Below are 63,744 nucleotides of genomic sequence, written 5' to 3'. Positions count from 1 at the left end.
TTTCTGAAAACAAACTAATCTCTTCCATGAATAGTAACCCTAACAAGTGGATACCATTAGTAGCCCTTTTTTACAGATAAGGAAATTCTACTTTGTAGCAATCTGATGAAAAAGATCAGAGAAAATCAAACTAGACTGCTTTGCTTGCCTAAGGGAATATTGGAGTAGGACAGCATCATATAAATTGGTCTGTTAAATCCATCTGAGGAATGACTTCTTATCGCATTTGGTAATGACGTGAAATGAGAAGAAAGTTGGAATAGGAAAACTAGATAATTTTCCCAGAGTTTTCTTGACCCATTTCTATAGGAATGAATTTGTGTTGTTAGATATGAATTCTCCAGATATCAGACACTCTAATAATCAAATGGAATTACAAAAACACATCTAAAATCAAGTGTACAATGAATTTTAAATGATTAATTTATTTGTCCAAATTTTTGCCTGTCTCCATTAGTTTAATAAAGGCACGAGTTGACATATTAGGAAGGACTTTTACTATTATAATTTGAATATACTCAGAGGAGAGTAACTAGGATGTCCCATTCCACCACTGAGGGATCAAGTACAAGGACCTTAAGCAAATTACTTAACCGCATGGTGTCTCAGTTCCTAATCTGTAGAATGGGAAAATTTAAAATGGATTTTAACAAGGTTTAAAAAAGATGATATGTAAACTGTTTGCCCATAATAAGCATTTAATATATCTTGATTTGAGATGTGAAGGTTTTAAAACATGACTGCAAATTATTTTACATTCCACTCAATTGAATGATGATGGCTATTCCACTTTCCTTGAATCCAGAAACACTTCTGATCATTTTGACCAATAGCATACTAGGGAGAAACACTAAGTGACTTGCAAAGCTAGTTCGTAAAATCCTTGCAGCCTCTGCTTTGCTGAACACTGGCTCTTAGGGCTTTGAGCCACTGTGTTTGGAGAAGCCAAGTGTAGGTTCTCCCTCCAGCCAAGCCCCAGCCTTCCAGCCCTACCTGAACAGGCACCAGACACAGAAATGAGGCTGTCTTGCACCCTCTAAAACAGCCCATCCATCAATTGAATATCTCTAACTGAGCAACCTCTGTCAATGCCACATGAAACACACGAATCACCCAGCTGAAGCCTGCCAGAATTTCTGACCCACAAAATCATGAGCTATATTCAAATATTTGTTTTAAATTTGTAGCTAATTTTAATACAGCAAAAGATAGTTGAAATGTTAGAACTGACTGCCATGGGAAGTGGACGAGTCCTTTTACTACTGTGTTTAATGGGATGAAACATCTCTGCAGGATGACAATTCCTCATTTAGGTGAGAAACCAGATTCAGTTGTTTTTAAGCTTTATTTTAGCAGTTGAAGTCTTTTGTACAGAATTCTTTTTTTTTTTTTTTTTTTTTCTGAGACAGAGTCTTGCTCTGTCACCCCGGCTAGAGTGCAGTGGCACGATCATAGTTAACTGCAACTTCAAACTCCTGGGCTCAAACAACTCAATTCTCCTTCTTCAGCCTCCCAGGTAGCTGGGACCATGCATGGCTAATTTTTCTATTTTTTGTAGAGATGGAGTCTTGCTCGTGCTCAGGCTGGTCATGAACTCCTGGTCTCAATCAAGCATCCCACCTCAGCCTCCCAGAGTGTTAGTATTACAGGTGCGAGCCACCACACCTGGCCTACTATAAAAATTCTAATACATGAGACCAATAAAAAGAGGATCTTATCAGGTTGAAGCAGATTTCAATGACCCTGAGCACTAACCTAAGGGGAGCTGAGACAATCCAATCCATGATTTGTCTCTGTAGACCTGGGAAAAGAATGGTACGAGTTTGATTTTGTTTGATGTTGAAAGTAGAACACATAGTCCTAGCTCAAGGGAATGCCACAAAAGTATCACTAGAAAACCACTGAGCTAACATCTCCGTTATACTCCCTCTGAGCCTATGAGCCCATTCTCTATTTGCCCAGGACAACCAGCCGGCATGCCCCAACCCCCAATTGGGATGGTTTCCAGAGTCCTTCTCAGTCCAAAATTCCATAACTATAGATTCTCTTCTTGCTTAACAAAGTCAATAGTTATCATCTGAAAAGCAGAACAGCATAAAATACTGGAGTGTGTATTAAATCCCATTAATTAGAATCCCATTAATTAAACTTAAACCCTTTACTATAAAAGCAGATTATTACACTTCTGTTTGCATAAATCCTCCATTACATTCCTACAACATTGCAGGGAAAAGGCTCATACTCAGTTAGTTATTGCCAAAAGGAACAAACTCATACTAGTGGTAAATCTCTAATGCACCCAGGGGCCAGGGAATGGTACAAAATGTTTCATTTCCCATCAGGTCAGCCTCTCTTGGATGGGCACCTGGCATGCCCTCTTCCTTTTTTGGTCTCCCAACCTGTTTCTTTATTTGCTGGTCAGCACAGCCTTCTCTTCTGCCTCCCAGCTCCACCCCACCAGTGCCCCCAGGGATAAAGGCATTAGCTTTTCTGGCTCCTACCCAGCCTCAGTGGGAGGAGATCAAGTCTTCAGATTCTTTGGAGAACATCTAACATGAAATGGATTCTTGCTCTTGTTGATCATTTCTCACAGGGTTACTTTTGAAGTGGACATTTGCCACGTTTCCATGCCCAGCATCTATTCCCTTGGGTACTGTTTGAAGGCAATTCCAGTTACCAGTTTCCTACCACAGAAGGTGAAGTGACCTCTACTGCTTTTCTCCCACTCCTGGATCAACAACAATATGGGGACACAGGACCTAAATTTGCTCCTATGTACCTTCTCTTGAATGTACACATGTGCAGCGAGAGTAGAGGAGGTCACTTCCATGATCCTGGCTGGATCTTTTTTCCTGGAAGATGGTTGGCATGCTTCCTGCCTCTAGCTTCTTGGCACTCCAAAATACCTCCAGTTTTTGCCCATTGCAAATTTTGGTGACTCTGGCAAATTGTTAAGGCCAACTGCAAACTTTTAGAGGAAACTTTTTCCACATAAGTCTGCCTTCACTTCTGATACCAACTGCAAGTTCAAGGAGTTCCACAAACTGCTCTCAGTTTCAACAATTAATGAGAAAGACTTACAGAGCTTACTGAAAGGAAGCAATTTAAGGTCAGCCAAAGGAAGACACACATATTGCAGATTCCACAAGCTTTTGTTTTTCTCTCCCCTTGGAGTCAGGGCATGTTACTCTTCCAGCACCATTGGGTAACTTACATATGGAGTACTGCCAACCAAGAAAGCTCACCTGAATTTTGGTGTCCAGACTTTTTACTGGGGCTTCCTAATGTTGGCATGATTTATTGATTGCCCATGTGATTAACCACAATCTCTGGCCAACTAATACCATGTGACCCAGAGTCTCCATGCCCACCCACCCCCAGTTATATTATTGGTCTTTATGGCATAGACAGCCCCATCCTAAGACTATATGGGGGTGGTCAGCCCCTGCCCTAAATCATATTGTTAGACTAACCACTGTGACTCAATGTTTCCAGAGAAACAAAGACATCAGAGATTACCTCCCAAAAGCTGAGGACAGATCGAGGCCAAATTCTTTACTACACACCTACTCTGAGTCTCAAAATTCCTGTGCTCTCCCCAGTATTTTTCCAATCCTTTTGATTCTTTCCAATCCTTTTGATTCTGTTGCCAAGGTTGTTTTTGTTGCTAGCAACAAAGAACCCTAACTGATGAAACATTGATGCCTTATGGTGCTAAGAGATACCCTTCCCCACTGGAGGAGGAAGAACAGAACCAAAGGGTGAAGGAGACAGAGAATTCAATGCTGCCCCTGTTGCCAGGTGAAGTCTTACCCATCAGCATACGTTTCTGAAGACTCTACTGATCTGAGAAGGGTGGTGTCCATGGGTTTTCCTTGGTTAATTTATTTGCTTCAGGGGTTTTGTAATTTTCTGGCACTTCCTAAGAGACAAGTAGTAGCAGGTGCAGAAGGCCTAAAAAATATTATAAGAGAAAAAAAAAAAACCTTAAGAAATGTATCCACTAATTTGATTTTCTCGAAGAATTGAGTAAACAGCAGCTTTATTCAGTTTTAGTGTTAGAACACCTGTGTCCGGCTCATAGAAAGCCTGGTATCCACAAGACTATTGTTTGAGACACATTGGGTTCTACTATGGGTAGAGACATGAGTAAATGAAATCCACAAAAATTAAAACCGTGTCTCCAGAAACATTAATTTTTCCTAATATAATCTACCAGGATAAACTTGAAATGAAGCCCCTGGGGAAATTGCAAGTAACTGCCAATTTTCCTAATGATAATAAGTTTATTTTAATTGCTAATATATTCCTAATTACTCTAGTTCTAAAATGTTTACTTCACTGTCAGTCATCTTCTTTGATTTATGTTCTTTGTGAAAAGACTTTGTCATATCAATCAATCCTTTTCAAGTTTGGTGGCAGCTGCTGAAAATGATCTCACCTTTTTGTCACACAGCTCTGCTGGGCAACATTTGTCCAAAACCAGAAAGCGGCCTTACCCACAAAATCTTTCAGAATTCATGCTTCTAGCTTAGAGAGAAGTTATATTTTCAAGGCTTTGATTGCATGAATGAAGAGGACTGACATTGTTCAGAACTCTGTTTGTAATCTAATCTTGCACCTGCCTTGTATCTCACCTACCTAAATATGTGTGTGTGTGTGTGTGTGTGTGTAAAAATAAAATTGCATTTCCAGAGCATGATGTAGTTAGTGTAAAGATTCCTAATTTGGAGTGGACATAAAAGTCCCATTAATCTGCTCACTTTTTCTTTAAGCAAACAGTATGGGGCCTGCAGAGGTGGGGATAGAGTGGTGATCAAGATTGAAAAGATTTTAGCCATCCTGGAACTTCTCCACCCATGGGGGAAACAGACAATAAACAAATAAATACTACATAAGGAGATTGCAGATTATGATATGGGCTAAGAAAGAAAAGTGGGGTGATAAAATAAGTGTGGAGGAGGGCTGCTTTGGGTAGTCAAAGTAGGTCATCAAATATCATCTTTGAAGAGGTGACAATGGGGTGAGACCTAAGGAGGAGAAAGAAACAGTTATGTGCAAAGCTAAGAAGGGAAGATCTTTCCTAAGGAGATACAAATACATAAGCTCTCAGACTGGGGAGAGCTTGACTTGCTCAAGGAGCAGAAAAGGGAGGCTGGCATGATGGGGCGGGTGAGTGGGGAGGAAGGTTAAGGAATAGTGGGGAGGGAAATAAACATGTTTGTAAGGAGACAGGGTATCATTCCAAATGGAATGGGAAGCCTTTACGTGGTACAGAGGTGATTTGTTCGATTCACATCTTTAAAATATTGTTTTGGCTACAGGGTGAAAAATGGATCATGGTGCGGTGGGGCTGGGGGCAGTAAGCCTAGAAGTAGTGAAGGCAGGAAAGAAGCCTCTGCATGGATGGTGAGGAAGACTATGGGCTGGCTGGAATACAAAGATAGCAGTAGGGATAGAGGGAAGTAGGCACGTTCAGGGCAGTTTTGGAAGAAGAAGACCCTGGAACTTACTGACAAAGTTAGGGGAGACATTGGTGATGCTTCCTAGTTTCTTGCTGATAGTGTTTACTGAAATGAGGAAGATTGAAGGGGAGGAATGGAGGAGGAATGGATTTCACGGTGTGAAATCTAGATTTTGGGCATGTTAAGTTTGTAATGCCTTCCTCTGACTTCCCACCAGATCCCATATTGCTGTTCCGATATGTAGCATGAATCAAATTTGTTTTATTAATTATCCCATGCCTAGTCTGTCTGTCCTGCGCTGTGACCTTCATGATGGCAGAAACCATGTTTTTCCATTTTGTTTCCCCAACTAGGTGCCTCAAATACACTCAAGAAATCAAAAAAACATTTGTGAAATGAATAACTAAATAAAAGAATATTTAGAGTCTACTTCCAGTTGCAAAGCAGAGATCAAGGAGGGAAAGTTGATAAAAATCACAAAGGATGATATACTGACAATATATTAAAACTTTGGCTATACATGTTTACTTAGGTATTTCTGTTTAGTGCCTGCCTACATTGGTGATCAGATGTCAGAATGGAAATGACTCATTCATTCATTCAACAAATAGTTTTTGAGCCACTTCTATGTGCCAGGCTCCTCTGTGCTGAGCACTTGGGTGAGTCAATGAAACATGAAGACGGCTTCCCTGTAGCTTACATTATAGCAGAATAACGAGGTTACCATCACCCTGCTCTGACCAGTGAATCTTTTTCTTGTCATATCTAATGATTCCAGGGTGATTTTGCCTTTCCAGAGCAAGTGCTACCTCATTTCATCTCTTTAGGCAGGCAGATGTCACAGATTTTGTCATCGGTAGATGGAACCATCCCTTCATTAAGTTCTTACCAGGTGCAATGAGCTTTGCGTGCATTCTTTTATTTAACCCTCACCTGCCTAATGCAATTGACGTTGTTGTCCCTATTTTTATAGATGAGGAAATAGAAGTGTGGAGATAAGTGACTTGCCTAAAACGTAAGCCCAGGGTCTGAACTCAAGTCTGCCTGACTCCCAAGCTCATGTTCTCAATAGCTAAATTATGATAATACCCTCCTTTCTGAGGTAAAGGTACAAATCATATAGGATATTAAGTTACTACTTCCTTTGGATACTAAATTACTTCACACAACTATGGAACAATATAAAAATGTAACATCCTGATATCTGTCCCCAAACTCAAAACACATTTTTAATTATTTTTTCCTAATTATTGATATGATACAAACCATAAAGTTTTGGTTCAAATCTAGTTCAAATGTTTCAATAATGGCATTGATCCATAGAGCCCTCATAACCTGATGGCCTCTTAAAAATCCCGCCTCTCAACATTGTAGCATTGGGGATTAAGTTTCCAACACATAAACTTTGGGGATACATTCAAACCATAGCACTTTCCCCTTCACAGCTTAGATGTCACCCAACCTGAAATCCTAGATCTCTGGTTTTCTGTGGGGAACATTTCACACTCAGTACAGAAGGCATCTTTTGGCTCTGCCTGGCCAGTATCCATTCTCTCCCCTTCTGGAAACAGTGCCCTGAATTTTCACCAAGGGGCTTCCCCTCCCCTCTCCAGGGTTCTGGGTATGGCTGACTCCACCTCCAGGCTAGATAACGGTGTCATATCTAAGGTATGGCCAATGAGAATTCTGCCTTCCTCTAACCACAGTGTTCAGTTCATGGGTAAAAACATGACCCAAGCTGGCCAACAAGTCAAACAATGACAACCAATGAGCATCAAACTACTGCTAGAACTCTCAGAGACACCCTTATTTTCTGCTGAGATAGCTGGCAGCTCTCCAGCCACTGCATGAACTGTATGCTTGTTTGCCATAGAACCTATGATAGGCCTATGGGAAGGAGCCTGAATGAGAATAAAGTAAATATCTGGGAGAAAGGAACAAAGAGGTGTAGAGAAATCCCTGAGGGCATAGTATGTTCATCTGGATCAAGCTGTACCTGAAAGTTGACCTTGGACTTTTTGTACATATGAGACACAAATTTTCCTTTTCTTAAGGCAGCTTGAGTTAAATGTCACTTACTTGCAACTGACAGAACCTTTATTAATATACTCAAAAACACTTAAGTTAAAAGTACTGTGTAGGCCGGGCAAGGTGGCTCACGCCTGTAATCCTAGCACTCTGGGAGGCCGAGGCAGGCAGATTGCTCAAGGCCAGGAGTTCAAAACCAGCCTGAGCAAGAGCGAGACCCCGTCTCTACTATAAATAGAAAGAAATTAATTGGCCAACTAATATATATAGAAAAAATCAGCCGGGCATGGTGGCGCATGCCTGTAGTCTCAGCTACTCGGGAGGCTGAGGCAGGAGGATTGCTTGAGCCCAGGAGTTTGAGGTTGCTGTGAGCTAGGCTGACACCAGGGCACTCACTCTAGCCTGGGCAACAAAGTGAGACTCTGTCTCAAAAAAAAAAAAAGTACTGTGTAAAAGAGTGGTGAATATGTATTCTAATGCATGCAATTGGAACTAAGTGTTTTTGCTAGTTTCCTTACAATTTTAATTCAAGATAATTTAAAATAGTATGGCCTGTTTCCTACAGAAGACTTTGAATCTGGCTCAAAAATCATTCTTTATATTCTTTTGTATAGGCTATAAAGAGGTATTTATGCCCAGGTAATGTGATTAGAGGGGAAGCATGGCACATGGCCCAAGACCTAGGGTTGCTCCTTATTCTCCAATTGATGAGCTGTGAAACTTAGAGAAAGCCCTTGAACAGCTGTTTGTCTCTTCTTTAAAATGGGATGATAATAAAAGCTATCTTAAGAACTGCTTGAACGTCAAATGAGAACATCTCTCTCAATAGGTTTTGGAATCTATGAAGCACTTACAAGTATCAGCTGCTCTTATTCGTACTTGAAATGCAAATGCCATAGAGGTAAGGGTGGAACTTTGGTGCCCAAATCTGATCTTCAGAATTATCAGGGTTTTGCTTTCTCTATGTATTGGCTTTGAAAATTTTAAAGTGATATACTCATTACGCCATGTCAATGATAAAAAGTTATTTAAGGAAAAAGTTAATAATGTCACCCCAGCAATCAAATGCCGCTTGCTGAAATAAACGTCATTAACAGTTTCTTGTGCATTTGCCACACTCTTTTTATGCTCATTCTTATATAAGTGTATTTTCTTTTTAGTGCTTTTATAAAAATAGAGATATACTAAAGTCATTGGCTTACAATTTGCTTTTTTGAAAAATTAAGATATGCCATGACCATTCCCTGTGACAATAAATAGTGATTTGACTCATATTGTTAAAAAACTGCATAGTGTGGGTTACCTAAATGATTTGGAAATTTTTTTTAAATTGAACGTTTAATTTTTAGATTTTCAGTTTGAGATTTTCAGAAAAATTGTGAAGATAGTATAGAAAGTTCCCATGTACCCCATACCCAGTTTCCCCTATTGTTAGTGTCTTACGTCATTATAGTGTATTTGTTACAATCAAATGATCAATGTTCATATGCTATTATGAAGCAAAGACCATCATTTATTTAGATTTCCTCAGCTTTTACCTAATATCCTTTTCCTATTCTAGGAGCCCATCCAAGAAACCATATTATATTATATTTAGTCATGTCTCCTTAGGCTACTCTTCGTGATGACAGTTTTTCAGGCTCTCCTTGTTTTTGATGACTTTGACAATTTTGAAAAGCACTAGTCAGGTGTTTTGTAGAGTGTCCCTCATTTGGGAGGATCTGTTCTTTTTTTCTCGTGATTAAACTGGAGTTATGGGTTTTCGAGGGGAAAACTATAGAGATAAAGTGGCATTTTCATAACATCAAGGGTATGTATTAGCCACATGACAGATCACTGTTGATGTTAGCCTTGATCGCCTGGCTGAACTAGTATTTTTTGGGTTGCAGCACTGTACAGTTAGTTGTTCCTCTTCCCTGCTCCCAGCCTTCTCTCCATTCTGTACTGTTTGGGAGTCATTTTGTGCAGCCTACATAAAAAGAATGGGGAGTTATGTAGGTTATTTGGACTTCTTCTGCACAGGATATTAGTGTATTCTCCTCCATTTATTTATTTATCCAATTGTTTATTTGTATCAGTATGGATGCATGGATATGTATTTTATATTTTGGGTTAGAATCTAATATCTTATTGTCTTGCTCAAATTTGTTCAACTTAGGCTATTAGGAACTCTTTTAGCTGATTCCTACGTCATTTTGACATACACCCATCACTGTGTTTTCTTATTTGATTTTGGTATTTATTTCTTTTAGCGTGCCCCTAATATCTGGCCTGGGCTCATCTTGTATATTTTATATCCCTAGTCCTAGAATCAGGCATTCTCTAAGGAGCCCTGGTTCCTTTCTCTGGATAATGATATCAGAAACCTCAATGGGTTTGAGGAAGGTTCATCCAGGTATTGATACACCCAAGTCATTAGGCAGCCAAAACCCAGCTCTGGCCCTGGCCTCCTGAAGGCTCTCAAATCCTGGCACCTGACAGGTTTCTGTCTCTAACCTGGCCTGTTCCCAATTCCCAGGCACCCTGTTCTCAGGTCCTTTTATCAACTGTGACTTTGCCAAGAGCTAACTTCTTACTTTCCTCTTCTCCCTGTTTCCCTGGGGGAAAGAAGTTTCCCTTTGATCCTATCAATATGTTCACATAAAAGGAACAGCTTCCAACAATGAAAGATGGGCACATCAACATTCTAGAACAGAACTACGGCATGCCCTGGTGCCTGAAAGCCCATGATGCTGGCAAGTGAGACACGTGGGCAAGAAGAGTGCTTGCAGCAGGGGTCTGGAAGGGGCCTCTCTCCGGTAGCCAGTAGCCTGGCAGAACTGAGAAGGAGAGGGGAGGGAGAGAGAGAGGAGGAGCCAAGGGGACAGAGAGAAAGCAAGGCATGCATGGGTAGTAAAGAAAAGTTGCAGAGAGTCAGACTGAGAGGGGAATATGCACAGAGAACAAAAGAAAAAGGAGAAAATGTTTCATTACTGTTGCTCCATTCTTTCCATACAGGTAGATGCCATTACTCTATTCAACAAATACAGAATGTATATACGCATAGTATGCATATACACATATATAAAAACAAACTTAATATATAAATACATATGTACATGTTTATATGTGAGTGTATGTGTGTGTGTGTTTGTACACATACTCATACTAGGTATTGAGCGCTCTTTTTGGTGTTGGAGATAATGGTAGTAAAACAACAATAGCAGCAACAAAGGAGAATGCCTGCCCTCGTGAAGCTTATATTCAGGTGGGAGGACACAGCAAACAAACTAATAAATAGGTAGATATATAGCACATCGGGTAATACTAAGTGCTATGGGAGGAAAAGCCAGCAGAGGAAGGAGATGAGAGTGCTGAGAAGCAGTTGCTTCCTCATATGGGAGGAGGTGTCATTTGAGGGTGAACTGTGTGGATGTCTTGAGGAGAGGGTTCCAGGCAGGGGAGCAGCAGGTGCATGTGGCTGATGAAGAGCGTGCTCAGCAGGCCCACGTGGTTGGAGAAGAGCGAGTGGGCAGTGGGTGAGGGCAGACAGAGCTGGACCCACAGCATGTGGAGACTTGGAGCCTGTGAGAAAAACTTTGGCTTTTCCTCGAGGGAGATGGGAGCAATTGGAGGATTTTGAGCAAAGGAATGTCATACCTTGACTTTTAGTGTAACAGGATCCCTGTGGCTACTGTGTTGACAGTAAGCTGTAGGAAAATAAGTCAAAAGTGAGGACATTGGTTAAAAAAGAAATTGCAGTAAACTATTAATGAGCAAGAGGGGATAATAACAATGAAGTTGGTAAGCAGGGGTCAAGCTTGAGCTATATTTTGAAGGTGGACCCAACTGAAGGATCCCACCGATAGAGTGCATGTAGGTGGTAAGAGGTATTGTCATGGATTCATTTGTGCCCTCCCCACTCAAATATATATTCATACAGAGGTAATGAGGTTAAAGTGAGGTCATTAGGGTGTGCCCTAATCCAATATGACTGCTGTCCTTACAAGGAGGGGGAGTTTGGACACAGACATATAAGAGGGACGATGACATAAAGACACAGAAAGAGGACAGCCATCCACAGGCCAAGGGGAAAGGCCTCAGAAGACACTAGACACCTTGATTTCAGACTTCTATTCTTCAGAACTGTGAGACAATACATTTCTGTTGTTTGAGGCACCCAGTTTGTGGTACTTTGTAACAGCAACCCTATCAAAATAATAAAGGAATCAAGGATGAGTTCTAGATATTTTATTTGAAAAACTAAAAAGATGGCATTGCCATTAACTATAAGACAGTGAAGACAGCAGAGGGACAGGTTTGGAAGAGGTAGGAATTACGAACTCTGTTGTGGATATACTAAATCTGAGATGTGTGTTAGACCCCAGGTGGAAGTTTTGAGAAGGCAGTTGGGTGCATGCATGTGGAGAGAGGTCCAGGCTGGAGATGTAGATGGAGGAGTCATGGCGTGCAGAGGTGTTTACACTTATGAGCATGGAGGAGACGTCTCTAGGAGTGAGTGCAGACAGAGGAGAGAACTAGCATACCCCAAAATTTCAACATTGGTGAAAATGTGGAAGATTTAGCAAAGGAGACATAAAAGCAATGGGGTAAAATAAGAAGCCAACTACGAAAAGTGCTTCAAGAAGGAAGAGTGATGAACTGCATCGAACACTGCTGCAGGTCAGGTCAAATGAGGACTGAAAATTGACTGTTGGACTTAACAACATTGAAAGTTGTTGGTATCTTTGACATGGGCTACGTTGGTGGATGGTAGGAGTGAAATCCTGATGGGGTGGATTTGAGAAAGACTTGGAGGAGAAGAATTGGAGATAAATAAGTGTAGAAGACAAATTCACCAAGGAGTTTTGCTGTTATTATAAGCAGAGAAATGGAGGAGGGGAGTAGTTATAAGGGATGTGGAATCCAAAGAGGCTCTTATTTAAGACAGGTGTTATTACAGCATGCTGGCATGCCGCTGCTGTGGGAGAGAAGGGACAATTCACGGAGCAATTTCCATAAGTAGAGAAGAGAGGGTGGGCTGCAATGCATGAGTGATGAATTGGCCCTAGACAGCAGCAAAGACTCTCCTTCCATAGAAACAGGAAGGAAGGCAGAGTAGGAACAGATGCCCGTAGGTGGGATATATGTGGCAGCAACAGCTAGTTGTGTCTTCATAATTGTTTCTATTTTCTTAGTAAAATTGGAAGGAAGGACATTGGCTAAGAATGTACTGGGAGAGGATTACTAAAGGTTGGAGGAGAAAGGACAAGGTATGAGATAGTCACCTGGGGAATGGGAAAATGAATAAATAGGAGTAGGTAAGATGATTGCCATGTACCACCAAACACATTTTGAGGCTCATGGTTATGAATTTAAAGAAAGACTTGGATGTGTGTTTTTTTCTCAAGCCATGTTCAATGTGGGGGTGAAGTTGCATAATAGATACAGTGTTAGATTCCAGCACTATTATAGTTTTATAGGAAAGCACAATGAATGGAGAGAGGTGCATGGGAATGATTTTAACGATAGCCATGGAACCTAAGCTGAATAAAAACACAAATGAAGACATGATAGAGGATGAGTGAAACATGTTTGGATAAATATAATTGATCCCAGTAGTTGAAAAATTGTTGGAGGTGGAAAGTGAGTGAGCTGGGAAGATGGTGATGGTTAAGAGTGGGATGTTCAACATCGATAGTACAGAGAAGGTACAGTTACTGGTAATGAAAAGGTCCAGGGTTTGACTGTGAGAGTATATATGTCTAATTTAGAGTAGAAGACAAGATTGTAAGCAGAAAAAAAAGTAAAGAAAGTGGGTGTCCAGACCAGAAGCATGTGAAGAGTTACTCGACTCCATTAGTTACCAGTGAAATACCAATCAAAACCTCAATGAAATACCACTTCACACCCATGCGGAGCTGGCTATAATAAAAAAGATAGACATTGTCAAGCATTGGTGAGGATATGGAGAAATTTGAACACTCATGCACTGCTGGTGAAAATAAAAAATGGTACACCTACTTGGAAAAGCAGTTTGGCATTTTCTTAAAATGTTAAACATAAATTTGATCTAGTAAATCCATTCCCAGATAGCTAACCCCCCAAAATTAAAGTATATGTCTCCACAAAGTCTCATATGTGAATTTCACACCAGCATTTTTCATAATAACCAGAGTTGAAACAACTCAAATGTCCACCAATGGGTGAATGGATCAACAAATGTAGTATATCCATATAGCAGAATATTATTCTACTATAAACATAAAGTAGTGATTCATGGTACAACATGGGTGAACCTTAAAAATATTATGAAAGAAGTCAGACACAAGACCACATATTTATGCGAAATGTCCAGGATAGGCAAATCTACAGAGGCAGAAAGTATATTAGTGGTTGCCTGGGGCTTAGGGATGGGAATGAGGAGTGACTGCAAATGGCAGGAGGGGTCTTTTCAGGGTGATATGAATCTTCTAAAATTGGAATGTAGCTATGGTTGCATAATTTTGTAAATCTAAAAATCATTGAATTGTATACTTGAAACAAGTACATGTTATTATATGTAAATTATAACTCAATAAAGCTGTTTTTAAATATACATATATATCTCCAAAAATAAAAATAAAAGAAATAAGCTGATGGACCAGCATATTGGTGAGACCATCAAGAAGAATGGCAGGAGTTGTGCTGGAGAGAGTGACAATGAAGGAGATTCTAAAGCTTTCACAAAATGAGGAGACGGTAATTGACTACACCAAGATGTGGCAGTAGATGGTACAGTCTGGTGTCATGAGCTCCAAAACTGGAGGTTTTGGGCAAAGAGAGAGGAACAATTATCCAATAGTAGCAATAATAAGAAGCAAGGAGGACACTCATCCTGCCTTCAGGTCCAGTGATACAATGAGTGTGAGAGAATACAGAATGTATGTGCTTATAGTTTGTAATTATTTAACATAAATAAGCAGGGAAGTGTAAGCGGAGAATGTCTTGGCCTTGGATCTTGGCTCTTCCAGGGGTTGAAAAGTGAACTCGGGCAAGAAACTTACCCTCTTGGATCCTCGACTGTCAAATGAGAGTAATAATCCCTATCAACCTCACAGCACAATACAATGTGGATGAGAAACCTGAACTTCAGGGAAGTTAGGTGATTTGCCTAAAGCCACACAGCACTGAAAGGAGAACACAGGTCTTCTCACTCCTCCCAGCAATGATGCTGCCTCCCCCTTGCAAAGCTGCCTCTCAGGAACAACTTTCTGAGGTTTTTATGCCGACTTTGAGACAGAAATAGTAGGCAAGTATTCAGTTCCCTTCAGTGCTATAAAACAGCAGCCCCCAACATTTTTGGCATCAGTGACTGTTTTCATGGAAGATAATTTTTCCACAGACTGGATGGGGTTGGGGGTGGTTTCAGAATTATTCAAGCAGATGATTCAAGTGCATTACATTTATTGTGCACTTTATTTCTATTATTATTACATTGTAATATATAATGAAATAATTATACAATTCACTGTAGGTTGGGCACCTCTGCTATAAAATAGTCACACCAGAGAATCTCTAAAGCTAAATTAGGATGAGCCTGGTATAATGAGAGTATCTTGGAAAATCTGGACACCGTTGACATTTGCAGCACACCCTGTATACCTGAAGCTCTCTTTCCCTGCACTAGACACTACATATTCCCTGCCAGTTCTCCAGTGGGCCACACCAGCCATGTGCTCCTAAACAATTGTTTATTGAGCATTTTCTATATGCCAGGCACTACTCTGGGCATTAGGGGACTTATTTGTTGGGGCTTCTGTTCTGATGAAGAAAAGACAGAAGAGCAGAGAGAAACCAAAAGCAAAAACGAAATCAAACTAACAAAAATCACACTGCAAGCGAACAAGCAGGTAATTTCTGAGAATGAGATAGTTGAATAACAGGGGTGGTGAGGATGAATATCTCTACGGTGGCAGAAACAGCTCTCTGTGGAGGTAGCGTTTGCATGGTAAGAGAAAGCTGGCCGTGACAAGTTCAGGGAGAAGAGTGTTTCCATCAGGATGTCCTGCAGGTGCAAATGCCCTGAGGTGCAGCTGAGCTTAGTGCACTGCGGGAACAGAAAGGAGAGCAGTGCTGTGGACTTGGTACAGTGAGCAAGAGGAAAGGTAGAAGGTTGGAGTGTATTTAGCAGGGAAGTGAAGAGACCTGATGTGCACTTTAGGAAGATCATTCTAGTTGCTGTGCAGAGACCAGACTGCTGCCTGGAAAGAGAGTGGTAAGAGTGGAGTCCAGGTAGGAACACTTCTCTGCCCCGGAATAACCTGTTCCCTTTCCTTTAAATGTCCTTTTTCGTTTTCTTTACCTGCCAAACTCATACTTCTTCAAGAGCATTTCAGAACTATTCACAATAGCCAAAAGTTAGAAACAACCCACGTGTCCGTCAGTGAATGAAAGAATAAATAAGATGTGGTTTATCATCTTATGTCCCTACATAAGATGTAGGGACAATGGAATGTCCTTCAGCCATAAAATGAAGTGCTGGTACATACCAAGGTGTGGGTAAACCTTAAAAGCATTACGTTGAAGGAAAGAAACCAGACACAAAAGGTCACATATTGTATGATTCCAATGATGTGAAGTATCCAGAATAGGTAAATCCACAGAGACAGAAAGCAGACTAGTGGGTGCCAGGGGCCAGAGAAGGAAGGAATGGAGAGTGAGTGCTTAATGGGTACAGGGTGTTCTTTTCAGGTGATGACAATGTTTGGGAACTTGAGAGAGGTTAGGGTACACAACACTGTAACTGTGCTGTATGCCACTGAACTGTACATTTTTGAATGGTTAGTGCTAGGTTATGTGAATTTCATCTCAATGAAAAATTTTAAAGAAAAAGGAATATACTAAATATATATACATACAAGGGCTGTCCGAAAAGTACACAGTCATGTAACCGTTCTCTTTATATGAACAAAGGCTGGATACTTTCTGGACAGCCCTTGTATTTTTTTTTCTTTTTCATAGCAAGCAAGATAAATTTGATGTTCTGACTAAATTAAATGAAAAGGAGCAACCTACTGGAAAAGCACTGATGTTCCTCAGAGATTCCCTAAAAGACCAGGGCAACCAGGCTTCGGGGAAGCCAGCAGTAGGAGTGAGGCAGTGCACAATCCCTTTCCTCCCACCACCTTCTGTCCCTGGAGGAAAGAGAATCTGACTGGCCAAGCTTGTGTCTCATGCCTACATTGTCCTCAAGGTTTGGGGGCTGAGTTTGAGATCAGTAAGCCCACTAAAACCCAGGGACTGAAGGAAGGGTATTTTCCCCCCCAAAAAAAGGGGGTGTTGTAGGAACTAAAATAGGTAAGGAAGGGATACTGCATGTCACTGTTTTGTGCTGCTAGACAGAACACTACAGGATCGAGGGGCCAAGATCTTTCAAGGACCTTCTTGCTCTGTCATCCATGGAGGAAGGTGGAAGGGTAAGAAAAAACAAGAGGGAGCCCAACTTGCCCTTTTAGTATGGTACCAATTCCACTCCAAAGGTGGAGTCCTCAGGGTCTAATCTTCTCTAAAGCATCCCACCTCTTAATACTGTTACAATGGCAATTAAATTTCAACACTAGTTTTGGAGAGGACAAACATTCAAACAATAGCACTGGGATGCAGAGTAAGGCAACAGCTGTTCACTACACACGCCACCCCACTCATATTTTTTCAGTGGCATCTGTCTGGTCAACATTTACTGAGCACCTCCCCAGAGGCACTGGAGATAGAGTGACGAGCACGACTGAAGTGGTCTCTACCCTCCTGGAGCTTGTAGTCGTGGGGAGAGACAGACACTGGACCTAGACCAGTAGGCTCAGCTCTGTGCAGGGAGGTACAGAGGATGCCTGGGAAGCCTCTCTGCCTGCCTCTCTGTTATCCAGGCACAGGTGGAAATGGTTACCTTGAGTTGCTTCCATCTTATTGCTTGTCACACTGATATCACTACCTCTTTATCTACCTAGCTCTTAAGATTGTGAGCCCCTGAGCTCCAGGGATCCCAGAACGAACACAGGGGCTGAGAGATGAAAGAGGAAAGGAAGGAAAGGAGGGAGGGAGATATACTGAATTCACTTGATTTTCATTTATGTCCTGCTTCCTGTTTGATAAAGTGTATTTAAAACTAACTTTCATTGTGTGTCTATCTTGCCCCCATGTTGGGGGTGGGGAGTGGGATGACACTTGCACAGTGTGACAGCTGATGGCACTTCCTTTGCAATAAATCCTAGCAGGGGGCTGGGCTTGTCATCTGCTAGAGCCCCCCACTGCCAACAGGGCAATGGCCACATGATTGACCCCAGATGGTGGATGCTCCTATACCCAAAGTTCTTCTCTCTAGGCGGCCTGCTTTCAAATCTCATCAATCTCACAACCAAGACCCTTTTCCTGGATGAACACCAAGATGCTGGCCGTGACCGTCCTTGAGTTGAGGGATGATGGGTAATTCTTTCTCTTTGCTTATTTGAATTTTCTCTTTTTGTGTGTAAATAAAATGATGATGAGTCACTTTCAGAATAAAGGAAATTGAATTAAAGAAGTCATTCTTAAAGTCAACCCTTTCTCATGCCACTGTATGTATATGCTCACTTTCTCTTATTTGATCTTCTCTATGACAATAGAGTTATACAATGCCTCCATACTGTAGCTAGAACTTCAGAGAAGACCACAAGATGTGAAACTATGCTTGTTTTATAGATGAGAAAAATGAGGTCTAAAGAAGTTGGGTGGTAGGTCCAATATCACAAAGCTAGAAATGGCAGAACAGCTGGAAGTCTACGTCTATGTCTAAGTGTGTGTCTATAGATCTGTCAGACTTCAAAATCCATGTTTCTGCCTTTATGCCACTCTGTCATGTGTTAAATATTGAAAGAAGTTTATAGTCAGCTAGATTAACACAGCCTTGGCCAAACCTCAGCCCACAGCTAGTTTCTCCCTTCTACTGTCTTATCCAGTAACTGAAAAATTCCCAGTGTCTCAGAAGTCATGAATAGTAACCATGATTGTTACCACTGCTACAATTATTTTACAATGATAAAAATAATAATAATAACAATGGCAGCTCTCACTTTGGAAGAGCTCACTATGAATATAGCACTCTATTAAGTGTTAAGCACCTTGCCTGTATGGACTCATTTCATTCTCATAAAAATTCATTCTCATATGAATGAAGTAATATATTTATCTCATTTTGAAGATCAGGCAAGTAAGGCTTAGAAAGGTGAAAGAGCTTATTCAAAGTGACACAGCAGTTAAGCAGCTGAGTCACAGACTAGCTGCAGGTCCAGTCTGACCTCAAAGCTCAAGTATCATGCTGCACTGTTCTGCTAGTGTCCAAAGGAGGAGAAGAAACAAGGAAGATAGGGAAAGTGGAAAGCTCTAGAACGTGGTTCTTGATTTTTTTTTTTCTTTTACTGAAAAAAAAAAGGAAGAAGAAGAAAATGGAACTGCTGGCACTACATTTCAGCTATCTCCCCCACAGCAGATCATTTGCAGCCTGAACATGAGCTTCACCCACACAAAGGTATGCTGTTTCAATGTGGATTGGGCTGAAGGATGGGGGCGCCTGCTCTCTCCTCAATGCAAATGAACAATGTCATTTTGCATTGAAAATATAAGTCCTAAAATATTTTAAACAAAAAAAAAAAAAAGAGAGAAAGAAGGAAAGAAAGAAAATACAAGTCCTGATACACCAGTCTTTGTTTTTCCCTTGCATTTTCATTTCTTTTCTTAAAATTTCATTTAAGGCTACAAAAAGATTAGAAAATTTTTGTAAAATAGTTGCCAGCTTTTAGCATCCACCTGCTAAATTTTTCCCTACTCCCAAGGTACCCTGTATGGCTCTCTAGCAGGTGTAGCTTGCAGCTGTAGCAGATTTCACCCAGCATGGGACAGATGGAGGGGACATAGTCAGCACAGTGGGATAGATTTAAAAAAAAAAAATGCATGATCAGACCTTCATCAAGGCCTGGTAGGGAAATGTGGCATTGATACAAAGTATGCCAAGTTGGCAGGTGTCTGTGTCTGCTGATCATGTGAGCAATATTGGGATTCCTTCTGGGAGTGGTGGTTGGCACCCCCTGCAGCACAGGCAGATCATTTTGCATCTGAGCTGTTTTGCAATAACTACAGTAGATACCTGCTTGGAGAATCATTGCAGCGGAGGTGCAGAGGCAGGGCAGAAGTGGTCTTAGACACCTGGGGTGAAAAGCCCAGCTCCACCTTTTCTGAGTTATATGACTTAGGGCAAGCTATGATCCTTGCTGAGATTGCCTGCCTCATCTTTAAAATGGGGGTGGGTGTGGAAGAGCTGCTAAAGCTCTCCAGAGATCCATGTGCTTACTTACCTACTTTGCCCACTGCCTTACAAAAGTGGGGACACAACACTCCCCAGTCTGAATCTGTTACAGAGAGGGCACACCAGGCAAACATAGAGGCCATATATGGCTGACAGAGCGGTTACAGATGAAGGAGGGCTATCTGGCCCCATCAGATGTTACGTGGGTTTGCCTATTGCAGCAGCTGACCTAAACCAAGACTAATCTTCCTCAGTCAGACTATGGTGAGGATTGCAGACAAGGAAGATAAAGCCTATGGCACATAGTAGATGCTCCATCAAAATGGCAGCTCTCTTTGTGAGCGGCTGTAGCTAGCTATATAAGCCTCTAGAAGCAGAGGTCCTAAAGCAGGTCAGACAATGTTAGAGGATTCTTCTCTTACTTTGCATCTTGTTTATGTCAAATCTCCGAGAAACTTGATTTGAGAACCTTGAGATACAGGATAAAAGGTAAAGGGCATCATTGTCCCTGAAAGATGGCCATTTTTATGTAATCTTTTGCCTCATGGAAAACATTTTCCTGAGTTAACTGTTTCTGGCAAGAGTGAGTTATGCAGTATTTTATCTTCACAGCACCAGGCCCCTCTCATGTAACCTCAGGAGCAATCAACAGTGGGAAAGCAAGGCCTGTGGGTCAGAAAGACCAGGCTTTGAAACCTGAATCTCCCACTTACCCCCTTGGGAAAGTTATTAAACCTCTCTAAGGTTATCTATTATTAGATATACAAAATGGCAATTATCATACCTGCTATATTAGTCATGATTCTCCAGAGACACAGAACCAGTGGGATATGTATGATACATTTATAATATATCATATATCCCATTGGTTCTAATGTAATGTATTACAAATGTATGCTTTATGTATATTACATATAAAATATATCTATATTATATCATATATCCTACTGGTTTTGTTTCTCTGGAGAACCTTGACTAATACAGTATATATATATATATATATATATATATATATATATATATATATATACTGAGGGGGAAGAGAGAGAGATTTTAAGGAATTGACTTACACAATGTGGGGGCTGCCAAATCCAAAATCAGTAGAGCAATCTGGCAGCCTGGAGATTCAGGCAAGAGATGATGTTATAGATTTGAGTCCACAAGCTGGAAACTCAGGCAAAATGTTTATGTTGTAGTCTGGAGGCAGAATTCATTTTTCTTTGTTAAACCTCAATGTTTGCTCTTAAGGCTTTCAACTGATTGGATGAGGCCCACCCACATTATGGAGGGCAATCTGCTTTGTTTGACATCAACTGTTTGTAAACATTAATCACATCTACAAAAAAACCTTCACAGCAACATCTAGTGTTTAACTAAATAATTGGGCACCAGAGTATATCCAAGCTGACACATAAAATTAACCATCTTACCTGTCTAGAAGGGTTATTATGCAGTTTAATGGAACTTGCAATGTAAAATTTACAGGGCAGGATTGGGTACAGACAGAGTAAGTTCCCCAATGACTGTATTTCCTATTAATGCTTACTTATTGCCACTGTGATCATTTCTTCTATTTTCTTCTCCTCTCTCCTTGCTCTTGATAATTTTCTATTTCTTTCATGCCTCATCTCCTTCTACTCTCAAGAAGAGAATACAATAACATAATTCCTGTAAACCCAGAAAAAGAATTCATCCAAATTACTGAAAATTCTGACTTAGTAAATGTTTTCAAGGAAATACATTTTTTTTTTTTTTTGGCTCTTAAGTATATTTGACACTTGCAATTACATGCTCAGCCAGTTCTCAGTCTGCCATGACATCTGCTCCTTGAGAATAGGATTATATTATTTCCTTCATTTAAAAAAATTTATGGTTCCTAGCAAGTGCCAGGTAATTATCAGGTGATCAATAATTGCAATGATTGACTGAGTTATGGATGGATGAACGAGCTAGTACAACAAGGATAGATTATTTGTGCTTTCTACAGCAACACAAGAATATCTCTAATGAAAGTCCTTAGGAGACCTGCAAGTCAAAACTGTGATGTTCAATTCAGCAAATATTGAATCTCTACCATGTATTTGGTGGACATTTTGTGTGAGTATTATGTACTGAAAGTGTCCCCCCAAATTCCCCTGTTGAAGCCTAATCCCCAATGTGACAGCATTTGGAGGTGGGACTTTGGGAAATGATCAGGCCATGAAGGTGGGCCCCATGCATGGGATCACGCCCTTATAAAAAGAGGAGGAGACACTGGATCTCTCTCCAGTATGTGAAGATGCAACCAGAAGACGGCCATCTGCAAACCAGGAAAATGGCCCTCACAGACACCGAACCCACCAGCACTTTGATCTTGATCTTCCCAGTCTTCAGAAGTGTGAGAAATAAATGTGTGTTACTTAAGTCAAGGAAACTATGGTACTTTATTCTAACAGCCTGTGCTGACTATGACGGTGGGTGAGTGGGAAACCTCTGTCCTCCTTCAGCACCTCCCGTCAGTACTGGTCTTGTGCTACTTATCCTTCTCACTTTAGGGGATGCTTTGTTCTCCCTCTTAGAGATCAAGTTTCTTGAGGACAAGCACCAATATTAGTACATCTGTACCTGGCTCAGTTCTTACATGTAATATGCTATTCAAAAATAAATGCAGATTTAATTTTAAAAGTTGAGTTATTCTCTGTGCATTTTTCAACATTTAACTTACTTTTCCAATCTTTTCATCATTTTGGTGAGATACAAAGTACATAGAGTTTGGGAGCTGGAAGGTATGATTTCTGAGCAAATCTGTATATGAAACATAGTTTCTTCATATGTGTATATATATGATATATATATGTAGATAGATAGATAGATAGATAGATAGATAGATAGATAGATAGATAGATAGATGATGGTACGTAGCATCCTGGCCACCTTTGAAAGAATAAATTAACTCCTTGCTTTGAAAATTCAAAAATAAAGGAAAACTTTAGCATTCATCCTTCTTTTTCTGTAAAAACTGAACCACTAGGTAATCATATGGCAGATATTTCTCTGTACAAACAAATAAATGATGACATGATGAAATTGGAATATCACCATTATTTAACCCCTAATAAATTAAAAATCTAAGCATTGAACAGAAATAGCTGCTGACAAAACAAAATGACATTATGTCCAAAGACTATGACACCACCTATGAAGTAGTTGTTCCTCATAAAGCTCAAAACTAAAAATGACTAAGCATCTATAATCTACCAGCAGTTGGCAGGAAATATAGAAGACTGAGGGAAACATTAAGCTTACCACAGGAATGCAATCAGCAAAATTCCCATTGAGTAAACTGCAAGACAAATGATCCAGTTTACACAAGGAACAAACTCGAAAGGTCAGGGAGGGATAGACGTTGGAGGAAGAACCCATGCATTAAAAGAGAACCCCAGAGACATATTAAGCAAACAAACAAAATCAGGCAGAGTTATACTATAGTATTTAGGAATGTATACTAGTAAAAAAAATTACAAAGCAAGGTACAGAGGTGATTATCATAAAATCAGGAGGGTGGTTATTCTGAGAGTGGGAGAGTTGGAAGAGGCACCTGGAGGGCTCCTGGTCTAGCTAGCAATATTTTGTCTTTCTATTTTAATGTTTGTTCTTAGAAAAGACATTTTTTTTTTGTTTGTTTTTTTTTTTTTTGGTTTGAATGTGTTTCCCCAAGTTCTTGCATTGGAAATTTAATCCCCAATGCAACAGTGTTGAGAGGTGGGGTCTTTAAGAGGTTATTAGATCATGAGGGCTCTGATCTCATGAATAGATTAACACCATTATCATGGGATCAGGTTAGTTTTCACAGGAGTGGGTTACTGATAGAAGGATGAGTTCAGCCCCCCCCTCTCTCTCTCACCCTCTTACCTTCAGCCATGGGATAATGCAGCAAGAAGGCCCTTGCCAGATCCCATACCTTGTTACTGGACTTCCCAGGTCCCAGAAATGTGAGAAAGACATGTCTTTTCCTTATAAATTACCCAGTCTATGGTATTCTGTTGTAGCAACACAAAACAGACCAAAATAGGGCATTTGCCTCATAATAATGTCTTAAATTACATGTTTGTTTTACATCATTTTCTACATTTTTGGTATTTTAATAATAAAAGTTTTTGCTTTTTTTTAATGGCTGTTTTGCCTATTGGGCAGAGTTAAAGAAGTCTACATAAGCGCAATGTCTCATAAGTCCAGGAATCTCATCTTTCTCCATTGTCATATCTCCAGGGGCTAGACTGGCTCTTGGCACATGGTTGGACCAAATATGTATTTACCGAATGAATTAATAAGTGAAACTGTAGAATCAAATGCACACATACTGTCATATTCTGGTTATTACATAAACTTCAGCAAAATCACAAACTCCAGGTCATTGGGAATTTCGTGTGTCCTTCAGACAAATTTCCTCATACCCGTGTTGCCTGCTGTGAGGCTGCAAAGACAAATAGGACCCTCAGAGGCTTCAGGCTGGCCACTGGCAGAGTGATGGCATCTAGTGATGCACAGCCTCCCTGGCTGCAGGTACATCAGCAGTCTGTCACAGGTGAATCTGCAGAAGATCAAGGTCATAATAGCTGCTTTAGGTGGTGGGGCTCCAGAGTGGCCATTTGGCTAGAGGCCACTACCAGGGGACAAGTCCTTAAAACCATTTTTCACAGCAGCACACTTCACGAAGTAACTTTGTGGAGGATTCATGGATATTGTGTTCGTTATCTATTGTTGTGTAACAATATCAGCACAGTCTAGTAGCTTAGAACATAACATTTGTTATCTCACGGTTTCTGTGGGTTGGGACCACACTTTAACTGGGGCCTCTGCAAAGCTGTAAAACAAGGCATTGTCCAGGGATGGGCTCTCATCTGAAGGCTCCGCTGGGGAAGGCCTTAGCTGTTGAGTCACAAGAACTAAATTCTAACGACCACGTGTGCTTGGAAGTGCATCCTTCCCCGGTTGAGCCTTTAGATGATGAGAACCCAGTGATGGTTGATCTGGATTGCAGCCTCACAGAGGATGCAACTGAGCTGTGTCCAGACTGCTGACTCACAGAACCGTGAGATAGTAAATTTGCTTCTTTAAGCTGCTGAGTTTGTGCTTAAGGGGAGGAGGTTAAAGCTATCTCCCAAAAAATACATTATCAATAATTCTCAGTGAAACTCTGTAAAGTAGGAATTTTTGTGTCTGTCTTATAGTTAAAGCAACTGAGGTTCATATGTCACCAATTAAGTGGGGAGCAGGATTCAATTCTAACTTGTGTCCCCCCAAAGCCCATATTTTTTTTTCTTTTGAGACAGAATCTCACTCTGTTGCCTGGGCTAGAGTGTCATGGCATCAGCCTAGCTCACAGCAACCTCAAACTCCTAGGCTCAAGCAATCCTCCTTCCTCAGCCTCCTGAGTAGCTGGGACTACAGGCATGCGCCACCATGCCTGGCTAATTTTTTCTATATATTTTTAGTTGGCCAATTAATTTCTTTCTATTTTTAGTAGAGACAGGGGTCTCATTCTTGCTCAGGCTGGTCTCAAACTTCTGAGCTCAAACGATCCTTCCACCTCGGCCTCCCAGAGTGCTAGGATTATAGGTGTGAGCCACAGTGCCCAGCCCCATATTCTTTTTATCTTAGGTTTATGCCTCTTCAGAAAGCTTCAAATGAATCTTAAAAACTAAAGGAAATTGTGTTTCTCTACTCACAACATTTCTGGCACCAAACATGTGTGTTTTCCATACCAAGCAATTTTCCAATTCTCTGTAGACATCGACTAGGTGTCCTACAATTTAATTCCATTTCGGCACTAACTACCTGAGTTTGGACCGATCCTACAGGTTAAGAGCCCAGTTCCACAAGACTGTTCGCCACTTCTCATGCCAGTCGCAAGTAGTTACCCAGTTACCCACACTTCTGTCTGACTCAGCAGCAAATCGAGGCTTGCCACAGCTTGCTGCGCAGGTTCAATGATTTGCTATAATGGCTCACAGGATTCAAGGAAACACTTCACTTACATTTATGAGTTTTATGATAAGGGATATTATAAAGGATAAAAATGATCATGCAGATGAAGTGAGGTCTGGAAGGCTTCTGCCCCTGTGGAGTTGGGGTATACCACCCTCTCAGCCTGTGGATGTGTTCACTAAACTGGAAGCTCTCCAAACGCCATAGCTTAGGATTCTTATGAAGGCTCCATCATGCAGGCATGATCAATTATTAACTCAGTATCTATCTCCCCTCCCCAGAGGGTGGAGAAAAGTTCCTTGCACACAATAAATTATTATATGCACATAAACAATTATTATTATTTCAGTATTTTACTTTAAAAGACATTTAAATCAAGTGACCCTGTAGAAAAATGTGTGCAACATAGACACGGGACACATAGCAACTGTCCATAGAAGCTCTCCTTATAGAGACCAAATGAAAGGCTCTCTCTGCACTTAGTTCTCCAACAAACCCCTCCTCAAAGCATTCTGTGGGTGTGGATTGAGAGTCACCTTCTCCCCATCTCTTATTAAAATGCAAATGTATTGAACACATCACAGACCTACTAAATCATTGTACAAACCTATTTCAGATATGACTATGGTAGGCTTAATAAAGGTCCCTGAAGATATCCAGGTTCTATTCACAGGCAACTGTAAATGTTACTTATATGGCAAAAGAGGCTTTGCACATGTGATTAAGTCAAGGATTTTAGATGGGGAGATTGCCTTGGATTATCAGTGTGGGTCCTAAATGTAATCTCATGTGTCCTTTAAAAAAGGAGGCAGGGGGAGATTTGACTGCAGAAGAGGGAAGGATGTGATGATGGAAGTAAGGGATTGGAGTTGTGTGCTTTAAAAACGGAAGAAGGGGCCATGAGCCTAAGAATATAGGCAGCCACTGGAAGCTGAAAAAGGCAAAAAAGCAGATTCTTCCCTGAAGCCTCCAGAAGGAAAACAATTCTGCTAACATCTTGCTTTTAGACTTCTGACCTCCAGAAATATGAATAATAATTTTGTGTTTTTGTAAGCCACCTGGTTTGTGATGATTTGTTAAGGCAACAACAGGATACAGTGTTCAATACAGTATTCAATTAATGACTTTCCTCCATGGTTGCTTATATATATATATATGTATATATATATATATACACATATATATATATACATATATATATATAATTTCCTGATGACTCCATTTATTTATTAGCAAAATTTCTTTCAACCCCAAATGCACTAGATACAAATGATATAAAAAGTGATATTTGGGGATTACCATTTTAAGCAAAGATAATTTTCTCCATACAAAATTTCTAGTCAGAGAATACCACATGGAGCAAATCTGAATTGCAGGCTGTATTTGCTTTGTGAACAACAAGTGAGAGGGATGGAAAAAGAGCACCATGTATACCCTTCAGTCAGTTGTACACCTGCACCATTTTCATGCATTTCAAAGCACTCTGGTGTTTTGCCTTTATTTTCCCTTTAAAGCATTTCTTGTATCACATCTTTATTTTAATTGCGATTTGAATGAAAGGAATCATGAGCCCCAAGAAGGGTACAAACTTGGTAAAGAAAATGATTCAAAAGAAGAATATACCTTCCAGAAAATGACTCTCTTCTGCCCGTTTTCTATCCACCATCACTCACTGTCAGCACCTAATATTGTGCCACTCCTTTGGGGGGGATAGTGAGCTTTTGCAACATTATATTTTATGTACAAACTACATTTAATCATATTCAAGTTGGTATCGATTACACAAACTTGCTTTCATTGTTCAATTAAAGCAGTTCAGAAAGGGATAGGTGCATGCTGGCAGGCCCAGGAAAATGTTACAAGTTCCTGGCAGAATACTCTAATGAAAATTAATGTCTGAGAATCACTGCTTTAGGGAATAATAGGGGAACATTTATTCCAGATGATCTATCACGTTCCCCAGGCCTTTCCCTTTCAACTGCTAGTGTTTGCAAAGGAAAGGCAAATTCATATTATTTTCATGAGAATATTACAATTATGAGGGAAAAACTGAGATTTTTTTAAATCACATATTAAATTAAATTTTTTTTCTCAATTATCCAGTTGCTCATTCCTTTCCAGTGAGGCAGTTGATTCCAAATAGACTGCAAGTTGGACAATTTCTGGATATTCAGCTTGAAGACATTCATCAGAGTCATTGCTAAATGGTTGTCAAATTTCGGCTAACCTAGATTAGAGAAAGGAGAGAAGAAATGAATAATTCATCCACATACACGTGAAATGCAGTGTCTAATCATTTCGTGCACATGCGTGCACACACACACAAACACACACACAACTGGCGCAAATCATCACAACTAGGAAGAGTGGAGCTTCAAATTAGAGTAACTTTGTTTTTGTTTTTATCCCAGCAGTTCTTAGTGCTCCCTTTTTTCATCTGAAAGGCTAGAGAGGTTTTAACCTTTCAGCACTGTTTGGCACTTAGTTAACTACCATTTCATATTGTTTTCTCTTCCCCTCTATGCCACTGCAAGTATTACAGTCTTTAGGGTAACACAGTCTTTAGGGTAAAGTTCATTCATTCATTCACCAAGTATATGAACATCCATTTTTCCATCTAAGAATAGAGAGAACAGACGTTACCTATTTTGTTACTATGAAGTCAATGCGTGTGCAAAATGTGCACTACTGATGCTAGCACACCATTGACAACACGGGATACCTATGGTGACCTTTATCTGGAAGGGGCGCTCAGGGTGACAGTGAACAAGATTGGATAGTCCCTATGCTCACAGACTGCAAATTTAATGAAGAAAGTTGAAGAAAAATTGCATTATGCCACAAAAAGGGATATGACTTGAAAAGTAAGAAATGCTAAAGAGGCACCTAATCTAGCCCACCCTTGCACAGCACAGGATGGGCGGGGGCGGTTGCTGCATTAATGTTTGCTGAACCAAAGTCAGCGCTTGCCCTCCACTTCCTGAGAGTCTCGTCATTGATTGTTAGAGACTTATGAGTCATTCTCGACTCTTGAGATGAATAACCATATCTTGGGTTTATTAGCTTCTGGATATGTTTATATAAGAGAGAGAATATTGCAAAATCTTTAATATACAGGCAGAGCTCCTGGCTATCAAGGAAGTACTTCAAGAAATGATGCAGCAAATATATTCAATTTAATGAATATTTATGAAGTACCTACTATTTTCAAGGCATTGAGGTGAATACAAAAATGAATTCAATTGTCCTTGTTTTCACAGGTCTTAAATGCAAGTGTGGGTGTGTATGTAACACTGGGTGGGCAGAAAACAGGAAAAAATGGAGTGGGAACAAGAGAAGAACAAGTTAAAATATGTACATAAAAAATCAAAGAAGGAATTTTCCTCCATAAATGAGGTGGTAGATCAGAGTGTTTATTGAGGAGAGAACAATGAGCTCAGAACAGTGGGAGGTGCTGACAAAACAACAGGTGATATAACCCCTGCAGGTTAGATATTGGCTCTTCCAAGAAGCCCTTCATGCCCACACTCCCCACCCCTGCTAGTCTGGGGAAACCACTCTCCTGGTGTTCTCCTGGCCTCTATGCTAACCCTATATTTGCATTTATCATATTAAATTTCACCTTGCCTTTTACATGTCTGTTATTCTAACTCTTGACATGCCTTGGCATTGCCACCCCGGCACCTAGCAAGGGCGTCTAACCTATGGTAGACACTCCATGTCTTCTTTTGAAAAGCTTCTGTTTATGTCTCTTACTCACTTTTTAATGGGGTTCTTTGTTTTTTCCTTGCTGATTTATTTGAGTTCTTTGTAGAGTCTGGTTATTAGCCTCCTATACAAATAGCTTGTGAATATTTTCTCCCATTTTAAAGGTTGTCTATTTGATCTGTTGATTATTTCCTTAGCTGTGCAGAAGCTTTTTAATTTAATGAAGTCCCATTTATTTATTTTTGTTGTTGCTTTGATTGCCATTGGCAAACATTAAATTTAATTTAATGAAGTCCCATTATTTATTTTGTTGTTGCTTTGATTGCCATTGGCAAAAATTCTTTGCCTAGCCCGATATCTAGAAGAGTTTTTCTAACATTTTCTTCTAGCATTCTTATGGTTCCATGCCTTACATTTAAGTCTTTTTTCTATCTTGAATTAATTTTTGTGAGTGGAGAGAGATATATATGAATCCTGTTGCATTCTTCTGCACATGTCTATCCAATTCTCCCAGTACCATTTACTGAATAGGGCTTTTTTCTCCAGTGTATATTGTTGTATGCTTTGTCAAAGATCAGTTGGCTGTATGTGGATGGTTTTATATCTGAGTTGTCTGTTCTGTTCATTGGTCTATGTCTCTATTTTTGTGCCAATACCATGTTACTTTGGTTATTATAACCTTATTATACTTGTATAGTTTGAAGTCTGGTAATATTATACCTCCAGATTTTTTTATTTTTATTTTTTTTTTGATTATTGCTTTACCTATTCAGGATCATTTCTGGTTCCAAATGAAGCATAGAATTATTTTTTCTAGATCTGTGAAATATGACTTTGGTATTTTGATGGGGATTGCATTGAATATGTACATCATTTTGGTAGTATGGACATTTTAACAATGTTGATTCTACTAATCCATGAGCATGATATGTTTTTCCATTTGTTTGTATCATCCATGATTTCTTTCCTCAGTGTTTCATAGGTCTGTTTATAGAGATCTTTCACCTCCTTGGTTAAGTATGTTCCTAGGTATTTTATTTTCTTGTGGCTATTGCGAGTGGTATTGATATTTTGATTTGACTCCCAGCTTGACTGTTATTGGTGTGTAGGGATCCTATTGATCTGTGTACATTGATTTTGTAACCTGAGACTCTGCTGAATTTACTTATCAACTCCACTCTCTTGGTGGAGCCTTTGGGGTTTTCTAGATACGAGATCATATTGTCAGCAAAAAGTGATAGTTTGACCTTCTCTTTCCTGATTTGGATACCCTTTATTTCTTTCTCTTGCCTGATTGCTCTGACTGTATTTCAGATTAATTGTATATGCCCATCTTAAAACCCAGAGAGAAGGAATTTATATAATTCACATTATCCAACAAACCATAATAATGTTTTCATTTCTGAAAAGTGGGTAACAAAATGGTTCTTTGGATGAAAATCTTTTACATTATTAGTCCAGTCCTGACTAGCGTATCATCACAGCCCATGAGGCTAAGCACACATGCAAACCTGTAGTACTGTTGCATAAAATATACCTCTAGCCTCTGTACGGGCCTACAGACCATCTGCAGGGAGGGAAGTGGGTATCTTAGAAGAGTTTTAAATGAATGTCATTAATTTCAAGGGTCAAAGAATAAGGATTTCTTGGGTTACCTCAAGATCCAATTTTCTAAATATCGGGTTAAACAATACTTAGCTATATCAATTCCCATCCCCAGAAAACTGGAATACGTGCAAATTATGGGAACCATCACTCAACAGTATACTGTAAGTCAGTCAATACTGTAAGTCAGTATTGACTAGAGCCCTAAACAAAATAAATCTTCAATAAACCCCGTTGTGATTTCAGAATTAACAGGAAGATTTCATAAACAGGGAAACAAAGTATCAAGAGTATCATAGTGAATTATAGACCTCGATTTCCCAGGCACAGGAGTTTGCCCCTGGAAGCCATATTGAAGTGAAGGTAATTAACACAGTCCATCTTGCAAGAGGATGATGCCTTGCAGACTGTTTGAAATTCTGTGAGCATCTCACTCGACCCCAGTAACCCTTTGAAATATGCTGAACCATGGCACTCGGCACCCAGGGGGATCATAAAATGAGTAAGAGAGGGCAGAGAAATCACAGTTTGTAACTGAGATCATTTCATGGGCAGTTTGCCAGCTATTTGAGAAACTGTAACATAAAGGTCTTCTTAATATGAGGTATTTATAAAATGCAGTGCTATGAATCTATAAAAGTCCATTTAAAATGATTCAAAAGGACACTTCTTTTCTAAGTCCTGCTGCCTTAAAAAATATTTCTATTTTGATATAAGAATTTAGGATGCAGCATGATAATACTATTAGATTTTAGCAGTGACAGAAAGTAGTCTTTAGGATGAACGATCAGGATGTTTCCTGTATGTAGTCATTGACATCTATAAGGCAGCAGAAACCATTCTCAGTATGATATTATGGTCATCCTTGTCCAGACAATGGCAATAACATAGGCAACACTTACCGAACACCTGTGGTGGCTTTGAAATTGCTGGCAAGGCTGAGAAACAATGATTTTGTAGCATCTTAGGTGAGAAAAATAAAATATTTAAAATTTATTTTAAAATGACAAAAATTGGAACAAAATACAGGAATCATAGCAATATTTTTGGAAACAGTTACTTACAAGCTGTAGTTATCAACAATGAGCATATGAAGATGCTGGCTAATATTCCTTCCATAAACCATCTGAAACAACAGGATTGCTCAAGTTTATTTTTTTATTTTTATTTTAAAAAATTTTTATCAATAATATTTGTCACTTTATTTTTTTTTCATTTTTTTTATTTCAGCATATTATGGGGGTACAAATGTTAAGGTTACGTACATTGCCCATGGTTTAGTATGCTAATTATGCATTTCCAACCCATGAGATGTTCTTTTAGACTAACTATAGACTTATGATTTCAAGATTTACTAAAACTGCAATAATAAAAATAGTGTGGTATTGACAAAATAATAGACATACAGATCAATGGAGGAGAATGCATCACCTAGAAATAGACACATCCAGACATAGTAAACTGATTTTTAACAGAGGTACAGGAGCAATTCAAAGGAGAAAAGAAAGTATTTTTGACAAATGGTATTGGAACAATCAGATATTCACATGCAAAAGTATGAACCAGCACATATATACCATACCTTATGTAAAACTTAACTTGAAATTGATCATAGACCAAAATGTAAACCATGAAAGTATAAAACTTCTAGAATAAAGGATAGGAGAAAATCTACATGCCCCTGTGTTTGGCAATGAGTTTTGAAATATAGCACCAAATGCACAATCCATGAAATAAAAAATTGATTAATTGGGCCTTATCAAACTTTTTAAAAATTTGCACTGTGAATAAGAAAACAAGGTATAGTCTGTGAGGTATTTGCAAATCACATATCTGATAAAGGACTTCTATCCAGAATACATAAAGAACTCTTAAAACTCAACAACAAGAAAATAAGCAACCTGCTTAAAAAATGAGCAAAACATGTGAACAGACAGGTACTTCACCAAAGAAGATATACAGATGGTAAATAAGTGTAAGAACATATGTTCAACATTATTCATCATTAGAGTAATGCAAACTATACTAGTGAGACACCATTACACACCCATTAGAATGGCTAAAACCCAAAAAAACTGACAATCCCAAATGCTAGGGAGGATGCAGAGCAACAGGAACTCTCATTCATTGCTTTCAGGAGTGAAAATTGTGCGTTTTGGAAGATAGTTTGGCACTTCCTTACAAAGTTAAACATAAAGTTACCATATAACCCAGCAATTGCAATTCTATGGTATTTACCCAATTGAGTTGAAATGTTATGTCTATACAAAATCCTGAATGTGATTCTTCAGGGAAGATTTACCCAAAATTTTTGAGAACTGGGAACAACCAAGATGTCCTTTAATAGATGAAGGTGTAAACAAACTGTGGTATATCTACAATGTTTTCAAGGTTCATCCACATTGTAGTGTGTATCAGTACTTCATTTTTATGGCTGAATAATATTCCATTGTATAGATAGACCATATTTTTGCTATTTTATTTATTCATTCATCGGTTAATCATTGTTCCCGCTATTAGACCATTATGAATAATGCTGCTATGAGCACAGTTGTACAAGCTTTTGTGTGAACATATGCTTTCATTTCTCTTGGGCAAATACCTAGGAATGGAATTTTGGGGCATATGGTAACTCTCTGTTTAACATTTTTAAGAACTGCTGAAATGCTTTCCAAAAGGACTGCACCATTATACATTCCCAGCAATTTATGAGGGAGATCCAAATTATTCTCATCCTCAACAATGCTTGTTATTGTCTATCTTTTCGGTTAGAGCCATCCTAGTGGGTGTGGTGTGAATATAGCATATTTCCAGCACCCTATAATATTCCCATCTCACTGTGGTTTTGATTTGTATTTCCCCAGTGGCTGATGTTGACCATCTATTCATGCTAAGTGATTGAAACTAGACACAAAAGACCACACATTGTATGCTTCCATTTACATGAACTGTCCAGAATAGACAAATCCCTATGACAGAAAGTAGATTAGTGGTTTTCGGGGTTTGTTGTTGAGTTATGAGAGGGAATGGAGAGTAAGCACTAATGGGTATGGGGTTTCTTTTTTCATGATGGAATTGTTATGAAATTATAGTGGTGATAGTTGCTTTGTGAATATGCTAAGGACCACTAAAAAGTACACTTTAAAAAATAATTTTTTGGAAATATTTAAAAATTCATCAAATACCTTCTACATGTCATTTTATACATGTGCTAGTGTATATGCAAGATGAATTCCTAGAAACGATATGGCCAGGTCAAAGAGGACATGCAATTTTAAATTTGGTAGAAATTGTCAAATATCCATAGCTAGGGAATTTAAGTATAAATTTTTAAAAATTTTACCAGCAATGAAGGAACATGTCTTCTACTTCACAACCTTGCCAAAAAAAAGTGTGTTACCAAATATTTGGATTTTTGCTGATCTGAAGGGTGATTTTCTCTATAGGGTAGAGTAAATTTAAAAAAAAATAATGTCTGTATTGTTTTTATTTTCAAAATATGAATCATTGAAAGAGATTACAAATAAATACCAAAAAGAAATGAAAATATCATCAAGAAATCTCACCACCCACAAACAGTAATTACTAAAATCTGATGAAGATCCTTTTAAACATTTCTTTATATGCTACTTTAAAACTCTTTTTCTAAATTGAGCTTTAACATATGTACAATAAAGTATATAAAATACACATGCTGGTTTTGCTTTTTTAACATAAACCCCTATAATTGCCAGCTCAAGATATAGAATATTTCCAGCACCCTATCTTGTTCCTTTTTTGTTTCTTACAGTCTATACCCCCATAATTAACCACTATTAACCACTATTCTTATACCTATAATAACTGATTAGTTTTGCCTTTTCTTGGAGCATCCCTAATCTGAAAAGCTCCAAAATCTGAAACTCTTTGAGTGCCGACTTCATGTGATGGGTGCACAAAATTATTTAAAATATTGTATAAAGTTACCTTCAGCCTAAGAGTATGAGGTGCATATAATATATAAACAAATTTTGTGCTTAGACTTGGGCTCTGTCCCCATACACATAAAATTATGCATATGTAAATATTCTGAAATTCAAAAAAATCCAAAATCCAAAACATTTCTGGTTCCCAGCATTTCAGGTAGGGGATACACAACTTCTTTTTTTTTTTTTTTAATTTTTTTTTTATTTCGGCATATTATGGGGGTACAGATTTTAAAGTTTCAATAAATGTCCTTCCCCCCTCCCCCCACAAGTGATACACAACTTCTATGTGTGATCATACAAACCCTCATGTCTGTCGTCTGTCACAGACATATCTGTGAGAAAATTCCATGCTCTTATAATCTTTTTTACTTAAATAACTTTTTTATTTAAAATAATTTATTTATGCAGAGAAATTTCAAAATGCAGTGCAGAGGGTTCTCATGTGGGCCTCAGTCATCTTCCTCTACTACCAACATTTTATATTACTTTGGGACATTTTTCACCATTAAGCAAACAACATTGGTGCATTACTGTTATCTCAACTCTGCATTTCCTTTGGATTTTTCAGTTTTTTCCTTTTTCTGTTCCAGGATCCCACCAAGGCTACCACATTACAGTTAGTCATCCTGTCTCCTTAGGTTCCTCAGGGCCGTGACAGTTTGTCAGCCTCTCCTTGGTTTTGATTTACACTTTCGAGGAGTTCTAACCAGATAACGTGATGAATGGCCCTCCATGTGAATTTTTCTGCCATTTTCCCCATGGTTAGCCTGAGGTTTGGAAGACCACAGAGGTGAAGTGCAACACTCACCAGGTTGCATCCAGGGTAATGCAATCAGCATAACTTATCACTGCTGATGCTGACTTGCTCACTGAGGTAGTATTTGCTCAGTTTCACGATTGCAAGTTTACCTTTTGTCCTCTGTTTCCATACTTTTTGGAAGCAAGTTTCTAAATGTAGCTCACACTCAAGGGATTGAGAGTTAAGCTCCACTGCTTAAGGGGGGAGTATTTACAAAAACTAACTTAGGGAACATTTCATTAATAGTTCTGTGAAATAAAAGAGAGAAGTCCACGATCAACTTGGAGGTTTGGAAAACACTAAGTGAAATAAAGCTGAACATGTTCTTCACTACACTCTTTCACTGAGCCTCTATTATACTAACGCACATTATGATCTTCCAACTTGGAATATAGAATGCAGAATTTTGCAAATTTATTTTTAACCATAGGACCTCCCCCTTTTGTTCTTTTGGTCCCATTGTGATCTAAAAATGCTTTTCAAACCCCATAATTATCTGGAAAGCTATTTTGAAGCATTGACTCTCACTAGATCTAAATTAGTATCTCAAGAGATGGGATCTAGGACTTTGTATCTAAAAAAGCAACTCCCCCAATTGGTGCTGAGGTATTTGACCCTCAGTAGGTGGGATTTGAGCAGGTAGCACTTACTGGCGAGAGTTCAAGGACCATAAAGACCTCCAGACTGAACTATTTAGCCTTGCTTCATTGACACAACAAATATCAATGAACCCCAGCACTGAGGATAGAGCAGTGAGGGGGACACACAGTGAATGTCTCTGCTCTCGGGTAGTTCACATCCTTGAAGGGAGAGATATATCTCTGATGTTTAAACAAGTGAACATATAACAGGTTAGGGGTGATAAGTGCTCTGAAAAAAGGAAAAACAAGGTGCATGTGACAGAGTGGTATGCTATTTACACAGGGTTGTCAGGGCAGGGCTCTCTGATGATGTGACATTTGAACAGATTCCAGAAAGAAGTAGGGTCACATGGTATGAGGCTATCTGCAGAAGGCTTGTACAAGGCAGAGTAAGCAGCAAGTGCAAAGGCCCTGAGGCACAAGTGGGCTTAGCACCAAGGAGCATCATCACCGTCCTGGAGATTTGGGCAAGGAAAGGAGAAGGAGGCAGAGGAAGGACATGCAGGACAGAGGAGAAAGCAGAAACATGCTTATAATAAGGCATGAAAGGACCCTTTACGTTAGGATATGCAAATATAGAGGGAAAGGTGGAGTCTTAGCACAGACTCCAAGCACCCTTGAACTCCAGATGATGTGCTTAGACAATACCTATAACAGGAGCCACTGGAGCTTTACACAAAGGATGATACATGGTAAAATCCAATTTTAAGCAAGATGCACTGGCTTTTGTATGCTTTGTAAGAAGATGGGAGGAGGTTGGTGTGAGATAAAAGGCTGCTTATCATGAATAGACAAACGAATCAATCTTAACTACAGAGCTACCTAAAAATTTCTGTGGAAATATGCAAGGAAGTCATCAACCAATTACAGCTTTGGTAAGTATGAAATCCCACTGCATGAAAATAAAATCTGAATTACCTTGCACATGCAAAAATGATTAAGCACACAGCAAGCAGGATTGCCTGAAAGGAGAGCTCTCGCAACAAACTGGTTTCTAATAGAAAGAACAAAAATAAATGAATTAGAAATCGTTGCTGGTTAAATAATCTTGGAATAACAAAATCATACTAAAACTTATCTTCTACACATCAAAAAAATAGTTTTCAAATGTACTTCAGTTTAAGCAATTTGGTATAAATAACAAAAATAATATCACCTAATGGTATACAGGGTCATTCATCAGAAAATTTCCTCAATTTCTATCAGTTTCTTCTATCATTATAAAATAAAAGACTATGCTATTTATACAGTTTGGGGCTTGCCTTTTGCTTTAGCATTGGGGAAAATCTTTGTAGAGTTTATGCTAATGTCAGAAATATAACTCTGATGAAGATGATAACAGTGATAATAATGCTTAAAATTTGCAGAGTGCCTTATAATTCACAAAGAGCTTTCATTCATGAGTTCGTTTAATCAGCACAGCAACCATGTGAGGCAGGTACCATTTTCTTAGTTTTGCAACTGAGAAGACCAAGACTGAGAGAAATGATGAAATTGTCCAAGGTCACACAGCTACGAGTTGTCAGAGCCAAGATGTAAAAACCACATCTAGACGGAACATAATGTTTTGTCTGAAGTGGGGCAAGGATGGGCAATTGCAACTTTGCATATCAAAAGTCTCTAAGGACGGAAAAAGAGAACATATATTATGAAATGTTCCTCTTTGCAAAACTCTTTGCAATCAGTAAAATATTTCAGTGCTGTCAAGCTACAATAGAAACTACAAATCCTCCACCAATTATAAAAGTAAGAGTTAAATCAATCATGAACCTGACTATTACTCTAATTATCTCAAAGAAATCAGAGCCAGCTTAAGGATTACTTCATAAAGACCTAAAGAAGAGTATAAACAGATCTCAACTTAATTTTTGCCAAATGCTTCAATAGCTCAATTTTGCAATGCAATAGTTGTTTAAAACTTGGAATGACTTTATGCTATGAATGCATTTATTTTTGATATTTATGTTATGAATGAGGATTGAGTCGGTCAACAAAACCTATCTAGCCACAATGCGGGTGGAATACCGAAGATTGGCAATTCAAAACATTGCAGTAGTAAATATTGTGACTGAAAATGTACAGTATTCTATGTACACTGTGAACTTAGTGTGTTATTGTAAGTTCAATTGAACACTCAACCACTCTTCTAAAGTATGTTTCTATTCTTAGCCTCTCCCAGTTTCATGTGGAATTTGGAAAACATTTCCTCATAGAAACAAATCCAGCTTGAAAAATTACAAAGAGCACTAGACTTGGATATTGAAGCATGAATGGGTTTAAACTTGAGTTCTACAAAGATATGAGTTGTGTGATTTGGGGTGAGTTATTTGCTGATTCCTTCCTTCAGTAGCCATTTATTTATGCCCTATTTGGTTTCAGCTCAAGTGTAACCTCCTTCAGGAAGCCTATTGCGATTTCTTCAGCTCCTCCCTAGCTCTTTGCTGTTCCTTCCCTGTGCTGTCATTGTACCGTGCTCCTGTCTTCATTAGTTCTCTTTTCACACTGGTAAAATTTCTGTTGTTTTTCTCTATATTTCCCTACTAGACTGCAAGCTTGTTGGAAACAGCCATCTATTTCCTGATCTCTGGGGGCAGTGCCCATATATTCCTTGGGGAATCTCCTCTCTCCCTTCTCTTTGTTTAAGGTTTAGGTGGAGTGATTGATTTCTCTGATTTCCCTCCCAGCACTTGATTTCTTCCAAGCCTTTTGGAGTTTCACATACTTATTGACAAAATTTTGTCGATATAAATGGAGGACTTCCAGAACCAATAAATCTCAATTCTGGGCTTCTTATCATAAGTCTAGACATATACGATCTCTTTCTCATGAACTGAAAAAAAGGCAACCAAAGAGACTGACATGATCCTGAACTCTATACCTGGAATTTTCACTAATATGAGTCAATAAATTTGACTATTGATCAATTCACTTTGAGATGGGTTTCCATCCATTGGAACTCAAAAAGCTCTGACTGATATAGATGATGTTGTACACTATTATAGGGTTAGCACCTGAAACATTACCTGGAACAGAATACACACAAAAAACCTACATGTGAAGGACTTAACTGAAGAGGGAGACCTTGTCCACTCAGGACTTCATAGCCTAGTGAGGAAGAGTAAAAAAAATAGTTTCAATAGAGGCACATGCAGACAGCAAAGGGATCATGGGAAGTAAAGCGCTGCCTCCACCAGCCAGCAGGGGGCAGAGCTGGCTACAGAAGTGGTGCTATCTAATTTGAGCCTTGAGGAAGAGTAGGGGCCATCAGGTATAGCAGGTAGGTGAGAGAAGCATTCCAGACACAACAAAGAGTGTGTATTTGTTCTTACTAAACTCTGCAACGAGTACAAAGGCTCACCTGACCTGTCTGAATTTCAGTATTCTTATCTGTAAAATGGAGGAAGCATGCTTATTAACTGGTCTACCAATAATCTGCTCTGTGCCTATGTGGGCAGTTTGGAATTAGTTCACAAACTGCCCTACAGTGCCCATCTCTAAGGAGCTCATGGCCTGATGGGGGAGACATGGAGGTAAACATGCAACAGCAATGCAGAGAGTGGGTGTGAGAGAGAAGAGCCCTGGGACCAGGGCACACCATGAAGGGTGTACTCCCTGGAGGAGTTGGCTGTCGAGCCATCATAGGTGTTGATAACCCAGAAACCATCAATAAAACAATCAACTATAGAAACTATCAACTAAACAATAAAACCTGCATTCTCTTTCATCCCAACACCTGGAAAGGGAACTAAACCAAACCAAAACAAACAAAAAACACCCTTTAACATTTATCTAATAGCTATACTGGGGAAATAAAGATACAGAGCATATTGGTCTTTGGGAATAGAAGAGTGATGGCCAGTGAAATGAATATTCGTGATGCTGTGAAAGCAAATAAGTAGAGAACATTATTTTTTCATTTAACCTCAATCTTACGTAATAACAACTTCACATTTATTGAATATTCAATAGACATGACACAGTATGCTAAGTGCTTCACATGAGTTATTTTCGTCATTACAAGACAGGAACTATGAAGATCTCCATGTAGAAAGGAAAATGTTAAGTTTGAGAGAATTTGGTAACCTGCTTCTGAGTTACAGCTAAAGAGTGGGGAGATGGGCTTTGAATCTCGGTTGATGACAAGCTGATGACAGAACTTCGGCCTGATGCAACATCAGGTCCAAACACGATTAACCTAATATCAGCAAGCAAGAGATTATGGGCCATGCTTGTTGAACTCATTCCAGATTTACTCCTCACAGGAAATGACAATACCTTTATATCTTTTGACTTTTCCTTGCCAGGGGCATAACATTAAGGGATATTCTTGTCTTCTTTGCTTTCTTTCTTTTTTTCTTCTTATGTAGTATGTCAAATACATAGCTAAATATTAAGAGTAAAATAGTAGACACCTATGTACTCTCTTCTCTGCTTTAGTAAGGCCTAACATTTTACCAAATGTTTTCAGGGTTTCTAAAGAATAAAACAGCACAGACCCAGGGCACAGATGACACCGAGAGGCAGTCACCTCCTCTGCGAAGGTGGCACATGGGACCTGGCAGAGGCCCGTGTCCCCCTCCTCACACAGGTTCGTACCAGTTCCTAAGAGCACATTAGTCATCTCCAAGTCACCCTCAGGCGCCAAAAGGAAGGCTTTTGTGGGTGTGGCAAAGATTAAAAGAACAAAGCAAAACAGAAAAACCTGAACTCACTTGGATGATCCCAAATGTTCTCTTGGAAATGTTCAGATGCCATCAACGGAGACTGAAGAGAGGAATCATGGGACTTTTCCCCAGGAGGCTGGGATACGACGTGGCTGGAGGAGAAGGTTACCGCAGTCTCTGCATTCGGCATCTCTGGCTCCCAGGCATCACTCAGAGAAAAACCGTCAACGTCACCTCCTGGAAAAGCAGAAGGATTCAGAATGTGTCTGTGTATGTGTGTGTGTGCGTGTGTGTGCATGCTTGTACACACTCACATGCATGCGTGCACGGTGTTCAGTGACTATTCAATGCATGATCCAGAATAACCACAACAATAGCAACACGAATACACTATTGGAGGAGGATGGGAGAAGGATGTCTGGCTTAGATGGCATTTCAATTGTCCTCATCTTTGAAGGTTGAAGAGAAGTATCTTCAATGCAGAAATAGAGGCTGGGGGCATCCCCAAGTGGTGTTGGAGTTGTATGAATGGATCTAAAGGATGTGCAGTGGGTATATGAGGCTCACATCTTTATAGCACCAGGCTTTAGAGCGGAGTCAACTCCTTTGAGTTCTACTCCATTTATTCATTCATTCAATATTTATTGAATGTGACTATGTATCAGAAGCTGACCTAGTTGCTGGGAAACAACGGCGGATTAGACTGAGATCTCTGCCTTCCTGTGGCTTACATTCTCGGGGGTGGGGGTGGGGGTGGGGGCAGGGGAGAAAACATCTTGCAGTTAGTGTCATGAAAGAAATTCTTCCTCTAGAATACATTGGAATGCTAGACAAAATATAGCAAACATACATTTATATATTTTTTTCATTCAAAAAGGCTATTTTATACATACATAGTTTGAAGAACATGAGCCCATTTTCTTTTATGATGGTTCATACATAAATATATTTTACTGGCCCTAAAGTTAACCTGACATTCTGTACAAAAAAAAAAAAAAGTCAAGTTCATCTGAAAAGCATGCATGCAACATCAAGTTTTAAACTTGGTAAAATAATTACTAGTGAAAATTGATGTCTTCAATGTAGGGTCACCAAAGAATGATATTTAATCCTTGATTCTTGACTTGAGTCAGGAACTAAAGGGTCCAAAACTCCCCAAGCCAAAGCTTCATTGGAAAGGATGGATTGTTAAAAATATCTTTCAACCACAGGGAAAGTTAAGCACTGTACCTTTGACTCAACCCTGGTAGTCTCCCACTTGGTTCATCTGGCATAAATATGCCTACAAATTCTCTTGGTTCTGTCTTTGGTGATCTGTGTGGTATCCACCCAAGGTTTAACTTTGCTCCTGTGCCCTTTGGCTAATAATTTGAACCAGTTTACAGCTCACTGACTTGGAGGCAAAGTCACTCAGGAACAGTAGCCAGAAGTCCTGCCTTGGGATATATGTGTTTCCTAGACTGGTGTCTAAAAAATGGCACATACCCATCAAATGTTTTCTAACTCTGTAAGTGAGCTCAAAAGAAGGGGATAGTCCCAGAGACCACAGCTAGGAAACCTAGAACTTTAAAGATGAACTATAGCTAGGCTTGCCCTGAGAGGTGGACAGGGGGACTTAGAGAAGCCATAGTAACCAGAGGTCTGTGGTTTAAATGGCACTATAGGGACACAGAAAAGGCCTTGGTCTCAAGAGAGGCAGAAAGCTGAAACTGAGCCCCTGCAGAAGTTCAAAATGCAACTACTATTTCTGAGAGAGGGCATGAAAGTTTATCTATTTTGGCATAGGGAGTGAGTGGGAGGAAAATTTCTCCTCTAACATTTTATAAATGAGTTTTGAGTTAAAATGTGTACTAATCTGAAAAGTTAGTATTTTAAAAAGTCTCGGGCTAGTCCTAGCCCTGTGCTGTCTGCCAGAAGCCAATGTAAAAGCTCGGTATAGAAACACATCCTCAGCCCGATCTGCCAGATTTCCTCCGATAAAGCCCAAGGGACATGAGCTCACAGTCCACAACTATGAATTACGCAGGGAGATGACCTTCCGAGGGTAAGGAGAATAAATATGGTGTTTGCGGAAGAAGATGATCCTGCCCTGGGAGATGATTGGGTGGCCATGAGGTTACTGCCTGGCTTTAAGCATTGAGCAGTGAGTACAGTGTTTGGGGAAATTGCTCTAATTTGCTTTACTTTGGGGTAACTATGAAAGGGATCTGCAAACTTTAATTTTTTCCCACCCATATGATCTCCTTATTTTTACTTCTTATCTAAATAGGACAATTGTTTCTATGGCCTGTTTGAGTCTTACCTTCATGACTAAGGGAAATACTCAAATCAACTGGAAAAATATTTACCAAACTCATACACTGTAGGACACTTAGCTAGATGAGAGGGATACATGGGAAAATGAGACACAGTTCCTCAAAAGAGGTTAAATCCTAGGGGTGTGTGTGTGTGTGTGTGTGTGTGTGTGTGTGTGTGTGTGTGTGTGTTTGTTCATGCACATGAGCCACCAGCAGGAGGCAGTAAGGAGGACACCGCTCATGAATAGGGAATACATGTACATAGATATCACCTGTTAAAAAGAAACAAAATGTACTTTGTTGGAAACTTAGAGGACTTGGGCTTCAAAGAGATTGGAACATGAATCCTAGTAATAGTAAAACAGGGCAATTTGCCTCGTTTTTCTGACCCTGAATTTCTTCATCTGTAAAATAGGACAATGGCATTTACTGTTAGAGTTGTTGTGATAATTGCATGAGACAAGAAAAAAGTGCAAACATCCTGACACATAGTAAAGAAGGAGGGAACTGGGCCGTCTATCATGAACAGGCATTATACTAGATACACTTCCTAGTTCTATGACCAAATGGATAGTCAACTCCATGGTGAGGTGGCAGGGTGCCAACCATCATCAAGGCATGTTTCAGGATGGAAGGAATTCTTAAGAATTTAACAACCTATAATAAAAGGAGCTTATTACTTGACGTTAGGAAAGAGCATTTTTTACTGTGAAGTGGATATATAGAAAATGGCTATACCATGAAGGATTCCTTAACCTGTTCCTAGACATTTCTAGGTAGAGTGCTTATCCCATATAGCTGCTTTATTCTCTTGGCTTCACTGTGTAACAAGGCCCCTTCTTCTAGAAAGTTCCCCAGGGAAGGGAAAGGACTGTGGCCTCTGCCACCTTCCCCTTTGCAGAGCTGAATACACATAGCAAGAGGGTCTCTGGGAAAGACAAACTTGACCTGTGGTGGGGAATAGTCTCAGCTTCTGAAGGTTTAGAGATAAGGACAAAAGGGCAGAGGAGAAGAAACAAGGACAAGGTTATTTTTACCTTGTGCAGGAGAAACTTCAAGAGAAAGAAGCAGGAGAATATTAGCAGCACCAATTGATAAATAGCAAGGCTTCCTCTGCTTTAAGGTCTGCCATGCGATGTCTGGAGCATAGAATGATTAAGGAAAGGTACCAGCAAGGAGGAATGACTTGGGCAGCCCACAGGTGACATCCCCAGAGAAGACCCCATGCCAGAAGATGTGGGGAAATGGAGCAAGAGTAGAGGAGTAGGCAAAATCTGCCTGGATACAGACCAGGCAGATCTATTAATATTTATTCATTCAATGCAGAGTTATTGTAGATACCGCACACATTGTACTGTGCAAGGAGCTGGAAGAATGAAGTCAAATTAGATACTGCTGTGCCCTACTCGTGGTCTGGACAGGGACAGACATGCAAGTGAGCAACTGGAATACAATGAGGTCATTGTTGTGATGAAGGCTGGCATGAGTTGCCCAGTGGGAGTCTAGGAAGGAGGCTAAGTCTGTCTGAGTGAATCCAGGCAGGCTTTCCAGAGGAGGCAGTACTTAAGTGGGAACCTGAAGGATGAGTAGGAGTTCTTCTAGAGAGGCAGCAGGAAGAGGAGGGGCCAGGCAGAGACAAGAGGAGGAAGGGGAGGAAGAGGACAAGGAGGGAGAAGTGAGTTTTCTGATGTGGCTAGACAGGAGCCTGTGCTGAGAAGTTCCAAGAGATGATTCTGGCTGGACTACTGGGAAGAGGCCAAATCATGAGGGGCCTCATGTCACACTCTGGAGCTAAGGTTTGCTCTGCGTGCAATTTGGAGTCATTGAAGAATTTTGAGCATGAATGTCATTAAAGAATGTTGAGCGTGAATGTCACATGAGAAGCTTTGTACACTAAAATTCTCACTCTACAGTGTGAGCTTTGAGAGAGTCCCAGTACTGCATTTCAGGAGCTGGGCAGCTGTGGCAATCCAGGAGACACTTGGGGTCTTTATTAACTACGTCTCTTAATGGGGGCAGCATTCTCCTCCCAGGGGCCATTTGGCAGTATCTGGAGACGTATTTGGTTGTCACAACTTGGGGTGGAGGGAGGGGCTCTGCGAGCATCTAGTGAACAGAGGCCAGGGATGCTACTAAACATCCTATAATGTACAGGAGAGTTGCCACAAAGAAAAATCATCTGGCCCCAAATATGCATAATGCTGAGGTTGAGAAACTTGTCATTGAGAGAGCAGACTTAAATCTACACAGTGTCTTGATCACTAGACTTCTTTCAACGATTCTGGTGTTTAAAGTAGGGATTATGGGTCTGCATTTTCCTGGTCGTGTTTACTCTCATCAAAACACCTGCTTTCTGTCTTCATAGGACAGATTGCAATTCATGATTTTATAATTAATACATAAACACAGACTATAGAATATGTAATTTGTATGATTTTTGCTTAATGTATACCTCCCTGACTTGACTAAAATCTCCATGAGGAAAAGGTCACCTCATCTGTCCCAGGCACCAGCAATTAGTAGGGCCTGTTATAACAGGGCTCTAGTAACCATAGAGATGGTGGGTCACTTGCCCCTCCCCTCCCCGGTGGAGGCTGGGGCTGACCTAACACTGAGACTTCAGGTGAGGGGCGTGGCCTCCTTGCCCAGACCATTGGACCGACTCTACCTGTGGTCCCACCCAGCCTGGATACTGAGCTAATGAGCTGGTGCTTTTGAACCTGGAAATTGCACCAGCCCTGCAGGTTTCCTCAGGTCATCCTTCCCTTAACTTTTGGCCACTTGACAAAGCAGTCTGTGGAAGCATTCCTGCTGGTTGCCAGAGAGAAAGGAAGGAGCAGAAAGTGAAACATGAAGATCCTCCAGAAAGTGAAACATGCAGATGGACCAGGCTGCAGAGGAGGTCCTGGACCATGCGTGTGGCTGCACTGTGCACAAGAGCCAAGCTGTGGAAACAACTCAAGCGTCCATCTACAGGTGAATGGACAAAGAAAATGAGGTTTATACGTACAACAGAATGTTATTCAGTCTTTTAAAAAGGAAGGAAATAATGTCCTTTGCAACAACATGGATAAACGTGGAGGACAGTGCGCTAAGTGAAACAAGCCAGTCACAGATGGATACATACTGCATGATTCCACTTCTATGAGGTATCTAAAATAGGCAAACTCACAGAAGCATAGAAAAAATACTAGTTGTCAGGGTCTGGGGGCCTGAGGGTGGGAAAAATGAGGAGCTGGTGTCCAGTAGGTATAGTTTTAGTTATGCTGGTAGGATGTGTTCTAGAGATCTGCTGTGCAACATAGTGTTCTTAGTTAACAATATGGTACTTACTAAGATGGTAGCTGTCATGTTAAATGTTCTTACAACACACACACATACACAAAGGGACACAAGGAACCTTTGGGAGGTGTTAGATATGTCTATTACCTTGATTGTGGTGATGGTATCATGCATGAGTGTTTGCATATGTCCAAACACGTCAAATTGTACACATGAAATATGTGCAGTTCTTTGTGTATCAGTTATGCCTCAGTAAAACTGTTAAATGAAAAAGGAGGCTAAATGATTAAGTTAATGTGGAAGTGAGAAAGAGCATGGAACTTTCATGGCTAATTATGCATTCATGAGTGGCCCTCAGCTACGATCCAGAGAGATGTGGACTAGACTGCAACAACAGTAAGAAGATCCCTGTGCTATTTCCCAAGGCTGCCCAGTTGAACTTAGAGCTTTGCCACTGAGAATTGGATGAAATAAAAAATGTATCCTATGTGGAATACTGGAAATCTTACACAGAATTTTTGATAGCAAAGATAGCATTGAACAGAGAAGCCACAAAAACAAGTGGTTTACAAAACTGATCCAGATTTTTCATTTCTGAAAAGACATGATTTGCCTCCAACTCACATTTTTCTTAGCTGACATTAAATTTTTTCTCCAACCTTAATACTAAATGAAAGAATTATAACGCAGAACACTTTACCAAATAGCTTTCATTGTGCTCTGTTTGAATATATTAATGTCATCCTGTTTTGCCTGATTTTTTAAATTCAAGGTAGTTGACTTCTGTTGGGAAGACTCTATCTTCCAAGCACCTCTTACATATCCTTGTGTATAAAATGTGCATTATTTGTTCTAGAGAGGAGTGAGAAGCCACATACAGATGTTGCCATCAGACATATTTATGGAGAAGGCATTAGTTCTAGAGAAAACAGAGGACCTCAAGCTCAGGTGACTTGCCTGGGGTCATCTTGCTTTTTCCAAGGCTGCAGAAACAGAGCCGGAAAGTCCTGTTCAGTCCTCCCTGCGTGAATCCTCATTGCCTTCCAGTATGACTCACAGGCTCTGGGAACACATCCCGAATTGCAGTACTGGGGTCTGGGGAGCTGCAAAATGCCATGGCTAAAGAATGAATTGCAACTAATGAGGAAAGGTGTCAACACAGCTGGGGAAGGGGTGAACTGAGGACAAACAAAACAGGCAAAAATCCTCTCTTGCCTAAATATGAAGCAAGAGAAAATCAGGGGAAGTAACATTTGATTGCATCCATTGCATAGAGAGAAAACAGCAAAACAATTTAATTTTGATTTCTTCTGGAGTCTTCTAACTAGGCATTTCCAGAGAAAAAATAAATTGCTGATAAAAGTCACGGGGCCTTGCTTGAGTAAATCCGGAAAACAAGAAGTCTGGGGAAGATTTGATTACCATTGACAGTAGAGATGAGGGATGTTCAAAGTCCTCTGTGCACCAAGGTTGGCTAATTACTGATTTTGGAGGGGGCTGGTTTGATTTGTTATATTTAGAAGGTATTTGGAAACCATGAGAATTTTAATAAGATACCTAATGTGCATGCGGCATTGCTGTGGCCCAATTGCTATAAAATTGGATGTATTTTGAAGAGGCAGCTATGGGAAAATTAGATATTAATTTCCAAAAACTGTGAAACACTGCCTTTAGAACAGTGATTCCCAAACTTTAGTCATCCAGGCATCATTTTCTTGATTTTTGCCATATCTTGGAACCTGCTTGCTCTTAGCCTTTCAGTATTTTTCTCAAATTATCTCATTTTAGATTTTTACTTTACAGGCAACTTCATACCAATCACTTAAATGTCCTAAACAGAAAGTGAATGTAAAAATAAGTACAATGAAAATGTAACTTTATTTAATTTGGGTGAAATGCCAGTGTAGCAGAAAGCTCTGTTCCTGTTCTTTGTTAAAAGAGCTTTGTCAAAACAAAAGAAAGAGTACCAAGTATTAGAGAGCTTGAAAGCCCCCAAGGCCCTAAACTTAGCCCGTGTTCTTGGTTTTATCAGGACTGTAAGGCAATTGGAAAGGGAGCCACACCTGCTCTCTCACTGTGTGATTCATTGTTCATTTCTGCTGTGTCCTAAAGGCATTTCCTTGTCCACCCCACACTTGGGAAAACATTGCTTTAGAACTGAGAAGAGACTTGCCACTTGCTCCAGAAAGCCAGGCTGGAATCAATGGATGGAAATGTGAAAGGGCACATGCTAGGTCGGCTTAACTAAGCCATTTCTGCAACAGCATTAACCACGGAGAGGACGAGGCAGCCTTAAAAAGTCCTGAGAGAGTGGGGATGGGGAGCTATTGGTCAGAGGGTACAAAGTCTCAGTCAGACAGGATGAAAAAGTTCCAGAGATCTATTGTATAGCATGGCGACTATAGTTAATAACCATATATTGTATACTCAAAGGTTGCTAAGAGAATAGTTCTTAGATGTTCTCAGCACAAAAAAAAAAAATGGTAAATGTATAAGGTGATGGAAATGTCAATTAGCTTGATTTAACCATTTCACAATGTAGACATGTCTCAAAACATCACATTTTCCACTTTATCAACAATACTTTAATTAAACATTTTTTTTTAATAATGAGAGTCCAAACTAGGCAAATCTATAGAGACAGAAAGTAGATTAATGGTTGTCAGGAGCTGGTGGAAAATAAGGAATGACTGCTAATGAGTATGGAGTTTCTCTCCAGGGGTAATGAAAATGTTCTGGAATTAGAAAGTAAACTACCTTGTGACTGTACTAAAAATCACTGAATTGATTACACATTGAAATGGTAAATTTTATGAAACGTGAACTATATCTCAATTGAAAAGTAATGGGAGCTCCTTATTACTGCCAGTATTTGTGCCAATCTATCAGGGAGAGTAAGAAAGATGTCCTCTCCTTTGCCTTCTGAGTGAAGCTTCCATGCATAAAGCACTTAGCAGAGACTTCTTTAAGGCCACAGAATACTTGGATTGACCTCTTCATCAAGCTATATACCATTAGCCATTTCTGTATATGCTTTTCTTTCATAACGCCACACTCTTCCGGTTCCTTGAATGGGAAATTTTCCCCAAAGAGCCCTTCCCCCATGTGGCCAAGTGATTAAGAGTGCACACTCGGAGTCTGAGCTTTCAATCCTGGCTATGCTGATTACTCTAGGTGTGTGGCCTCGTGAAAAGTATCCAGTCCACCTTAGCTTCCACCTCTGGAAAATGGGTTTGGAGAGAAGTAATGACATGACATGTGGATTTGTTGAAAGTATGCTGGTCCCTGACATTCTCTGCTATTAAGAGTTGATACTACTGGGCTTCTGTTCAACCTCCTGAATTCATTTCTTGACTCTCCTTTCTGCTCATTCACTTATGTTCCATAAGTAGACTCCTTTATTCCAAAGAACTCGACTGCTTCCCAGGTTGGCTTCCAAATCGACATCTCTAGATCCTTCATTACTCCTGAACTCCTTCCTCACATTTTCAAACCTCTCTTGGTCATCTATTTCCCATAGGCACCTCAAATTCAACCCATGTGAAATAGAATTCATTGTCTCTTTCTCTGACCCCAATCTGTTCTTCTTCACCTTTTTAGAGCTAATTTGCCTTAAGCAAGATATCAGCCCCTGTGCTGATGTGGTACTTTTTATGAATTATTGCATTTCATCCTGACAACAATTCTATATGCAATTATTTTTCTTCTTTTATATATGAAGAACTGGATGATTAGAGAGGTTAATTAACTTGCCAAAGAACACTCAGGTATGAAAAGGTGGTACCAGGACTTGAATGCAGGTTCATCTAGCTCAAAAGCCCATTATCCTCCTCCTTCTGCCACAATATCTTCAAGCCCTTGGTGACTAGAAGAATTTTTCATGCTGTCTTCCAAATTAAATACTATTTTCTTTGATTCCCCCCACTTTCTCACCACTCCATTCAATCTATCACCAACCTGTCAATTCTACCTTGAAAAATATTCCTTAAATGTCTCCCTCCCTTTATTTCCAGAGCCACTTCTTTAGGGTGCTTGTTGGTTTTAATTGCTGGTAAGTTCCCATGAACTACTCTCCATCCAGTCCTCACATCATGCTACTGCAAAGGCAGTTTGGAAAATCAAAATCTGGCTGTGTTATTGCTCTTCTTAAGATTTTGATTGTTTAGATTGTTAGATAAAACCCCAAATCCTCAACATGGCACGGAAGGCTCTTCAAATATCTCCCGTCTATCCTTCTAGTCTTGTCCCCTCTGTTTCTACCTCTGTCTCCTTTCCTCATCCTGCCGATACATCCTTGTTGCGGGGAACTAAAATACACTAAATTTAATTAATTATATAAGGAATTGTTTCCTCATTTAACAAGCACTTATTGTAGTTTTGAAACTAGTCTAGTATTACACACTACTGAAAAAAAAAATAGTATTTGTGTTTTCTTCCCAGGAAGCAGATTGAGAAAAATAGCAGGCATATAATTAGCACACACTTAAATTATAAGATTATTGCATTATGTGACCCTTTTTACTTGCACTTTGGGGTTGGGCTATGAGATACATGCTGAATTTCTCCTTGGAAAAGAGAACAAAACCCTTCCTGGCAGTAGAGCAAAGTCTGGGCTTTCAAATGAGACGGACCTAGGTTGAATTCCAACTCTGTGGTTTATAAACTAAATGAACTTAGGCAATTTACTTAACCCTGAACCTCAGTTTTACCATAATTACAACAAATATAATAATATGATCTACTTCCCAAGAGTTTGGGGGATATTCAAATAAGGTAATGTGTGTAAACAAGGTAACATTTTTAAAAAAACAGAATGTAAAGTGTTCAGCATATAATAAACACCCATGACCTCTCTTTCTCTCACAGCCCACATGGGCAAATCCTGTTGGCTCCACTTTTGAAAGGAATCCAGAATCCCATCACTTCCCACCACCACCCTGCTAACACCTTAGTTCAAGCCACCATTAAACTCCTACCTGAATCACTCCAACAGCCTCTAAACCAGTTTCTTGCTTCTGTTCCTAGTACCTGAAATCTAATCTGAACCCAGAAGCCAGAATTATCCTCTCAAAATGTGAATTGAATCTTATTATTCCTCAGCTCAAAATCCTCCAATGATTTCTCCTCTTGCCCTGTGCAGAAGGCAAAACCTTTAAAATGGCCCCACGGTTGTCCTTGTCCTTCCCCACTTGCACCCTCCCCGACACCCACAGCTCTGAGCTTCTTCCTTGCTGGCCCCCTTGTTCTCTCAGCTGCATGCAAGGCTCCTAGTCCAGAACCTTTGCTCTAGCATTTCCTGTGCCTGGGTTGCTCTTCCCCCTGATGTCTGCACAGCTGTTTTGTTCCTGCTTTTAAGTCAATGCCCAAAAGTCCTTCTCCAGGAGGCCTTTCCTAACCACCTTACTGAAACTTACAATCCCCTCATGTCCCCCTTTATTGTTCTCCGTCCCACTCGCCACTTTTTAGCATGCCATGTAATTTATCCATTGTCTGCCTTCCCCTAGAAAAGTGCAAGTTCTAACAGAACAAGTTGTTTTGCCTGTTTTATTCACCACTATGTCCACTGAACTATGCCTGACAGTCATTGTCTTATTTTAATCTTTAAAATATGCTTTGAGTTCCCATCACTGTGTTTATACACATATATATGCATATACATATTTATATATTGATATTAATGTGCATCACATAATACATATATTACATATCTAATATATACATACTAGATATTTCAACAGTTTTTAATATATTTTATATATATGTATATATATATATACATATATATATATATATCTTGTTTTAAAAGTGAAGACATTGAGACTTGGCAAAGTTAAGTACTATCTAACTGTGCCCAAACTGGGAATTAAACCCTGACCCCAGCACCCTCTCTCCGATACACATCTTCTAAATCTAACTCCAGTATACTCTCTCCACCTATATATCCTGTACAGAAAACATACACTGGAGATGTGCAAATATTTTTCTGGTACTATCAGCTTAATAATTTACACGCTTAAATTAGGGTAATTCGCATGACATGGACACATATATACTTTGATCACACAAATAGTGTGGGAAGAACTTTAGGTGAACTTTAAAAATATGGCTCATCTCTCTATCAAAATAACTGTCATCTCTGGAAATAACATTGGCCTAGGACCATATGGTTGCCACTGCCCATTTGGGAATGACGTTTCACTATGGAAAGGAAGGCTCAAACTCACCATTTTCATTGCAGTGGTCTGTATCCACCTTCCTGACCCCTTCCAGCCAGACGTCCTCACTTGGGGAAGAGTCCACATCACCAAAGAAACTCCCATGCAGCCAGGATTGAGAGGCGCTGAGGTTGAAGAGTGAAGGAAGAGAATGGCGGATTCTCTTTTTCTTTCTAAATATCCTGGAGAGAAGTGAAAGTGTAGTGAACAATGAATAGCAGTCACCTCGGGTTCAAAACAGAATCTAGCAAAAGTGACTTGGTGCACAGAGCACATCTCTACAATCCAAGTCCATTCACTCCATTAACTCCACAGACGTTTCTCAAAACTCTACTGTGTGCAAACTCCTTGGATAAATGTCAAGAATACTGAGATTTTTAAAAAACAAAATTTTGTGTGCAGAAAGTTGACAATGTACTATGGGAAAAAGACAAGAATAATGCTGATAGAGTTAATGTTTTCATAGAGCTTATTCTGTGCCAGGCGTTCTTCTTAGTGCTTTATGTGGATTAACTCATATTATTCTATCAAAACAGCTCTGTAAGGTAGACACTATTACTTCCCCATTATTCAGATCAGGAAACAGGCACTGAGAGGTTAAGTTACTTGGCTGAGGACATGCAGTTAGTAAGTGACATAGGTAGGCTGCAAACCCAGAGGGGGATGGGACCCTAGAGTCCTGATTTGGGCTTCTTCAATTTCTTTTTTGTTTCCTAATCTCATAAAAAAAATCTTTAGATGAGATCCCTTTTTCTTCAGTTAATAATGTAAGAAAGACTGCATTGACGTGGTTTAATTCCCAAGACACTCAGTTCTTTAGAGATGGGCCAAATGGCTGGTATCATCACTTACAAAAGTGTCTTGAACTTGATGGAGCTTATGTTGAAAAATAAAGTTTATATTTTTATTTTTATCTTTTAGCTCGATTTTTCCACAAACTTTTTGAAGTCTCCTTGTAAAGGTCTGGGGATCACCAATGTAGTAAATTGGATCATTGTTTAGGAAATATCAACAGGGGTAGAGAGTATTTTCCTGACCCTTACTTCAGCTTGCCCATGTGACTTGAACTGACCAGCGGGAAATTAGCAGACTGATACACACAGAGGCTTGACATGTACTTGCTGTTAGGGCATGTCTTCTTGCATTTATGTGACTACAGTGGGAAGAAAATTCTTCATGTTCACTGGTCCCAAGAAAAAGACTTATGTAGGACATACTTGATTCCAACATGAAGCCAAGCTTAGCCTAGTCCAGACTAGATCAATCTACCCCAACTGACTTCCAAACATGTGTGCATTCATTGCTATATGTTACTGAGAATTTGGAGTTATTTGTTACACAGCATTATTGTGTTAATAGCTGACTGATTGATACAGTCAGCATGTGGGTAGTTTTCAAGCAAAAGAAAATGAATATGATTGCCCAAATTCACTGATCCAAAATGAACACATTCATCTCTTTTCCTCCAAGCATGTCTCTCCCCTATTTCTGATCTTATTAAACGGTCCTATTATACATTCAGTTGAGAAAGCCAGAGTCCCAAGTTTCATGCAAGGGTCCTTCCTTTGCTGACCTCTCACATTCAAACAATGACCAAGTCCTATCTCTTTACCATCTCTTTCATCCATTTTCCCAATTCTTTTATCTTTGCTACTGACTTTCATTCAATCCATGGACAGAAAGCCTTCAGTTTTCCCATTCTATTCATTCTCTACTCACAAATCCACACTTCCAACAACTCCGTCTTCTACATTGCAATTACTGTTATCTTTATAAGACTAAATCTGATAATTTATCAATGTCTCCTCCTTATCTACAGAATAATGCCCAAACTCCTTAGCCTGAAATGTAACCCCCTCTCCAGCCCCTGCCTCTGATTTCAGTCTTCTTTCTCACAGAGCGCCCCTTCCCACCCTAAGTTGTATCCCTACCAAACTAATTGCCATTCCCCATGTTGTATCAGAGTCTCTCAGAACCCCATTCCCATGCCCTCTCTCCAGAAGACCTCTTTCCTACTTTTATCTTAACTAACATGCTACCTTTTTCAAGATTCAATCAGTCATCACCACTTCCAGGAATGTTATTTTTTACCTATTCCCCAAGTAAAACATGCCTCCCTTCCTTTTCCCATCCACAGCACCCTGTGCAGATTTCTATCCCAGCACCCTAATCACTGCATTACTTTTGTTTGTTTTCATATTTCTATCCCTTCCCCTTATTTCCCTTTGTATTTCCATTCTGAGGCAATATTGGGCTCCTTATAAATGATTGTTGAATGAATAGATGAATAAATGAATAATTAATAGAGGCATTGGACTTGAGATTCCTTTATGTAATATCCTCTAATCACCTGACTAAATTCTCCTTGTACATAACCCGGGTCTGGGATGGGTGCAGAGTTATGTTGCCATCTTTGTCGCAGAGGAAGCTGTCTTCTGTCCAAATGTAGTAGCCGTTGGTGAGCAGTCTGGGACTTCGGCGACAGATATGGTGAGAGCCTGTCAGGGGATCTATGGAGCAGCATTCAAAAGAACTGTCACCCTCCAGGAAATCACAGGCAAAACTAAAGAAGGAAAAAAAAAACTCCTTTAAATCTCTATCCAGTACATACAGTCACAGGAAAACCACCAATCTCCTTATTGTTAAGGAAAACAACCTCTTTGCATTCATGACTATCAATTACTTACTGCCACCATTAAGAATATCACTCTTAACCTTCTGGGCTTCATCTCCTCACCTATGAGAGCATTGAACTAGAGGACTCTTAGTGCTTCCTTCTGTTTTAAACTTTGATGAAAACACTATGGTTAATCAGTTTCTTCACCATATGATGAACCCATACTCTTGACACTTTCTTGGATGGAAAAATTGCAAAGAAACCTTTCTGAGATGTTGGAAGATCATAGTCCCTTCAACCCTTTTACTTTGAATAGTCCTCCATTTGCTATGTCCTTATTCTTGTCACTGTAATAGAAAAATTATAGCTATGCAGCCACCAGAAATTATAGCTATGCAGCCACATGTTCTCCCTATATAAAGTATAGGGAGAACATGTAGTCAAAGAGATCTTTTTAGCCTTTGCAAATTTACTTCTAGGTTGGCTGTACAAATGGCTGCATTCTCTGATTTGGTATCCAGGAAAGTCTCATAATTCATTGAGTAAATCTGTATGTGTCTTAGATTTAAAAAGCAATCACATTGAGCTGGGTGTGGTGGCACGTACCTGTAGTCCCATTTACTAGGGAGGTTGAGGCAGCAGAACTACCTGAGCCCAGGAGGTTTGAGGTTGCAGTGCCTTATGATCATGTCTGTGAATAACCACTGCACTGTAGCCTGGGCAACATAGCAAGATCCCATCTCTAAAAAATAATTGCATGCCTGTATAATCGAAATGCAACCAAAATTATTATGAAGATATTTTGGAAATGTAAAATTTCTTGAAATGAGGTTTGGTCAAAGCCTGGTGGCAACAGTAATAGAGCCATATTGGAGAAAAAAATATGTTATTTCCTCAGGCAAAACCATTTGCTTTTTCCTCTCTTCTCCTACAAAAATTATTCTTTTTTTGGTCCTACACCCTAATCATCACTGTGATTTGCGTGTATGTATATCTATCTCAATAATTATTCTATACATTTCTGGAGGGCAGGGCTGTGAGCCTAATAAATGTTCAATATATAAATAAATTCAATAGTAGTTGCTGAATTAAATAATATGACAGGCTATGAAAATCTAGTCTTTAAAAAAATAGTGTCTGAATATATTTAAATTCTTGGGGTGGTTTTTGTCAATCAATTAATACCACTGATACTGTTATATCTCTCATATGCTCTTTGCCTTGATATTTTCTAAAAATTATACATACATTTATCCTATGCAATTGTCTAAATCAGGAGCATATGTTTTCAGAGAATCACAGATTGTAAGAATCAGAAGGAATTTTAATGGTCATGTCTCCAAACCCACCCAATTGTGCTTGTCCCATCTGCTGTATTTCTTTGAATGCATCCAACCTCTAGAAGTCCAATGCACTATCCATTGCACCATGGATCCACCTCCATCTGCTGTATTTCCAACAAACACTGTCCCATCTCTGCTTGTACACCTTCAGTGATAAGGACCACACACATACTAAGCCACCCTACGCTTCGCTGAGTATGGACTGTAGTGTAATGTAAAAGAGATGGAGTTTGGAGTCATTTCACTGTAAGCCTATAATTTCAACTCTGTCATTGTTTAGGTGGGTAAACTTAATCCAGTCATCTAGCTTCTCCAGCTGCATTTTTATCTGTAAAATGAGAAAAATAATCATCTCCCTTTATGGTGCTGTCTTGACAATTAAACAAGAAAATGAATAGAATGTGCTTGGTGCATAGTATGTGCTTAATAAATGTTTACTTCCTTCCACCCCTTCTTTCCCTTCCTTTTCTGATCCTTCCGTCTTGCATTTGAGAGTTATTCAGCTATTTGAAGAGACTTTCCACATCCTCTCTGGGTCTTCTCTTACTGATACTAAAAGTCTTCCAGTTCATCTAACTCACCCTTGTATGACACAATGTGGTTTTGATCCCTTCACTATTATAGATTGACTACTCTTCTCTGAGGATTTTCCAGTTTTTAAAACACCCCTTAATGTATTACCCCTTAGTGGGCAAGTATAGAGCCCAAGCTTTTAGGTGTGTGTCTGCCAAGAGGAGATTGAGACTACCACCTTCTTCATTATAGAATCCATGTCTTTAGGGATGATGTTTAAATCACGTCAGCGTGATTCTTTTCTCTCCCCTCCCGCCCCCCCCGACGTCACAAAAATGCTGTTACCCTACTGAATTGATTGCCAATTTTTAATCTTTTACCCATATATTTATAGGTCATACTTATCCTCTTCTGGACTTTTGAACCAATTTTGTCTTAGAAAGTCAATATATAATAAAGACTTTGCATCTGGATAGAGCTAGGTTTATACCCTGGGTTTCAATTCTGGTTCTACCTCCTGCTAAATTGTTATTCTCTCCAAGGCTTAGTTTCTTATAAATGGGAATCAGTACAATAAGTATTATCCAAAACCAACCTCATAGTTTATTAAGGCCTATGCCTTTCATAGCCTATGTGCTATAAGTTAAATTTGTTGGCTACCATTTGAATAAGCCCACAGGATTACACTCTTATAATTTTGATGAATTTTGATTATATTACACAACATTTTTAATATCTTTACATGATGTCACCCAAAAATGTTATCATTGGAATCTATATGTTCTTAATCTAAGTCATTGATGAAAATATTGAATAGTACAAGAAGAGATCTGAGATTTGGGAAACACCAGAAGAGACTACTTTCCAGACACGCACTTACCTACTTTATCAGCACATTTTGGTTATTGTTACCCTATTAACAGATAAGAAAATGGAGACTCCAGTAGGAGTTAATTGCTCAAGATCTCAAGGCTATGAGTGGGAGATGCAACGTGAGAATCCAAATCTTCTGTCTTCTACCCTACTATGTTTTCCTACATCATTTTGTGTCCCCAAAAGTAATGGGACAACTAAAATGTGTTGGATGCTTAGGAAGGTACAGAGTTCTGGACCTGTATTTCTATCTGCACTCCAGTCTCTGAGATTTCAACATCCAACAGTTATCACCTGTAGCCTCCCTAGCCCCCTAGAAGTATTCCTTTTTAATGTCCCTAACTTTGTTCCTCCTCTCTTGGTCGTAAACAAAATGAAGACACTTTTCCAACACTTGGCTTATAGTAAAAAAGAGATTCTTCTCAATAATCTCGAACTATTAAGAGTGGATAACAAAATTATCTCTAGATCTTGATTCCTGCTTCATTCTACTATAATAATCCTAGTGCTGATTCTTTTGAGTAGGTCCTTTCCAGTTGGTTTCAGAAGTCCAACCCCACCCAAAGCCCAGCCAACTTGCTCAAATGCCCAAAGACAAAGCCCTTTCTCATCTTGTGAGGTTACTAACTAGGCCTTTGAAAAGTCTACAGCTCATGCCTGCTGTGATAGCACAAAGAGTGGTTGGTGAAGGGACAAATATCATCAGGACCTTTTAAATTTTTGTATATCATTATTTACACATTGATAGGTTGCAAAATGTCTCTTGTCCTTCTATACATCTCCTTACTGCACTACTGAATTTCTGATTTTTTTTCATTTAAAAGCCTACATGTAATTAATATATGCATGGAAGTTAGTATTAAAATACTATTTCAAATGAATTTTATTTATTGAACACTTACCATGGGTCTGGGCCCACACTTTGTACTTTATCTACTCTTCACAAATCTCTCTAAAAGCTAAGTATCATTATTATCCTCAATGTAGCAAGAAAAAAATGAGGCGCAAAAGGGTAAATTACTTGGATATTTTATACAGCTAGTAAGTGGCAGAGATAGGATATGAACCCTAGATTATCTGACTCTAAAACACGTGCTCTTTTCACATGTTCTATTTGTTCATCTTTAGCTAATTCATTTGGTAATATCAAGAGCCCTAGAACTTACAAGAAAAGGATTAGGTCCTAAAATCAATGCATGATCGTTTTATACTACCAGAACATTTCCTAAAATACTAGGAGAAACATCAGCTGATGTCTGCATAAGGAATAAGAGACAGAGAGTCAGAAAAAAGAAAGAAAAAGAGACTCCATTGCAGTACTTGAACAAAATGGTGGAATGTATATGTCTTAGTGGAGCATATAATTTGGTCAACTTGTGCATTAGTACAGAATCCTGTTGCTCTTGTAAAGTGAGATAGGAAAGCACATTTAAGGGAACATCAATTTGAGAAAACATAACTATTCATCAGTACTCAATGGTTGTGTCACTCACCAGAAAAACAATTCACACTTGCCCCACCCCCCACACACAATCCATTATTACATCAGGCAGGTTTTCATTCTGTGTATGCATAGGACTAAAAATATATAACCATACCAAAACTAGATGATAGCTAAAATACTATTTTTAAACAAGGGATACAATAAAATGAGTCATACAGGGAAAGAATTTGATTGCCTTTTGAGAAAAGCCCCATGGAATACCTTGGGAAAATGCATGTGGCAGATAGCTCTTCAGCATATTCTCTCTCCAACTCGGAAGAATCTGCATGAACACATGAGGGGAAAATAGAGGTTTAGCACATCTCACCAGCATGCAACACTGTGAACAGCGGAGCATGTAAGAATGTGGGAAGAGCCGATGCCCTAGCCTCTGCAGAAAGACCAACTAGAGCAGCTGCCCACTGCATCAGTGTAATACGACTTGTCACCAGGGCTCCACAGGAAGCAAGAAATACTCTTGGAGATTCTATTGCCTGTCCCTTCTCACACATAACGCTCCTTTAGAAGTTCCTTAGTGCAAGATGAGGCAATAATAAATCATTAGCATCAAAATGAGCTCATGAAAAGAAGAAAACACCTTGTGTGAAGCTGGAGGAAACCCAAATCAATTATCCAATGTGTTGGTTACTGTAGCTTACTCAGTAATCTGAGGAATTCAATCATCATCCCAGATTCTCCCTCATTAGTGCATTTGAAGACACTTTTACTGTAGAATAATGAGCAAAAGATATTAATGGGGGAAAATAAGGTTTTGTTTTGTTTTATATATGACTTTCCAATGTATGAAGCCTGTGAGTAAGTACTCTTAATTAGTAAAAAAAAGTATCCATTCATTGATTCCATTTTAACCAAAGGCATGGCAATAGACTTCACTTGGGGGAAAGTTACAGTTAATTAATATTCTAAACTCTAAAGCAGAATTTTATAATGTACAGTGATGCCATCAATACTTTCTAATAGACAGGCTCTGTGAAATTTGATTCCATTACTAACAATATCTAGGACAAAGAAAGGAATGTAGACTTTCAGATTCAGTGGGTTGATTTGTAAGGCGAAAATTGTGGGTGTATGAGGGAGGGTTAGAAATGGGGCTTGGGAAGAAAATAACAAGAGGAAGGAAGAAACTTGAAACCACTACCGTTTTAACAACGCCCTTATTTTCTGCAAGTAGCTATCAAAATCATTCAGCATTTTTTATAGACAAACAGTTTTGCATCTTAATAGTAGCTGATAAACAATCTCCTTTCACATTTATGCACAGGCGTCTAAAAAAAAACCGGTAATTTTTTTTTCTACTAAAAGGAAAAATACCACATTTCTCTCAAGGAAAGAAATGAAGTCAAAATCATTGCCAAAGTGAACACTGGCATTTAAGAAGCGCAAGCTACTGACAGATGGTTAATGGTCTGAGTATCAGCAAAATCAAAGCAAGGAAATTGCTAAAAGGAGTCTAATCGTTCAAAAGATAATTGCGTATAGCAGTTCTCCTACATTTACTTGCTACTGGTGTTGACATCAGTTGAGATATTCGGTACATCTTGGGAAGGCCGCTTGTTCAAACTTCACAGAGTCTCTGCAAAAGATGATAAAAAAAGGTGGACTATATATTAAAAATAGAAAAATTATGCCAAAACAGATGGCATCTACTAATTGCACTAGTCGGATTTGTCTACTGAAATAATACAGAGATAAAGAATTGAAGGCAGGAAACTAGACTGAAGACACAACTTCATTAAGGTTGCGTCTGCCTCCACGACTTTGTATTACATCTTCCATGGTCTCAGTGCATCTAAATAATCTTTTTCTGTAAATAAGAATAACACTTTATTTGGAAAAGCTAGACTTACAAAGGTTGATTTGTAATCCAAATAAAATAATGAAAGTGAGTTATCTGACGAAGAAATCTGAAAAATGACTGGTTCTAGAGCCCCCAAACAAACTTTTTTGTATTTTAATCAGTCAATGCAATTAACCTTCTTATCAAGTTTCAGACAGTGCTTGGAGGTTGGTACCTGTTTTCTGCCTAACAACTTGAACCATTGACAGGTAGTCACAGAGAATGTTTCTTTGTAGTTGTTATCAGCTTTTTATCAGCCTGAACATTCCTAAACAGTATAAACAGCATTGTACTAAAAATAGTTTACCACCGGCCAGATTTCAGAACTTGGTTCCCATGAACATATAATTTCCTTTCTTAATTACAAATCAAACACGTATCAAAGTGTGCAAATTATGTAAACTTTGATTCTTTACTTCTTATCAAATAGAACCACCTTCTGTTGACTATTGAACTTTGTGTATAGTATCATTATCATAATAGCTTTATAAGGTAGGACTAAATTATTTTATGATTCACCACCTCTATCCACATCTTGTAAGATAATAACTAGTAATCGATTGTTTTTGTAGCTGTAATACAATCAAACCAGGCTAATTCTATAGCTCCAAATTATTTCAATAAATGATAAACCAACTCTGCTAGAAAATGTAGAACCTAGTTTATGGAGACCTTTAAAGATGTCAGGAAGCTTTCTGGCATTCCTTGGAAGATGTCTAAATCAAAGCACACATTTATAGATTTCATTTGTTTAGGATATAAACTAATATTGTTTTATATATATATATATATATACATATATATATATTAGTATTTACTTGTCCTTTTCATTTTCAATCAATATTCTGTGAATATGCCCACCGCAAATTATCCTATGTTAGTTTTTCCTAAGCATTAAGCTTAATTTTAAGCCAACAAATCCTGTGGCGGAAAGCAAGGTCTTATTGTTCCATCTTACAAATGCTTGCAGCAGTCTATAAGCAGTACACTGACAGTTAATTGAAAATTAGAAACAGTGAGAGAAAAAAAAAAAACAACTTCAGTTACATCTCTAAAACTTTTCAAGAAACAGACTCAAGCAATTCCATCAAAGCAATACATCTGTTCTAAAAAATATTTGCCCATATATGTTCCTTCCAAAGGGAGTTCCCAGTCTCTTCTTCCAATTCATAAATGACAAAATAATAACTAAAATACAAAGCTTCCTGTGATTGACAGCAGAGAAATCAAGGACTGAGCAGTTCTGAAACTGAAAAATGTCAGAATGTCAACAGGTGCAGAAATCTCTTAATAATGGGAATCCCACCTTCCCTTCTGGTAGATGGCTGCACACACTGCCATGTGCAGGCATTTGCAGAGAAGTTTTGTCTTCAGCAGTCTCTTGTTCTTTTGGCTGTTTCCTGGTACAGACGAGCATGTAGTTCCTGGGAAAGCCAGTCTTGCAAACCCCTCTTGTTTTCTTTCAAAAACAGCCTGCGTAACCAGAGGCAGAGAAGCAGAATGAGGTCACACTTCCTGTTGGGCTCACATCAGTGGCATTTGCGCTGAGGATCATGGTGAAGATTTAAGACAGTCTCCTGGGCTAACAGAAGTGAATGCACAGCCCATGAGTCAGGCCAGCTGGGTACACGATGGCCACTGGAGGGATGTTTTTGTGAACTAGCTTGCCACTCCTATCTGCAAGAACATGAGAAAAACTTTCAGCCAGGTGACAATTCTTAATCATCATCTTCTGGCCACATTTGGTTATATTAAATAAGTAGTGCGTGGCAGTGCTCTTTGTCAAAATCACTTAAATTTATTGAGGATGATGCACTGATGCTATTGAATTCAGAATACCTTTAAATAGCAGGAGTCTGGTCTTATGAAAATTTCTGTAGTGGCAATATGTTGATCCACCAAAGGTTGAGCTTTACAGAAAACTCTATGGATGGCATTTTACATTTTATATTTATATTTTAGTAGAGCTGAAAGACTTGATACTATTCATGGGTCCCTACACATCTGTGCTATTCTAAGTGATAAAAGAAATATGCATTCCAACAACACTGAGGTAGAACTGAGTAGTGAAAAGAGCATGGGTTTTGGAATCACACAGACTGAAATTCAAACTGCCAGCCATC

General features: G+C 39.3%; 1 protein-coding gene across 3 annotated transcripts; it reads right to left on the bottom strand.

Annotated features, from left to right (window-relative positions):
• Positions 1 to 27,843: 27,843 nt before the first annotated feature.
• Positions 27,844 to 63,111, bottom strand: TMEM71 (transmembrane protein 71). 3 transcript variants are annotated; one of them, XM_076005018.1, is made up of 11 exons: positions 62,928 to 63,111; positions 61,276 to 61,357; positions 59,986 to 60,046; positions 55,285 to 55,497; positions 52,944 to 53,116; positions 41,189 to 41,377; positions 39,500 to 39,581; positions 37,395 to 37,470; positions 32,133 to 32,194; positions 31,971 to 32,031; positions 27,844 to 27,982 (listed from the first exon to the last, which is right to left on the bottom strand). In XM_076005018.1, the coding sequence occupies exons 2-11, from the start codon at positions 61,319 to 61,321 to the stop codon at positions 27,956 to 27,958; spliced, it is 990 nt and encodes a 329-aa protein (XP_075861133.1). In that variant the 5' UTR covers positions 61,322 to 61,357; positions 62,928 to 63,111; the 3' UTR covers positions 27,844 to 27,955. The 3 variants fall into 3 exon arrangements, 2 of the variants coding, with proteins under 2 accessions (XP_075861133.1, XP_012640875.2); XM_012785421.3 differs by lacking the exon at positions 39,500 to 39,581 and having other exon boundaries at positions 62,928 to 63,110; XR_012920149.1 differs by lacking the exon at positions 27,844 to 27,982 and having other exon boundaries at positions 31,981 to 32,031; positions 39,529 to 39,581.
• Positions 63,112 to 63,744: the final 633 nt, after the last annotated feature.

Source organism: Microcebus murinus, chromosome 7, assembly GCF_040939455.1.
Source record: "Microcebus murinus isolate Inina chromosome 7, M.murinus_Inina_mat1.0, whole genome shotgun sequence".
In the NCBI taxonomy this organism is placed as follows: Eukaryota; Metazoa; Chordata; class Mammalia; order Primates; family Cheirogaleidae; genus Microcebus; species Microcebus murinus.
The sequence above is the reverse complement of the archived record's forward strand: the minus strand, read 5'-3'. Positions and strand labels throughout refer to the sequence as shown.

Bases quoted from the DNA above. Each gene is read 5' to 3' on its own strand.
- TMEM71 (XM_076005018.1), bottom strand. From the start codon at position 61,321: ATGTACCGAATATCTCAACTGATGTCAACACCAGTAGCAAGTAAAT. The intron at 53,117-55,284 runs GTGATTAGAGGA...ACTTCTCTCCAG, and splicing joins TACAAGGAGAATTTAGTCAG to GATATTTAGAAAGAAAAAGA. The intron at 32,195-37,394 runs GTAATTCAGATT...CTGTTGTTTCAG, and splicing joins ATCATTTTTGCATGTGCAAG to ATGGTTTATGGAAGGAATAT.